The 56,575-nt window shown below is 52.6% G+C and overlaps 3 protein-coding genes across 12 annotated transcripts; 2 read left to right on the plus strand and 1 right to left on the minus strand.

Moving 5' to 3' along the window:
- Nucleotides 652-28,028, plus strand: RIPK1 (receptor interacting serine/threonine kinase 1). Of its 4 annotated transcripts, none has more exons than XM_018038997.1 (11): nt 652-663; nt 8,329-8,527; nt 9,230-9,386; nt 9,999-10,136; nt 11,395-11,623; nt 13,569-13,718; nt 16,804-16,880; nt 21,267-21,357; nt 22,906-23,475; nt 24,808-24,960; nt 27,095-28,028. In XM_018038997.1, the coding sequence occupies exons 2-11, from the start codon at nt 8,376-8,378 to the stop codon at nt 27,379-27,381; spliced, it is 2,004 nt and encodes a 667-aa protein (XP_017894486.1). In that variant the 5' UTR covers nt 652-663; nt 8,329-8,375; the 3' UTR covers nt 27,382-28,028. The 4 variants fall into 4 exon arrangements, with proteins under 4 accessions (XP_017894486.1, XP_017894485.1, XP_017894488.1 ...); XM_018038996.1 differs by lacking the exon at nt 652-663 and adding an exon at nt 1,186-1,677 and having other exon boundaries at nt 27,095-27,728; XM_018038999.1 differs by lacking the exon at nt 652-663 and having other exon boundaries at nt 8,376-8,453; nt 27,095-27,728.
- BPHL (biphenyl hydrolase like) lies at nt 30,700-50,821 on the plus strand. Of its 7 annotated transcripts, XM_018038946.1 has the most exons (9): nt 30,700-30,858; nt 31,276-31,512; nt 36,097-36,200; nt 36,580-36,786; nt 38,903-39,069; nt 40,385-40,538; nt 44,614-44,745; nt 46,761-46,884; nt 50,509-50,821. In XM_018038946.1, exons 2-9 carry the CDS (start codon nt 31,358-31,360, stop codon nt 50,594-50,596), a joined length of 1,131 nt encoding a protein of 376 aa, XP_017894435.1. In that variant the 5' UTR covers nt 30,700-30,858; nt 31,276-31,357; the 3' UTR covers nt 50,597-50,821. The 7 variants fall into 7 exon arrangements, with proteins under 7 accessions (XP_017894435.1, XP_017894436.1, XP_017894439.1 ...); XM_018038947.1 differs by lacking the exon at nt 31,276-31,512 and having other exon boundaries at nt 30,704-30,858; XM_018038948.1 differs by lacking the exon at nt 30,700-30,858 and having other exon boundaries at nt 30,938-31,512; nt 36,679-36,786.
- TUBB2A (tubulin beta 2A class IIa) lies at nt 51,491-55,620 on the minus strand. The gene is made up of 4 exons (XM_018038945.1): nt 55,458-55,620; nt 53,881-53,989; nt 53,451-53,561; nt 51,491-52,746 (listed from the first exon to the last, which is right to left on the minus strand). The coding sequence occupies exons 1-4, from the start codon at nt 55,512-55,514 to the stop codon at nt 51,686-51,688; spliced, it is 1,338 nt and encodes a 445-aa protein (XP_017894434.1). The 5' UTR covers nt 55,515-55,620; the 3' UTR covers nt 51,491-51,685.

The following is a 56,575-nucleotide window of genomic DNA, read 5'->3' on the forward strand; positions in this document are numbered from 1 at the left end:
TCCCGCGCTGCTGACCTGCAGAGCTCAGAATCCCCCGGGGAAGCAGCCCATCGTCTCCGGCCCTGCCTGCAGCCCCCGGCAGGTTTCTGTGAGTGGTTTCCGTGACTTGGCATTTCCTCTGTCCTCTCGGCCTCCCAAACCGCTCTGAGAGCACGATCCTCAGTCTGAGCGCGTCCCGGGGTTTCAGAACGGGCCCGGAGACCTTTCCAGACGCGGGGCGGGCGCTCTCCCCACCCTCCTCGGGGCAGGAGCGGAGGCGGAGCGAGCAGTCCACGCCCTCCGCCGGCCGGGCTCCCTCAGTCGGAAGCGCGGGCGGCGCGGACACCGGATGGGTGTCCCGGAGCGCTGACCCCGGAGCGCGGGACCCCAGCGGGCCCACTCCGCGAGGAGCCCGAGCGCGCCGACCACTGGACAGCACGCGACGGACGGCTGGCCCGCGGAGCCGGGCGCGGTGAGGGCAGGGCAGGGCGGGGCGGTCCCCGCCCGCCTCCCAGCCGACGGCTCCGCCCCGGAGACCCCTAATCGGGCCCGGCGTGCCACCCCGGCCTGCGCCGGCCAGGTACTGCCGGGCGTCGGAGCAACTCTAGGCTGCCCCGCCGCCTCCTTCCTCACCCGGCCTGGGGCCTCAGGAAGTCTCCCGCGAAAGCGAAAGCGAATCTCTCGGTGCGTGAGCGCGGGACTGCCGGGCCCAGACCAGTCTCTGGGGCAGGCTTCCGGCAGGGGGCGGGGCTCCTGCTTCCGGTGGGTGGGGGCGGGCGACGCGGCTGCCGGAGTTCGGGCGGTGGGCGTGGCCCGCGGCGTTCCTGAGGTCGGGCGGTGGGCCAGTAGGGTGGTGGGCGTGGCCCTCGAGTTCTCAGAAGACAGATGGTGGGCCTCTAGGGTGGTGGCCGTGGCCGGCGAGTTCCCGGAAGTCAGACGGTGAGCCGGTAGGATGGTGGGCGTGGCCCGCGAGCTCCCGGAAGTCAGATGGTGAGCCAGTAGGAGGGTGGGCGTGGCCCGCGAGCTCCCGGAAGTCGAGCGCCCAACTGCCAGCCGTCGGCGGTCCCTGCGGCGTCTCGTTTCGCCGGGGGTTTGGGTCTGGCGGGACCGGGCGGACATTTGGCTCCCGCGCGGACATTTGGCTCCCGCGCGATAACTGCCTGAGGTGGAGACGGCCCGCCACGTGGTTTGCGCTGTGGTGTCAGGGGAGGTGGCGGGTCTTCCCTGCGGTGTCGTTACGAGCTTTCGCCGCCCCGGGTCACGGGGGCGCCGGGGCCGCCGCTGCTCGCGACGCCGTCAGACGCCTTCCCGCGCCGTCTTCGACGAGAGCTGGGAAAGAAGGGTCGACGGGCACGGCGGGGAGGGCGTCGTCCCCCGGTGGCGCGTGCTTTTACTAAGTGACTGAGCGGGCACACGCTCTCGTAGCCTCTTTAGAGTTTTGAAGAGGGTGAGCGCCACCCTTCTTTGCTCACGCTGGACAGCCTCCCACAGAGGCGGGGTTACTGTTCATTACTTTGTCTCTCGCTGTTCCTTCGGCTCTTCCTTGCTCGGAGCTCTTGCGTGTCCTGGACAAAGCCCGAGGCCCGTTACACTCAAGCGACTTTGCAATAGAACCGCTATTACTTCTCCCTCCATTCACACATGAAGAAATCAAGGCAGGAGTGACTTCTTACTTGATCTACGTTTTGTAACCATCAGGTACGTAGGTGCAAGAGTGGGGAGGAGATTGTAGTCAATTATAAATATGGGAAACTGCCCCCTTCTAAACACAAAAGGTAAAGAGGAAGCTTGTTTAAAACAGTTGAGGTATCTCATCGTAATTATTATTACTGGTAAAACAACTATAATGATTAACTGTAATTTGCATGTTTCACTGAGCTGAATTGAGCACCACAGATACATTGCACTTTCAGGATTGTGAATATTCATGAGAATAAAGAAAAATATCCCTAAATAACAGTTTCCAAAATTGAAAATTTCTCTTGGATGCTTATTAATCAACAACATGGTAATACCACCAGTATGAGCTGGGAATTTGAAAACGCACAGCTTCCCATGCTATGGTTGGACGTTATACTTCGGCGAAAATGATCGTGTTAACCTGTAGAATATTGATTTTGAACCGCATGTTTTCATATGTTTTTAAAATTTAGTCTGTACTTTCCGTATGTTTCTGAATGTAGCATACTTATTTAGTATAGGTGAGCAAAATTGTAAGATTAGGTCTTTGAATCTGATTTTAACGAAGACAAATTATTGTTTGCTCTCTGGAGAAGTAGCATGTGTTAGTGAACTGATAGTGGAAATTTGAGTGAAGACATTAAGACTCAATTCTGGGATCTGTTACTCTAGGTGAATCATTAAATTCCAAATTATAGTTTCTTAGTTTGTAACTTGGAACCGATGTATTAATAAGTTGGTACTTCACAGGGTCATCAAGTGCAAGATAACACTGGGTTGAACTCTTGTAGTTTTCTCTCTTGCTCAGAGCTCTTGTTTATCTGAGGCAAAGCATCAAGCAGTTAAAATCAAAGAACCTTGAGAAATTCCCATTGGATGCCTGAGTAAAAACAGAGTTCCATGTGCAGAGGAAAAGGGGGTCATGATAGTTGGGTAGCCAGCATTTTCTGTCAGACTCATCATGTATGGTCCTCACTGAAACATTGAAAAAAATCGCCCTCAACCACTTAAAGGTAAATATGAAATTTTTTTAACTTAAAAAAAGTATTTATTGTGATATACAGAAAAGAACACACATCATAGCTGTTTGACTCTCCCAATTGTCCTGAAGTGAACATTAAGAAGAAACAAGTATTGCCATCACTCCCCGACACTTCCTTTCCTTCCCTGCCTCCTGCTTCCACCTCTCAGTAACTACTACCCTAACTGTTAATATTGTAGATCAATTTTCCCTGGCTTTTTGATATCATATATTGTTAGTTATTTGTATTCTTCCCCAGTTTTACTGAAGTATAGTTGACAAAATTGAATGTAGATATGAATATTTTTTATATAGACTTACAGATACCTTGTGAAGTTTCTTGGAATTTCCAATTAATTTCAATTAATTTTCCAATTAATTTTGAAAATCCATTAAAATAGACCGTTATATTCTCTGTTGAAAGTACTTGGTCATAAGATGATATGACAGGTTAGTGTGTGTTCATTAATTACTCTGTAACATGACTTTACAGTGTGCCTTTCTCCTTGCCTACTTTCAGAGTTTCTGTGACTCTTGGGTATCTAAGCCACTCACCAGTCCCTCCTAAGATATTCAGTACTTATAGAGTTGAATCATTCATGGGGGAATGGCCGGGGGAAGTGGGGGAGCAATAAAAACAAAAGAAGTCATTGGAAACCATGCCAAAGGTGCGTGAGCTGAAGTGAGACCAGGCTAAACCAGCAAACCACAGACCAGGAGAGCCAGCTGGGGCCAGGAGCCAGCCTCACAGAGCACTGCAGGCCCGCCTGGAGGCCCCTCTCCCTGGAGCTACATCGCTCCTGCAGGAGGCAAGGCAGGTCCTAGTTGGTCTTGGCCGCTCCGAAGAGAGGAGACCTGGAGGAAGAACAGAGAGCAGGCAGAAGTCCTCATCTGGCTGAATCTTAATACCCTGCGGTCATAGTTGAGGGCATGGTCATAACTCCTTCCTGTTCTGTACTGTCTGGGAGCCGTTTTTAATGTTACTAAACATTCATGCTGTGCTTAGTCACCCAGGTGTGTCCAACTCTTTGTGACCCCATGGACTGTAGCCCACCAGGCTCCCCTATCCATGGGATTGTCCAGGCAAGAATACTGGAGTGGGTTGCCATGCCCTCCTCCAGGGGATCTTCCCGACCCAGGATTTGAACCTAGGTCTCCCACATTGCAGGCAGATTTTTTACCAGCTAGGTCACCAGGAAAGCCTAAGAATTCTGGAGTGGGTAGCCTGTCCCTTCTCCAGGGGAACTTCCTGACCTAGGAATCGAACCAGAGTCTCCGCATTGCAGGCAGATTCTTTACCAGCTGAGCTACTGGGGAAGCCCACTAAACATTCACGTATAACATCACTTCTGAAAACGAGGCGGCGTTCGTGGCGTGGCTGAGCCCTAGCTCGCTCTCCCGTGGCACGCGTGCGCCAGCTGCGTTCTGTGCTTTTGCTGCTGTCTCTAACGTTGCTGGGAAGATCCTTGTGCGTGATCTATGTCAGTGTCTCTGAGTTGATTCCTTAGGATGAAGAGTTACTGAGTGAGGAACTTAACTCCCTTTTAAAAAAGAAATTTTATTATGAAGGTTACTTGTGTAAAAATTGCAAAATGTAACAAATGTGTAAAGAAGAAATTAAAGTCACCTGACCATCCCAGTATCCTTGCTAACATTCAGGTGTCTTTCACTGTGTCTGTTTTTCCTGCACATATAGCTATTTGTGTCCCTAGCCATCTACCTATTAATGTATTGACTATATAATTCTGCATTTTATGAATGTGCTATAATTCACTTTGTTTTTGGATGATTAAATAGTTCTCTCTTTTTTTTTAAAAAAATATGCATTCAGTGGCCACCTGCCTCATGCCAGGTCATGTGCTGGGCACTCTAGATAGCGCATGAGACAGCTCCCTGCCTTCTGTGAGCGTAATTGAAATAGCTCCCAAATTATAGCTGTCTAACTGTTTCAGAGTACTGGGTGCTATGAAAATGTCTAATGGGAAGACATAAGGATGGCTTCCCTGAGGAAACGACAGCTCTGAGACCTCAAGGAGGAGCAACTTTTAGCCAGGAGAAGAATGTGCCCTCAGAAGCTTGTAGGGGAGAGTGGACACCCCCACCCCGCTTCACAAGGACTGGTCCATAGAGAGCTGCTGAGAAGAGTGGATACCAGCGGCACACCCCCATTCTCACAGCCTGGGGAACAGCGTGAACGTGACGAGTAGGGGTAGACGGGTGGGCCAGACATAACCAGAACCACAAAGCAGGCACCAGTGTGTGTTCACGTGTTCTCATACACTTCTCACCAGTCTGTGAGGCAGTCATCATTGTTTCCTTTTGCAAATGAGGAAATTGGGGCTTATGTAAGTTACCCAAGGACTGATAAATTAAAGCTAGAGTTCATATGGGAGAAAAGCCTGTACACTCCACCATCGTGACAGCTTCTAGTAGCTCACCTTCGGGCCCTGCCTCCCCTGCCCCCACCATGGTCATGGCCTTTACTGGGCAGCCTCCCCACACCCCGTGTCTCTGCCCCAAAGATGTGCTGCTTTCCAGAGGGCACTTCCTCTTACTTGGAAGTGTCTCATGTTACGGGAAAATAGCTCATAGTGTCATCTGCCGTGCTGATATGTGAGCTTTGTTGGAGTAGCAGGGCCCACCGAAGACTTTGTGCAGGATATAGAAGGTTGGTTACCTGAGCCAGACTACGGCAGGCCACTGACAGGACTGCTCTCAGCTTAGGCATTTCCAGAAACCCCTTCAGCCGCTTAAAAAAAAAAGCTTCCCATCCCAACATTTTATTAAAAATTTCAAAGTGCAAAGTTAGGTTTTACACCTGCAGCTAACATCATGCTAACAATGAAAAACTGAAAGCTTCTTAAGATCAGGAATAAAAGGGGAATTCCTTGGTGGCCCAGTGGTTAGAACTCTGTGCTCCCACTGTTGAGGCCCTGAGTAGAATCCCTGGTCCAGGAACTAAGATCCCACAAACCACATGTGTGGTGCTGCTAAACAAAACAGCAAATCAGAGCCAGGATGCCCACTCTTGCCTCTTTATTCAACGTGGTATGAGAAGGCCAGATCCATTAGGCAAGAGAAGGCATATGAATGGGAGAGGAAGAAATAAAGCTGTCACTGCAGATCATGCGAGATACGTAGAAAGCTAAAGCACTCCATCAGGAAACTGTTAGAACTAAGGAGCAATTTCAGCAATGCTGTAGGGTACAAAGTCACCAAGTAAGTAAGTGCTAGTCGCTTAGTCTTATCTGTCTCTGCAACCCCATCGGCTGTAGCCCACCAGGATCCTCTACCCATGGGATTCTACAGGCAAGAATACTGGAGTGGGTAGCCATTCTCTTCTCCAGGGGATCTTTCCAACCCAGCGATTGAACCTGGGTTTCCCACATTGCAGACAGGTTTTTTTTACCGTATAAGCCACCAGGGAAATCAGTGTACAAAAGTATTTTGCATTTCTATATACTAATAAAATGAGCTATCAGAGAAATTAAGACAATTCCATTTATAATTGCATCAAAAAGAATAAAATACCTCAGAATAAATTTAACCAGAGAGGTAAAAGACATGTAATTAAAAACTATCACATATTTAGGAAAGAAACTGGAGACATAAAAATAGTCCATTCTCATGGATTGGGAGAATTAATATTGTTATACACTCCATGCTACAGATTGAGTGCAGTTCCTGTAAAAATTCCAATGACATTTTTCACAGAAATTGAACATATAATCCTAAAATTTGTATGGAACCACAAAGACCCCAAGTCATCAAAACAATCTTGAGAAAGAACAAAGCTGGAGATACCACACTTCCCAGTTTCAAACCATCTTACAAAGCTATAGTGATCCAGACAGTGTGGTTCCAGCATAAACACATACGTGTAGATCAGGGGAACAGAACAGACCCCAGAGAAACCCCCACATACGTGATCAGTTAACTTACAAAGGAGCCAAGAAGGCCCCCAGCTTTACGGTGGCTGGCTTGGTCGTCGTGTAGGCACATGTATAAGAAACTGCCAGGGCTTTTCTCCAAGTGATGGTACCATTCTGTGTTCCCGCCACAGATGTGTGAAATCCCTGCTCACCGGCACACAGTGGTGACCTTGTTCACTCTGGACAGTCTGGTGGGTGTGCACGGCTGTCGCATGGTGGACCCCAAGGGTTTTCATTCTTCGTTTCAGTCTGGGGAAAATAAATGAATCGAAGGGGAGGAGGAGGAAGCAAACAGTTGTGTTTGTGTATATATCGTACACTTCACGGCCAGTTCCTCTCCTCCCCACATCTTCCTGTCCTTTTTAGATCATGCATTGTTCTTTCCAGAGCCTTCAAACTTATTTCTGTTGTTCATAATTTCTTTTAAGCCTGTTTATTTCTAAAGCTATTCAGTAGTTTAATTACCTGAACGTCTTTGGTGCCTAATACAGCTTTTCGTAATATCTGTGGGACTTGACTCATTGTGAACTTTTTTCGTTTGCTTTTTTTGTTGTTTTATAATTTTGTAAAGGGAGCTCATGTTGAGTTAGGCTTTATTTATGGGACTCTTGTCTGGCTTGGAGGTGTTTTGTTTTCTTTAGCCTTATAACCCAGAGATGTCATCAGCCTGTGACCATTGTCTATATAAAAGTTCTTAACTTGGGGGATCTTGACATGAGAGATAAGAGGAGTAAAAATTTAAAGCCCAAATCTATTAGAAGACAGGCCCAAGGTTAGGAACTGACACAGAATGTTTTTTCATTGCCCAATCCCAGTCTAAGATGAGTTCTTTTGCTGGTGAGTTGCTTTTTCTGTTGTCCACCCTTCCACTGGGTAGGGGGCACACTGAGACGCGCAGTGTTACGGGGGAGTCTTTGTTTCAGCCCTCTTCTCTTGCGTGTCCTGATCTCAGCTCCGGCCTCTGGCTGAGTTTTAAACCCTGACCTTTGGATGCTGAGGTTGGCGGTGCCCCCACCAGGCCACTGTCTCGGTCAGTTTGGCTCCTGTAACAAATTACCACAGATGGGGTGGCTGAAACAGCAGACAGTGATTCCTCACTCGTCTGGAGCTGGAAGTCCAGCAAGTCCGGTGTCTGGTGCCGGCTCACTTGCTGGTTTGCAGATGCTGGCTGTCCTCTTGTTGTGCTCTCCCTGGGTGGAGAGGCAGAGACTGCCTCTCTCGTGTCTAAGGACTCAAATCTCATTCATGAGGCCGCCTTCATAGCCTAATCACTGCCCGGCCCCACGTCCTCCTAATACCATCACACTGGAACTGGGGCTTCAGCGTAGAAATCTGGGGAGACACATACACCCAGTCCACAGCAGTGGTCACATGGCCCTGCCCACGGCCTGCTTGCCTTCAGTCCTTAGTGCCCTTTTCCTTTCTGCTGCGACTACCTGTGCATTTGATTGGATGTTTGCATTACGTTACCCAATATATACGGGCCCTTTATAAGAGGAGTTTTTAGATTTTCCTAATCTTCCATGTTTGTAGAAATGAAAGTCTAAGGAAGAAAGATTGTGGTCTCCTGTGATTCCTGGAGACAGGAAAAACATTCATCTTAGAGACTATGAATCTATCTTCAAGAAATAAAGGCACACCAGGCGCGTGGCGGAGCGTTTATACGCTGTCTGAGTGACGACTTGCCTGTACTCGCCTGTCCTCTTTTCTTCACAGGGTTGTGTGTTTCCGGGGCGTTCTGACGCTTCAGAAGGAAAGCGGCCATGTCCTTGGACGACATTAAGATGAGCCCCAAGGACTTCCTGGAGCAGGCTGACCTGGACAGTGGGGGCTTCGGGAAGGTGTGTCTGTGTTTACACAGATCCCACGGGCTGGTGATCCTGAAGAAGGTGTACACGGGCCCCAAGCGCACCGAGTGAGTCAGGGCAGAGTTGGGCAGGCCACGTGCTGTGCCAGGGCGGTGGAATCGGGTGGCACAGCCTTTATGAGACAGACATGGGTGCCAGGGTCAGCCCTGAGGCTTCATGTCGGATGGCCCTGCAGGGCGGTCATTGACATCCCTGACTCAGGAGGATTCAGACGCCGGCTAGGGGAGAGCCCCGAGCTGGGTAACAGAAGAAAACTGAAGAGGAGGAAGCAGAGAGGAGGCGGCCCAGGGCGGTGCGGGGGCGCTGGAAGAGGAAGGGAGGAGCAGGCGGGAGGGGGCGAGGGCCTGCTCCACGGCGGGTGAGGACCAGCCCCGAGCATGGGGACGAGCATGGGGACGAAGCCCTGGTCCATGAGTCACAGCGTCCAGGACCCTCTCTCTGAGGCAGTCGGCAAGCTGTTGTATTTCCCTCCCTTCTCGTCGGAGTGGCTGTGGGAGAGGCCGCGGGTTTAGTCCGCTGTCCAGCGCGGTCCTTGTTTCCGGGCCGCATTTCCTCGCTGCTCTTCACCAGCTTTGCGTTGATTGGTCATCGGTTTAGCGCGTCCTGCGCACCGGCCACGGTCCCCGGGACGGAGGCCCCCAGGGTGGAGGGGCCGCCCCGGGACGCTTGGGGGCGTTCCCGGGGGCGTTCCCAGGGCCGGGAGGGGGGCGGGCTGCCCCGCCCGTCTGACCCCCGCCCCCCGCCCCCAGGTACAACGAGGCCCTCCTGGAGGAGGGCCGGATGATGCACCGGCTGCGGCACTGCCGCGTGGTCAAGCTGCTGGGCGTCATCATGGAGGAGGGCAGCTACTCGCTGGTGATGGAGTACATGGAGCAGGGCGACCTCATGCGCGTGCTCAAGGCCCAGGTACGCCTCGCCCGCCCGCCGGCCCCTGTGCCTCAGACTCCTGTGCGAATGGCTGGTGGTTTGGATTTTCTCAAGGATAACAACACGGAATGAGGAAGGTTTCCAACAGCAAGATTCATCCTGTTTACCAAAGCCAAATAATTTTCATGCATTTGTTAAAAGTGTAGGTACCTGGACTTTCCCGGTGGTCCAGTGGTTGAGACTCCCTGCTTCCACTTCCAGGGGGCACGGGTTTGATCCCCGTTCGGGGAACTAAGATCCCTGCTTGCCCTGTGGGGCGGTCAAAAAACAATTGTATGCGCCTGTTAAGAGCAAGGCCTGTGCCGTTTGCTCAGGAAGCAGTAGCAAGTATGACAGAGACAGGTAACGGGCGCAGGTCGGGATGTGAGTGTCTGGTGTGGGGGTGTGTTGACAGACACGCCCTCAGCAAGCTGTGGGAACACAGCGGAGGGCCCTCACCCTGCGAGGTGGTCAGGACGCATCTTCGGGGCCTGCCGGAAGGGAAGCTGGTGTCTCTGTCCTCAGGTCCGGACCGCTGCTCTTGAAGGAAGCTGGTGCTCTGGCCCCTTTGAGTCCCTTTCCATCTCCCAGACTGACTGTCCCTCGTTCCAGGTCAGCATCCCCCTGTCCGTGAAAGGGAGGGTCATAATGGAGACCATCGAAGGAATGCGCTACCTGCATGGAGAAGGGGTGATACACAAGGACCTCAAGCCAGAGAACATCCTCGTTGACAGTGACTTCCACATCAAGGTAAACCGCAGTCAGGGCTTCTGGGGGATCGGCGTGATTCTGATTCTCAGTGTCAGTCCTTTTTCCGGACATGACGTGTGCCCAGTGCGGAGCTAGCCCAACTCCTCCCTGGTGACGGTGGTGCCAGAAAGCTCTAAAGAGAGAGAATCAAAGGAGAGAGACTTGGTGGAGGTGGTTATCTTCATTTATTCCTTTACTTACATCTCCTTTTAAAAAATCTGTTTCCTTTTGAAAACTCTGTGCACTGTAGTCAAAGGAAAAAGAGGGAGGGTTTTCTTTTCTCCTCTAGGTGGACCATCATGTCAAGTCGGCTTTGGCAGCAGGAATCCCAGCCGAGCACAAAGGGGAAGTGACATTGCGGGGAGGACGCAGGAACTGCTTACCCAGGCGTCCCTTTACCAGAAGATTCTGCTTCTAGCACTCTATTCCAGCCCTGGACAGGGTTTTTCTTTTTTCCTGTGTCTTTAAAAGAACGTTCTTTACGTTAATAACTTACCTTTTATGATCTGGGTTAGAATTTGAGGATTTTAGACAATCACATGCCAGAAATCATCCCCAAAAGCATGGGTTCCCTGAAGCAAACGTGGAGCTGCCGCCTCTGGTGTCTCCACTGTATAGCTCTGTCATTCTGCCCTGCCTCCTCCTTCTGTTCTGTGTCTGAATTTGGCGTTTTTTTCTTTGCCCTTTTGTCTGTCTTTCCCCTCTTCCACATCCCATCTTCTCTCAGGTTCAGGCTCCCAACTCAGCACCAGTGGCGCTGCAGTCCTTATCCTCAGTGTGTCTTTGGGATCCTTGGAAATTCACATCTATGGGCTTCTGGACACCTTTTGGGAAAACAGAAGGTGCAGTACCATGTGCTATACAACCTGCTGAAAAGAAAGTACCTGTTTTCCCAGCCTCAGAATCAACAGAAAACACGCAGAGTAAGACGAGTTAGAACAGACGTGGCTAGTTGTTCTTCTCGGGAATACCTTCTGCTTTTCTCCCCATCAACCACCACCCACCACCCCCAGATATTGCGTAAGAATCGAGACACCAGAATTTCACACAGACTTTTCTTAGGGGAGATTTTCCAGACGGCTGAGGACAGATGTTTTCTACTAGTTTGTTCAGAGGTAGCTGTTTTAAACCTGTCCAGTACAGCTATTGCTGCAAATGTTAGAGTCCCTTCATCTACTGGATAAGCCCCCGATTTAAAGACAGCTCTGATTTGCTTGCTGCCGTCACAGAAGCGTCCCATTGGTTTGCTCTCCTGCAGATAGCTGACCTCGGCGTCGCTTCCTTCAAGACGTGGAGCAAGCTGACGAAGGAGGAGCACAACGAGCAGAGGAAGGCGGGCGGCAGCGCCGGGAAGAGCGGCGGCACGCTGCACTACATGGCCCCCGAGCACCTGAACGACGTCAACTCCAGGCCCTCCGAGAAGTCCGACGTGTTCAGCTTTGCCATCGTGCTCTGGGCGATCTTCGCCAACAAGGAGCCTTACGAGAGTAAGGCGTCGATAGAGGAGGGGGGCTCGGGGTCAATGGGAGTTGTTCGGTGGGGTAACTGTGCAGTGAGGTCGTGGAGGTTTATCACTGTTTGTTCAATGTCTGTCTCACCCACGGGACTGTGAGCTCCACGGAGGCCAGGACCGCATCTCATCCATTCGCTGCTCTTCCCTTGGTATCTACACATAGAACGCAGTGGGTACTCGGCAAGCGTTTGTGGAATGGATAGTAATCTCGATTTAGGAATCGGGGGTCATAGGACAGATCGGAGCTTGCATAGTGCATCTCAGCTTGCAGGGTGCTCGACGATCCAGGCTTCCTCCCAGCCAGGAAGGCTTGCTTGGTTCTCCTTATGAGGCCTTTCAGGGCATACACTCCATACTTTCATCCATCCACTCACTCCTTCATTCAGGAATTGTTTCTTTTCAGTACTTACTGTGGGCTCTTTACTTGGAACTGAGTCTATAAAGATGAGAAAGGGTTTGCGCAGGAGAACAGGTACATGAGTAGCTGTTCTTCAGTGTGTTAAAGTGAAGTCTCTCAGTCATGTCCAGCTCTTTGCGACCCCATGGACTGTAGTCTGCCAGGCTCCTCCGTCCATGGGGTTTTCCAGGCAATACTGGAGTGAGTTGCCATTTCATTCTCCAGGTCAGTGTGTTAAGAACCTGAACTAATGGCCCTTCTCCTGCCTGCTCTTCCTGGGTGATTGTCAGCTCCCAGGGTTCAATCCCCTCTTTGCTGATGCTGCTCAAACCTCCAGTGGAGGCCTGGACATCCTCCTATCTGTTAGATCCAGTCCACGTACCAGAGGACCCCCCAAAGCAGTATCCCCCAAAACAAATCCAGGTTCTCCATGCTGCCCAAGTGGCTCACTCAGCCCTGCTCTTACATCCAGAAAATGATGTTACCGTCCACCAACTGAGCTGCCCAACCAAGAACCTCAGTTTCCAGACTCAGCCTTGCCCTCCCACATCCAATCAGACATCGAAACCTGTGAATTTGGGAATCCCTGGCAGTCCACTGGTTGGAACTCACACTTGCACTGCCGAGGGCTGGGGTTCAGTCCCTGGTCAGGGAACTAAGACCCTACAAGCTGCACAGGATGGCCAGAAACTGTGGCCTCCGGGTATCTCAGATCCTAGATGCGCCCGCGTCCCTCTGTCTCCAGAGGACCCTGTCCGGTTCCCACCCTCTGTGGCGGGTTCCTCATGCTGCCACCACGCACACTGCCGTCAGACAGGCCATCAGGCCTCTCGGTCATCTGTTTAAGATCCTTCCAAGACACCATTGACATTCAGGATCAAGTTCAAACCCCTCAGTGTGGAGCACAGGGCCCTCTCTGATTTGGCTAAGCTGTTCCTTCCCTCCCTCACCTCAGCCAACATGCCCAGTTACACTGAGCTGGTCATAATTTCCAGACACATCTTGATTTCTGCGACTCCCAGTCTATTCAGATTCTGCTTTCTTGGCCTGGAATCTTCCTCTCTGAATCTTCCTTCCCAGTTCTTTACCCAGATAACTCCTGTTTATTCTTTTGGACTCAACAAAGCCTTTTCTGACTTTCCAGTAGTGGTCCTGTCACCAGAACCCTTTGTGCTTACTTCTTGAATAGCCAGTATTGCTCTGAATTTTAAGTCACTCTTATTCAACTGAGCTCCTTCAGCGCAACCGCTGTCTGCTATTTGTCTCTGTATTCAAATCTGGAGTGTGGCACTGGCTTTGTTTACATATTCAGTCGTCTGCCAAGAGGCAGCTTTGCCAGTAATCCGTCTTTCCTCTGTTTGATCGTCTCTGCAGAGGAACAGGTCCGCTCATCGTCCCAGGGCATTCTGCCCCTCCCTGGTGCAACCAGGAGAGATCAGTGGCCTGGCCAGGTTCTGTCACCTCCCCGCCTGAGAGGAGTGGGCCCTGAGCGTCTCAGCTCTCCTTCCCATTTGCTCTGTAGACGCCATCTGTGAGCAGCAGCTGATACTGTGCATCAAGTCTGGGAACAGGCCGGACGTGGAGGACATCATTGAGTTCTGCCCGCGGGAGGTCATCGACCTCATGAGGCAGTGCTGGGAGGTGAACCCGGACGACCGGCCCACGTTCGCGGGTGAGTCCCCTCCGTGCGGCCACCGCCTCCCTCCCACGTGGCCGTCTTCCTAGTGAGAGGCTCACGGGCGGTACTTGGAGTTTTTAAGAAACCGAGTTCCACTCCTGATTTCAAACTGATTTTCTAGATTCCAAAGGCTTTGTTCGAAGAAAAGTTGCCATCCCTCTCCCAAGCATGAAGGCATACAAGGTCCTTTTGTTTCTTGGTAATATTTTTCCCCATAGGTAAAGTTTTTAAATTGTATTAGAATATCCGTGACACATAATTCACCACTGTAACCATGTTTAGGTGTTCAGTTTGGTTCAGTTCTGTCCCAGTGTCTGTAGCCCCACAAACTGCAGCTCGCCAGGCTTCACTGTCCATCACCAGCTCCCGGAGCTTGCTCAAACTCACGTCCATCGAGTCGGTGATGCCATCCAACCATCTCACCCTCAGTCAGTCCCCTTCTCCTCCTGCCTTCAATCTTTCCCAGCATCAAGGTCTTTTCCAATGAGTTAGTTCTTCGCATCAGGTGGCCAAAGTACTGGAGCTTCAGCTTCAGCATCCGTCCTTCCAGTGAATCTTCAGGACTGATTTCCTTTAGGATGGGTTGGATCTCCTTGCAGTCCCAGGGGCTCTCAGGAGTCTCCTCCAGCACCACAGTCCAGCGGCATTTAGCACATTCACAGCATCTTCACCGACCCACCTGAAAGCGTTCTCGTTCAACACTGGCTCCCCACCCCTCCCAGCCCCTGGCAGCCGCCACCCTCCTGTCTGTCTCTGTGAACTTGGCTTCGCAGGGTCCCCCGTGTAGGTGGAATCCTACAGTGTCGTCCCGTCGTGACTGGCCTGGTTCACTGAGCACGGCGTCCAGGGTTCCTCCAGGTCATATCCCGTCAGGATCTCCTCCCTGTTTCCCACTGAGCGGTGTTCCACAGCGTGAGGACCGCACCGTGCCTGTCCAGTCACCCGCTGCCGGATGCTGGGGTGCTTCACAGCCGTCGGACTTCTTAGCTTCTTTGATCTCAGTTCCTCCCTGTGTAGCTGGCATCTCTGGAAGCGCTATTTGCCTTCTGCATCAGGCTGAGAGCAGAGGGGGAGGGAAGGGACTGGAGTCCGCCACACCCGTGTGCCTCTTCTCATGCCCTGCGTCACCGAGGACCTTGCCAAGGCCCTAGAGGCAGTGGGAAAGAGGAAACCAGGCCAGGAAGAAATAAGGAGCAGGAGGGGACTTAGGAGGCTGCAGGGGGCTCTGCGCTCGTATTTTGCTTTGAGGAAGCAGAACTGAAACCCCACCAGCCGCTCCCATGAGAGGCTATGGGGTGACTGATTCAGTTGCCTGCTTTCTTGCTCAGTCAGCCTGAATCTTATTCCGGCTTGGTTTCTTCTCATGCCTTTTCCACCTTTTTAGACTAAGATTCTGCTTCTGAGATCATTGTAGACCTGTACGCAGTTGTAAGAAACCATGCAGACATCCCGTGTACCCTTTACCTAGCTTCCCCCAAGGACCACACCTGGCCAGACTCAGTGCACACCACAGCTGGAACACTGACCCTGACACAGTCACACTCAACACACACCGTCTCCACAAGGGCCCTCCTGCTGCCATTCACAGGAGTGAAGCTGCTGTGGACACTCACCTTTCAGGTTTCTGTGTGAATGTGAACATTTCTCTAGAGTAAGTACCCAGGAGTTAAATAAATGAGTCATAGGTGGTTTCCTGTTTAGTTCAGTTTTTTTTTTTTTAAAGAAACTACCAGTCTGGGTATTCCCCGGCTGTCCAGTGGTTAGGGCTGTCTGCCATCACTGCCAGAGGAGACCCAGGTTCAATCCCTGGCTGGGGAACTAAGTAAGATCCCAAAAGCTGTGCAGCGTGGCCAAAGAAAAAAAAAACCCTGCCGAACTGTTTTCCAGAGTGGCTATACCATTTTATCTTCTCACCAGCTACGCACAAGTGACCCCGTTTCTCAGCACCCTCACCAGCACCTGGTGGGGCTGCTGCTTTTTAGTTTAGCCTCTCTAATAGGCACGTAGTGATGGCTCAGCGTGGCGCTGGCTGCCTCTCCCCAGTGGCTGATGATGCTGGGCACCTTCTCGCGGGTGTCTTTGCCATCTGTGTCTCTTCCACGGGGCAGTGTTGCTCTGTGTCTTCTACCCACTTTCTAACTGGATTTTGTCTTTTCACCGTTGAAGGGAGAGTGCTCTCTGTATATGCCATATAGTGTTCCTTTCTCGGGCATGTGATTTTCACTTAGCTCCTTCCACTCTGGAGCTTGGGTTTTGGTTTCTTTTTTCCATTCTGTTCTCAGGATCTTTCACAGACTGCAAGTTTTTATTTTGATGAAGTCTTATTCATTAATCTCTCCTGTTGTGGATGATAATTTTGGTGTCAAGTCTGAGGACACTGTCAGGATTCGATCCAAAATACTTCCTTCCCTTTTTTTCCTGAAAATCTTAGAGTTTTACATTTAAGTCTGTGCTAAGTTCTTTTTTTTTAATGATTGTCAAGGAAAATTCATTATTGCCAGCAAAAGAATGATAGCACAGAACTAAATATTTGGTTGTCTTTCTTTGCCATTTATTTTGTTTATGTCTTATTGGGAAAATACCATGATCCACGCCGAGTTAATTTTTGTATGAGGTGTGAGATTTAGGCTGCATTTTGTTTTTTCCTTCTGGCCCTGCTCCACCTCCATTTGCTGAACGGGTGTCTCTCCCCGTTACTTTGTCTCTCTGACTCTTAATACCAGATCCCTACCCTGCGTGTTCCATCCTGGATCACCTCTGATACCAGAGGGACAGAAACAAGGAGCCCACCCTTCCTCTTTCATCTGGATATTAGCCCTCTTAGGCAGGGCCTTGTGCTGCAACACCTAAAGCTGCCTTCCGTTAGGCAGGAGCCCTTGGTTTCTTTCCAGTGGTATCCCCGCCTTCCTTCTGTCTGCATAGGAATTAGTCTTGTCTGTCTATTTATGAAAGTGATTTAAAGTTTCTGTTGCTTTGCCCACAGATTAAGGCACATAATTCAAAGATAATAGACTGTTAACATTTAAATTTTTAGAAAATACTTAAGAAATTTTAAAGTGTTTTTCTTTTTTTCTTATAGGCATTGAAGAAAAGTTTAGGCCTTTTTATTCAAATCAATTGGAAAATTTTGTAGAAGAGGATGTGAAGAGTTTAAAGGTGGGTGACATACCAGGTGCATTAAAGCAAATACAGTATCAGTCATGAAAACCAAAGCTAAGATTCAACTGAGATTCAAGCTAAGCAGCTGGGGAACTGGTGAGATCCCTTGGAGGAGGGCATGGCAACCCACTTCAGTGCTCCTACCTGGAGAATCCGCATGGACAGAGGTGCCTGGTGGTTCCAGAGACGGACACGACTGAGTGACTAAGAGCAACACACAGCACAGCTTGGTAACCACAAAAAAAACGAAATTAGCAGTTTTATGCAGAGATCATCAAGTTAGCATTACTGGACCCATTCCTCTGTCAAAACAAATGAAGTGAGAGGAAAACCTATCTAGCAATATGGAAAAAGGTAAGCACAGCATTACTGGAATAGGATGGAAAGTAACCGTAGGTGGATCAGTCATGTTGAAGAATTCTTGAAAGATTAAAAAGTCAACAGGATTATCTTTTGAGACATATAACAGGAAGAAAAGTTTTAAAAGGCCAACCCAAACATAATACTCAAGAAGTACTAGAGGAGGAAGTCTTGGGTCAGCGTGTAGAAGAACAGATGTCACCTGGCACGTTGGCGGGCATTGTCACCCAGGAGCCATGCTTGTGTTTGTTTTAGAAGTTGGCACTTCCCCCCAACTCCTCCGTGCTGAGCAGCAGATGGGCGCAGACCCTGCCCGGGATCACAGAGGTCTGTCAGAGGCCAGAGCCAGCTAACCAGCCAAGAGGAGCAGAGACCTTCCCACTCACACGCTCGGGAAACAAGCTATAGTCCTGCTGCTGCTGCTGAGTCTCTTTAGTCGTGTCCGACTCTGTGCGACCCCAGAGACGGCAGCCCCCCAGGCTCCCCCGTCCCTGGGATTCTCCAGGCAAGAACACTGGAGTGGGTTGCCATTCCCTTCTCCAATGCATCAAAGTGAAAAGTGAAAGTAAAGTTGCTCAGTCATGTCTGACTCTTAGTGACCCCATGGACTGCAGCCCACCAGGCTCCTCCGTCCATGGGATTTTCCAGGCAAGAGTACTGGAGTGGGGTGCCATTGCCTTCTCCTAAGTTTTAACATATTGCTCTAATCATGAGAGAGAGAGACTTCGGTAAATAAAACAGGCAGGAAACAGAGGTTTTAAAATACATACAGACACACACACACACGTAGTCAGACAGTCAAGAACTGCCAGACTTTGGAGGGACACCTACACTGTAACAGAGAGGTCCCCAGCGCAAACCCAGGAAGGAACCACAAGGACATCGAGGAAGACAGTCGCTAACGCAGAAAAGCATGAGTGCAGCGCTCAGGGGTATCTCACGATGATAAAAGCTTCATTTCACCAGAAAGATAATAGCCTGAAGTCTGTCGGCCTTTGAACAACACAGATTTGAACTGCATAGGTCCACTTATACTCAGATTTTTCTCAGTAAATACGTACTACATGATCGTCACTTGGTCGAATTTGTGACATGGAACCACAAATACGGAGGCCCGGCTGTAAAGATGTATTTGGATTTTCGGCTGTGAGAGAGATGAGTGCCCCGACTCCTCTGTTCTTCAAGGATCAGCTGTGTAATTTAGAGAAACCAGCTCAACTAGAGACAGAAAACCTGAATATTCCTGTAACTATTAAAAGAGTTAAGCAGTCTTACAAGAAAACTCCACAACCACATAACTTAATTAGCAATTTCTATCAGATATTCAGTGAAGAAGTTACCCCGATGTCATACAACTTGTCTGGATAAGAGAAGAGGGAACTCTCCTAAGCTCATTTTATGAGATGAGCATAACCTTGATTCCCAAACCTGACGGCAGATACAAGAAAGGAAAACTACACAATGATTTCACTTAACAATATGGTTTTGAAAATCCTGAATAAAATACAGACAATTGAATCCACCAATGGACGATAAAGATTGGAAAGATATGTGGTTTCACTAACAGAAAAGCAAAGTGAATTCATTATAATTTTTCATCCATTAGATCAACAACAGTTTTGAAAGATTGATATATCAAGTGTTGGTGAAAATGCAAAGTGACAGACACTTTCATGCAGGATTAGTAACAGTGTAAGTTGGTGAAGTTTATTGAAATGTGAAGCATCTATCAGACTTTTAATCATGAACTTTTCCTGCAGCTCTACATAGTAATCTATCCTGTTCACGTGTATGCTCAAAGATTTAGCTTCAGATGTTTGCACCTTTGTGAGACTTACAATTTGGAAATGCATAAATTTGGAAATCACCCAAATGTTTCTAAGTAGATGTACTAAGTTATGGTTCAGTTCAGTCACTCAGTCGTGTCTCACTCTTTGCGACCCCATGAACCACAGCACGCCAGGCCTCCCTGTCCATCACCAACTCCCGGAGTCCACCCAAACTGATGGCGGTGATGCCATCCAACTATGTCATCCTCTGTCGTCCCCTTCTCCTCCTGCCCTCAATCTTTCCCAGCATCATGGTCTTTTCAAAGGAGTCAGCTCTCCACGTTAGGTGGCCAAAGTATTGGAGTTTCAGCTTCAACATCAGCCCCTCCAGTGAACACGCAGGACTAATCTCCTTTAGGATGGACTGGTTGGATCTCCTTGCAGTCCAAGGGACTCTCAAGAGTCTTCTCCAATACCACAGCTCAAAAGCATCAATTCTGCACTCAGCTTTCTTACATCCATACATGACCACTGGAAAAACCATAGCCTTGACTAGACGGACCTTTGTTGGCAAAGTGATGTCTCTGCTTTGGAATATGCTATCTAGGTTGGTCATAACTTTCCTTCCAAAGAGCAAGTGTCATTTAATTTCATGACTACAGTCACCATCTGCAGTGATTTTGGAGCCCAGAAAAATAGTCAGCCACTGTTTCCACTGTTTCCCTATCTATCTGCCATGAAGTGATGGGACTGGATGCCATGATCTTCGTTTTCTGAATGTCGAGCTTTAAGCCAACTTTTTCACTCTCCTCTTTCACTTTCATCAAGAGGCTTTTTAGTTCTTCTTTCTGCCATAAGGGTGGTGTCATCTGCCTATCTGAGGTTATTGATATTTCTCCTGGCAATATTGATTCCAGCTTGTGCTTCCTCCAGCACAGCGTTTCTCATGATGTACTCTGCATATAAGTTAAATAAGCAGGGTGACAATATACAGCCTTGACGTTCTCCTTTTCCTATTTGGAACCAGTCTGTGGTTCCATGTCCAGTTCTAACTGTTGCTTCCTGACCTGCATATAAGTTTCTCAAGAGGCAGGTCAGGTGCTCTGGTATTCCCATCGCTTTCAGAATTTTCCACAGTTTATTGTGATCCACACAGTCAAAGGCTTTGGCATAGTCAATAATGCAGAAATAGATGTTTTTCTGGAACTCTCCTGCTTTTAGGATGATCCAGTGGATGTTGGCAATTTAACCTCTGGTTCCGCTGCCTTTTCTAAAACCGTCTTGAACATCTGGAAGTTCACGGTTCACATATTGCTGAAGCCTGGCTTGGAGAATTTTGAGCATTACTTTGCTAGCATGTGAGATGAGTGCAGTTGTGCAGTAGTTTGAGCATTCTTTGGCCTTACCTTTCTTTGGGATTGGAATGAAAACTGACCTTTTCCAGTCCTGTGGCCACTGCTGAATTTTCCAAATTTGGTGACATATTGAGTGCAGCACTTTCACAGCATCATCTTTCAGAATTTGAAACAGCTCAACTGGAATTCCATCACCTTCACTAGCTTTGTTCGTAATGATGCTTCTTGAGGCCCACGACTTCACATTCCAGGATGTCCAGCTTAGCTGAATGTGAGTGATCACACCTTCGTGATTATCTGGGTCATGAAGCTCTTTTTTGTACAGTTCTTCTGTGTATTCTTGCCACCTCTTCTTAATATCTTCTGCTTCTGTTAGGTCCATGCTATTTCTGTCCTTTATTGAGCCCATATTTGCATGAAGTTATGGTTAGTAACTATATAATCATTTAGGAGTGGTGGAAACTAACAAATGAAATGGAAAAGATCTTCAAGACTCATTGTAAGTGAAAAAATAAATCCCAAAACCACAGAGCATGACTCTGCATGTGAGTGCTCGGTTGCTCAGTCGTGATAAATGATAATAAAAAAATTTTAAATCAGTTGGCTTTATATGCAAGGGTTTATTTTGGTTTCATTATATTCATTGTTCTGTATGTCTTTCCTTAGTCCAATACCACAGTTTTGATTACTGTAGCCATGTAGTGAGTTTTGAAATCAGGAATCTTTTTTAAGATTGTTTTGGCTATTTAGGAAAAAAAGTTCATTCATTTTTTTTAATATTCACTGCTTGTAAGAACTATGTGATATTTCTACCTTCTGAAAAATTCATTCTTGTAACAATTTTTTTGAACTGTTTTCTACTGTTTACCAAAAGTATGTTGTTATGCTCTTAATTTTAGAAAGAGTTTCCAGGCCAAAATGAAATTGTAAAGAGAATGAAGTCTCTCCAAATTGACTGTGTGGCAATAGCTCCAAGCAGGTCAAATTCAGGTAACTTACATTGTGATTGAAAATCTATTTATTTTCTTGTTCGCTCGTTCACTCACACAACTGCGTAAAATGTTATTTACAATTGTATGAGAAAAAGAAGCTGTAAAACTTAACGCCTGTCTTAAAGGAATTTATAGCATATTTGTAGTTAATATACATACCTTATGTACATAAGATACATATGGACTTCCCTGATAACTCAGTTGGTAAAGAATCCGCCTGCAGTGCAGGAGACCCTGGTTCGATTCCTGGGTCAGGAAGATCCACTGGAGAAGGGATAGGCTACCCACTCCAGGATTCTTGGGCTTCCCTTGTGGCTCAGCTGGTAAAGAATCTGCCTGCAATGCAGGAGACTTAGGTTCGATCCCTGGGTTGGGAAGATCCCCTGGAGAAAGGAAAGGCTGCCCACTGCAGCATTCTGGCCTGGAGAATCCCACGGACTGTATAGTCTGTGGGCTCACAAAGAGTTGGACCTGACTGAGCAACATTGACTTTCAAGATACATATATTTGAAATACTAGGTAACAACAGGTTCACCAAAATCATAAAGTACCCTGAACACATAATCTGATAAGGACACATAATATATCTGATAGGGAGGGAGTGGCAGTTCATGAAAAAGAGAGGAGCAGGTAGGAGCAAAGTCCTCGAGAAGGTCAGGGACGAGCCTCTCCAGAGCACGTGCCGGGAGGCTGGCCTCGGAGTCAGGCAGGGGTACTTCTCTCGTATAACAGGAGGGAGAACAGAGTCTCCGAAATCAAAGCCGCTCGTCAGTTGTCTGTTCTGGGGCAAATTACTCAACTTGTTGTGAGCCTCACCCACCGTTATGGTAATAACTGCTCCTGGTCTGTTGCGCTAAGTCACTTCAGTCGTGCCTGACTCTTTGCAACCCTGTGGACTAGTCTGCCAGGCTCCTCTGTCCACGGGATTCTCCGGGCACGTGTCCTGGAGGAGGTTGCCATTCCCTCCTCCAGGGAATCTTCCCGACCCAGGGATCGGACCCCTGCACCCTGCATCTCCCGCACTGGCAGGAGGGTCCTTTACCACCGGCACCACCCGGGAAGCCCACTCCTAGTCTTACAGGGCTTTTAAAGAATAAAAGAACCCACGGAACTGCTTAGCCCAGAGCCGCGGCCGTTCTCATTTTCCAGCCCTCGTCACACCAAGGAGACGCTTTCTCTGCTCCAGCACGAGTCCCTTTCTTCCTTAGTCCCTCCCACAACACCCGCTTTTCTGCTGCTTGCTCATAACTTCCTTGTGCTCTCTCACCCCCAGCAGGGACAGCTACTCACTGCCTGTACAACTCGCAGGAGGGAGACCAACTAGTAACTGCCTTTGATCTATTCTCAGAGTTTTCAGTCTGCTATCCGAGGTGCAGAGTCCCGATGGTGCTCGGGGTCTGTTTTACACCGACTAGTAACTGCTTTTGATCTGCTCTCAGAGTTTTCAGTCTGTTATCCGGGGTGCAGAGTCCCGATGGTGCTCGGGGTCTGTGTTACTTCTGAGTGTTCCGTGATGCTCTTTCCGATGCTGGTCATTTCTTTCCAGCCACAGAACAGCCCAGTTCACTGCACAGCTCACAGGGCTTTGGGATGGGTCCCGTGGAGGAGTCCTGGTTTGCTCCCGCCCCCGACCACCAGCCGGAGGAGAATGACTTCCTGCTAAACAGCAAACTCCAGGAGGAGGCCAACTACCACCTGTACGGCAGCCGCATGGACAGGCGTACAAAAGAGCAGCCCAGACCAAACATGACTCACAGCAGTGAGGAGGAAAGGAGGCGCAGGGTCTCCCACGACCCTTTTGCACAGCAGAGACCTTACGAGAATGCTCAGAGCCCAGGGATAAAAGGCTTCGCTTACCCTGGTGTGATCAGTCACACCAGTGCAGCCCAGCAGCCGGCAGGGCTAAGCAGCCAACCCCAGTCACCATACTGGAGAGATGCATCATTTCCTCTACCTGGGCTTGGAGTGAGACCGCTGGACCTGGGGACCACGAGTTCACGAGTTTGGTATGCGCCAAACCCAGGCCACATGCCAAGCCTATATAAAACTCCGGTGCCTGAGACCAACCTCCTGGGGAACACACCCACCATTCCATTCACCTCTGTGCCATCAAGAGGTAAACGGGCCTTGGAGTCACACTGTTCTTTTAAATTTTCCTGAAAATAAAGCCAGCCACTGCTCTGTCACAAACTAGAAGGTAACAAAGGTCAAGCCATTTGGAGTCTTCGGCCACCAGACGCACCTTGCCCCCCGGGATAGTGTCATCAGACCCCTCAGCCTAGGCTGTCCGTTCAGGTGGGCTTCAGGCAGCTGCCCACACATGCGGGGTGACAGAGCCTGGCCTCCAGGAGGCACCCTTGGCTCTAAGCCGAATCTCAGTAGCCCACTGTGTCCAGGCTCTGATGTAAGGGGAAGTAACTGCCTGTATTCTTTCATTTGCCCTTGCTGTTCTCTGAAGGTGAGAAGTCAGTCTCAGACACGTTCATCCTTTATCTCGTCTAGGCCAGAGACTATCATTTGTGATCAAAACCACACTGTTGGGCACCCATCCCCTCCAGAACTCTTCCTTCTTCCCAACCCAAACCTGTCCCCGTCAGACACTAACTCCCCTTTCTCCCTCCTTCCCAGCCCCCGGCAGTCAGCCTTCTGCTTTCTGTCTCTATGAATTTGTGACTCTAGGGACCTCATATGAGTAGAGTTATACGGCATTTGTCCTGTTGTGACGGGCTTACTTCACTGGAGAAGGAAATGGCAGCCCACTCCAGTACTCTTGCCTGGAAATCCCATGGATGGAAGAGCCTGGTTGGCTATAGTCCACGTGGTCGCACAGAGTCGGACACGACTGGCCGACTTCCCTTTACTTCACTGGAGACAGTGTCCTCAAGGGTCATGCATGCTAGGTCATGGGCCAGAACTCCCTTATTGTGAGGCTGAAGAGAGTGCATCGCCGTTGTGTGGCCCGTCCAGAATGGACCGCATTTTGTTTACCTGTTCATCTGTCGACAGACACTTGGGTAGGTTCCACTTTTTGGCTGTTAGGAATAATGCTACAAACTTGCGTGCATAGATATCGGATTAAGACCCTGCTCTCAGTTCTTTGGGGCATATACAAGTAGAGTTCCTGCATCGTATGGCAGGTGTTTTTTTAACTTTTTGAGGAACCACCACTGGTTACCACAGTGGCTGCATCTGTTTATACTCCCACTAGCCGCGCACAGAGGTTCGTTTCTCCACATCCTCGCTGACACGGGTAGTTTTCTGTATTTTTGATAGTTTCCAACCTAATGGATGTGAGATGATTCAGCCAGCTTTTAAAGAAGAAAATTTCAAGTGGTGGCGTAGGATGAATTATTTAGCTTAAGCAGTCCTGCCCCTCTACCAGGCTGTCCCTTTTTCTCTTCCTTGCAGTCTAGATATACTACTTATCTCTGTGTTTCTTTCTAATTAGATGAGTCTGCGAAATATACCATACACAACAGTTCTGGCATTCAGATCGGCGACAGCAATTACATGGAGATTGGTGGAATGAGTTCATCAGTACTCGACAGCATGTACATGAACTTGAAAGAAGAGCCGGCTTCTAAGTACCAAGCCATCTTTGGTAAGCTGCCCTTGAAGGACTCACCCTACAGCAACCTTGAACTTTCTCACCTGATTATTTCTCTGATGACTCTCCCTGAAGAGGCCCTATTGCTCCTCATGTAATTTCCGTGGACGTGCTTTGTAACTTATTTATGTGTGCTGAGGCCATAATTAGAATATCTAATTCATGGGTTTACTATGAAAGTGAAATGCGTCAATACAAACAAAGGGTTTATACACTGTCTGGCACAGCGTAAGATCTATAAAAGTGTTAAACACATCATCATCAATATGGCCACCCGGACCCAGGAGCTCATCAGGTCCTCGTCAGAAGGATTCCGTAAAAGACAGAAGACTATGCCCTCAGCTTCCCTTGCATAATAAAAATTAGAGGGCTTTCTCTTATGGGATTCCACTATACAGCCTCATAACATTAATCCCAAAACGCAACCTGGGGGAAACAGTGCAATTTAAGAACCCAGCTTTCTAATCCACCCCAGGACTGGCATTCTCTTTTTTTCATCAAGGGCCAGAGAGCAAGCGTTTCCGGCTCCGCGGGCCCTGCCTCTTTAATCAAGGGCGAGAGCGTGAGCGTTTCGGGCTCCGCTGGCCCTGCCGTCTCTGTTGCAGCCGCTCAGCTGACACTGCCTCCATGTGGGCTTCCCTGGTCGCTCAGATGGTACAGAATCCTCCCGCAGTGGGAGACCTGGGCTGGAGCCCTGGGGTGGGGAGATCCCCTGGAGGAGGGCATGGCAGCCCACTCCAGTCTTCTTCCCTGGAGAATCCCCATGGACAGGGGAGCCTGGTGGGCTGCAGTCCTGGGGCCGCAGAGTTGGATGCAACTGAGCAGAGCACGTGGCGCAGCTGACCCCCAGCACGCCAGCAGCCCCAGGCAGTAGGTGCACGGATGGGTGTGGCCACGTTCTAACAGAACTTTGCGGTGGCTGAGAGGTTAAAGCGTCTGCCTGCAATGCGGGAGACCTGGGTTTGAACCCTGGATCTGGAAGATCCCCTGGAGAAGGAGATGGCAACCCACTCCAATATTCTTGCCTGGAGAATCTCATGGACGGAGGAGTCTGGACAGAGCCAGGCTACAGTCCACCGAGTCCCAAAGAGTCGGACACGACTGAGCGACTTCACTTTCACTTTCTTTCACTTTACAAAACAAGCAGCGGGCCACGTGTGGCTCACAGGCCATAGGTGGCCAAAGTGAAAGTGAAGTCGCTCAGTTGTGTGAGACTCTGCGACCCCATGGACTGTAGCCTACCAGGCTCCTCCCTCCATGGGGTTTTCCAGGCAAGAATACTGGAGTGGTTGCCCCATCTAACCCTCTCAAAGCTGGTCTTTAATGCACTAGAGCAGAGGTTCCTAAGGCTTGGGCTGACAGGGTGCCTTTGAGAACCTGCTGGAGCCCAGGGCCCCGCTCCTGGTGAAGCACTGGCAGACTCTGGCCGGGAGGCTGACATCTGGTGACGGTCAGAGCTGCACTGCGGGAGCCGAGGAAAGACGGGCGTTCTGCCGGGGGGCATGAGGTGTCTCTATTACTCCGCTTACTGAACATCACGGAACGTGGCTTGTTTGCGGTGATTTTATACTTCTCTTTGCTTCACTGTATTATTTTTACGAAGGCCTGAGAGGAAGGAACCAGCAGGGAGAGAGGTTACGGCCCTAGGAGAAAGGAGGACCGAGTGGGGCAGGGGAGGGATGAGCCCAGAAATGCCACACCGGTGAAGACGGTGCAGCCAGAGCTCCCACCGGTGGCCTCCGTGTCCGGGACCAAGTGAGAGGAACACGCACGGCTGGCTGACGGTTTCCTGAGTTGAGTGACCTTGACTCTGGCCAGATGGAAGCAGAACAAGGCCCAAAAGGAACAAGAATGGCGTTTTCCCCCTTGACGTCAGGAAGGTGTAAACAGGGGCTGTGGCTCAGCTGGTCCGGAACAGCCTAGCAGCCAAGGGGGCAGCTCCCAGGAGGAAGCAGGTCCTCGCGTGGGCTGGTAGACAGGCGAGGAGCGTCCGGGGAGCCGACAGCCAGAGCATGGGGGAGTTACCTCTTTTACTGACTCCTGGTACTCTGTACTTTATGCCGGTGTTTGAAGCCAGAGTGTTCACGTGGCCACAGCTCAATGCCTTCTCCTCTTTTCTGTTCGGCAGATACTACTACTAGTCTGACTGACAAACACCTGGACCCGGTCCGGGAGAATCTGGGGAGGCACTGGAAAAACTGCGCCCGTAAGCTGGGCTTTTCTGAATCTCAGATCGATGAAATCGACCATGACTACGAGAGAGATGGACTGAAAGAAAAGGTTTACCAGATGCTCCAAAAGTGGCTGATGCGGGAAGGCAGCAAGGGGGCCACTGTGGGGAAGCTGGCCTTGGCGCTCTACCTGTGCTCTCGGATAGACCTGGTCAACTGCCTGATCCGCGTCAGCCAGAACTGAGCCCACAGGCGCTCCTGCGGCGGGGGCCGCCTCCCCCCCCTCCCCGGCGAAAGCCTGCTGCCTGCGGAGACTGGACTTCTCTTCTCCCGGATACAGGGGGTGCTGCATCTGCGTCAAAGTCACTTCCTGCCTTTCACAGCTGGAGGATGGAAAAGGGAATCACCAGCAAACCACCCACTGCGCCGGACGCAGGACCACCTATTTGTGGCCAAGGCCCAACCCAACAAGAAGCCTAATTGGGCTTCGAAAAGGAGAGAAGAGAGAGTTGAGAAAGATCATTTTTTTCTTTCATATTATCCCATAATCTTCATGCTATTCATTCTGGTTTCTGGGAGTTTTGATTGAGCAAGGAAAAAAAAGAAAAATTTGGAGACTATAACCTAAATCAGCTTTCTAATTTTACACTGTCTTCTCCACATAAGCACCTGTTATAACCAAAGTGAAAAATAAAAGTTCTCATTCAGTCAGATAGCGGAAAACTGGAGGGGGAGATGGTCCCCAGCTGCAGGAGGGGGCAGGGTATTCCTTTCCCAGATGCATCCCTTGTGACCACTGTTCTCTAAATTCCAAACAGGTTAATCAGTGTCAGAGACAGAAAGCAGACAATATTTTAATGGACTGATTAAAATAAAATTTTGTACCTCAAATGGAAACCACTGAAATTATGTGTTTGTATAAACGAAACAGTGTGAGATTCTCCATGGTGACCCCCGGCTACTGGCAGGAGAGTTCAGGGAGCTAGGGAGAAAAGAGCTTTCCTGACATTGCATTTTGACTTTCAAGATGAAACCCACGGGCCTGAGAGTAAGCACTGCAGTCTCGCACACCCAGCTCAGGGGCCTTTCCTTCAGCCCCCATGGTCTAACTACTGGACAAAGAGGGCCAAGTTTACATCTGAGGAGTTTCGATATTAGGCCCAAACGCCACAAAAACACTCGTCTTGGGCAGGAATCAATGAAGTGGGACGACACAGACTACAATATGAGAAAGAAGGCAACCTGTTCTTGGCTCTGAGAAAGGTATGAAGACCCTGAGGTTGATACTCCTAAGTGAGACCCACTCCCAGACCGCAGACCCTGCTCAGCAGAGTCCCCGCTTGTTGCTGTCGCGATAATTGCTGTGGGTCCAGACGATGAAGTTAGATCTTCAGCAACATGAAAAGGAGTTATTTCTCACAACACATTTTAAATAGTTTAAAAAGCTTTTCTAGTTACAGTAATCATGTAAATAGGTCTGTATACGGTCAAGGTGTTAGAAGCATCTGATTACAAAGACATCACTGAAGGACCAGTTCTGTGGTATAATCCAGACATAGGCCTCTGAAATCAAGCAGGCACAAGTTCCACTCTGGCCGTGCACCTGGGGCCTGCTTCCTGACCTTTCCTGGCCTCAGTTTCCTCATCTATAAATAGAGTGCTAGGACATAAGGTAGGTGTGAGGATTAAAATAAGATGATACATCTCATTTTAGGTGCCTGGTGCAAAAAAGTTATTTAAGATGTTTTTTGATGTAGACCGTGTTTGAAGTCTTTATTGAATTTGTTACAGTATTGCTTCTGTTTTTATGTTTTGGTGTAGAGGCATGTGGGATCCTATCTCTGCAATCACGGGTTGAACCCACACCCCTTTGCATTGGAAGCCACAATCTTAACCACTGGACTACCAGGGGAGTCCCTAAAAATAGTATTTTTAAAATTAGTCTTTATTGGAGTCTAGTTGATTTATAATGCTTCGTTAGTTTCAGGTGTACAGCAAAGTGAATGTTAAACATATATCCGCTCTTTTTTATATTCTTTTATAGATTCTTTAGGTCATTATAGACTGTTGAGTTCCCTGTGTTATACAGTAGGTTTTTATTAGTTGACACCAGTAGCCTAAGACCTCAGCACTACCATTTTTGCTGACCAGTAGGATAACTGGTATTAAAATTGTACAATTATTTTTAACCCCTCATCATCTCTGACAAGAAATCCCAATCAACATTTCATAAAAAAAAAAAAATAAGGAAATGTTGACCTCACCTAAGATTCTGAAAGTCAAACAACAGTAGCTGGAACATTACATATTTCTCTTTCCTTCTGTGTAGGAAACTGATGTGACAGCTTTATGTTGAAAAGACATTTTATATAGTATTTAAATCAAACCTCCCTTTACTGCCAAGAAACTCCCACGGGTCAGGGAGGACACTGCTGGGAATACAACTTCCCGTGGCTGTAACACCAGGAAGCACTGTGCATAGAGGATTGTTACAATGAAAGGGTCTCCAGGAGAAGTAATATAAAATGCAAGGAAGCTGCTGGAATCTCCAAATCAAGACAAGGCTACACAGCAGCCACCGATGGGCGGTTGTTTTCTGTTAAGGGAGAGCAGCCAAAATCAAAGGGTATTGTTTTTCATTTTCCCTGTGGAACCTTCAGCTGCAAATACTGTTTATACTCTTTGAAGACTGAACTGGTCGTAAGAAGCACACACACTCAACAGTGGTGAAATACACATAAAATTTGCCATCTTAACCGTCTTAAAGTGTACAGCCCTAAACACATTCACATTGTTTCTGCCACGTTCCTGCAAAACTGAGGCTCTGCCCCCACTAGACACTAACCCTGCCTCCGGCCCAGCCCGACACCCACCTGCTTCCCACCTGGGCCGCACGGGCCTCACTGATCTGGACTCACACGCGGCTCCATTTACGACCGAGCCTGCGGTCCTCGCCGCTCCCCCGCCCCGGGGGCGGCCAGGGACCCCACGCGGACACAGCCCCCATCCTCCGCACCCGGCGCCCCCCTCTGCTCCCGCCACAGCGCCGAGAAGCGGGAGCCCCGGCCTGTCTTCGGGATTCATCGGAGGCTCCCTGCGGCTTAGCTCTCGAGACCCGGGCCCCCGCCCGCACCGCTCTCCAGCCGCCGCTGGCCCTCCCTGATCTCCGGGATCCCCGAGAGCAGGGGCCCTCACGGGTGTGGGCCGGTGTAAGAACGCACACAGCAAACCCCAGTCCCCTCCAGCTGTCAGGCTGGCGGCCCCGAGGCCACCCCTCCGCGAGGGCGAGACGCCGGTCCCCGTTAGGCTAGAGCTGACACTCAGGGGAGACGCTCTGTGCCGGCGCCCCGGGAACCGCGCACACAGGTGGGCGAGGGGTCGCCTAGAAGCCCCGCGTCCCAGCTCAGCGCCCAGACCGCCCCGCGCATGCGTGCTCGGGGCGGAAGGGGGCGAACTCGGGGCGGCCGATGGCCGGGCGCATGCGTGCTCGGGGCGGAAGGGGGCGAACTCGGGGCGGCCGATGGCCGGGCGCATGCGTGCTCGCGGCGGTGCGCGCTCACGGGCTCCGGGAGACGCGGCGCATGCGCCCTCCCCGGCCGTCGTTTGCACCCACCATGGCGGCAACGCTGGGCGGTCGGGCCGCGCGGCAGCTGAGGCTCCTGCTCTCAGCGCTGAAGCCCGGGATCCAAGTCCCCCGGGCCGGACCCGCGGCCGCGTTCGGGTAATGGCGCCGCTCCCCTCCAGGGGCCCCCATAGCCTCGTCCGCGCGCTCGGGGCGGCGGGAAGGGGCCAGGGGCCAGGGGCCAGCGACCGGGCCGGGGCCGCGAGTGGGCCTTGCCCGTCAAGCCGTGACCCGGGCGCGGCCGCGGGGGCGCTGCGCTCGGCCTCGGTGGGGCGTCCGTGCGGACGGAGGCCAGGGAGGAGGAGCGCTTGAACCCCGGACCCTGGCTCCGGGGCCAGCCTGCGGTGTCCGCGCCGCGTCAGCCCTCGAGCCGCGGGCTGGACCTCGAGCTGGGACGTGCGGGAGACCCACCCGGGGGACCGGGAGATGCGGGCTCCTGGCCCGGCTCCCCGAGGGGTGCAGGCCGTGGAGACGCCCGAGAGTCTGCCTTTCTCTCCTCTTCCCACCCCCACACAGCTGAGGGAAGACAGCCCCAGGATGAACCTCTGACCCCCAGTCCCAGAGTGGGCGCCCCTGGTCCAAGTGACAGTGGCCTGTCATGGGGGCGCGCGCGGGGCGGTCGCTGCTCACTGCCGGCGGGTCAGTTCCGCTCCTGAGGAGGAAGGTGTCTGCGCACAAGCTTGGCGGGTACCTGGCCTTCAGAGCTTCACTGTGCTTGATGGGGAAGCGTCCATTCGGAAGGCATAAGAAGAGGTCTGACCAGCTTTCCGCTTTCATACTGTGATTTACTGGGTCTTGAATTTAGGATTTGCTGTTACCATTTTCGACCTACTAGATTTTCAGAACTGTTTTCATACAGATGGGAAAACAATGTCAGTGTCTGCAGTCTGTAAGCCCGCTGGAAAATGCCCATCTATCCGGTTTCCTGTTTACAGAAAGGGATTGAAATGAGGTTACTGTGATTGCACCAGTATCTGTTACTGTTGGTTAATGGTTGCAGGAAGGCCTCATCCACTTAGCAGTGCAGATCATTTGCCCTAAAATATCCCTGGGAAACAGGTTTCTCTGGATTTTGAACTGCCGTTTTGTAAATGCAGTTGAAATTGATGTGACCAAGGAAATGGCAACCCACTCCAGTATTCTTGCCTGGAGAATCCCGTGGACCCAGAAGCCTGGTAGGCTACAGTCCATGGGGTTGCAAAGAGTCAGACAGGACTGAGCGACTTCACTTTCACTTTCACTGTGATGGGCCAAACAAGCAGCGTGTTGATTTGTGTTGGTTAATCCCGAAACAAGAGTGCCGCTTGTGTAAGTAGGTGAGAGCACTCCTGTAAGACCGTGGCTTCAGAGCAGCGGGTGCCCCAACCCACAACTGAGTTGTGTTCCAGAAGCTTCTGTGTACGTCTGCCCTCTTCCACACCAAGCCTTTTCTACCTGAAGTTGTATGTTACGTGCAGTTACGGTATTAATAAGGAAGCCTAACAGCCCACCTGAAGACAGATGTCTTCCGGTTCAATCTGGGGATACTCTGCCTGAGGGAAAGAGAAGCACCAGTCCCTGCCTCTGTCCAGCAGTCAGGGTGAGTGCTGGCCTAGTGTCTAGCCCTGCAGGGGACTCCATTTGCAGTGCGGTTAAAGAAAAAGCATGTACACAATCAAGTTATGTGACCTTTCTGAGCCTCACGCCCTGCAAAAATTGTCCTCAGGATTTGAGACAGTGAATTTTAAAGGCCTGTCATTTCCAACTCTTTGCGACCCATGGACTGTAGCCCGCCAGGCTCCTCTGTCCTTGGAATTCCCCAGGCAAGAATACCGGAGTGGGTTGCCATTTCCTGCTCCAGGGAATCTTCCCAGCCCAGGGATCGAACCTGCGTCTCTTTCGTCTCCTCTATTGGCAGGCAGATTCTTTACCTCTGTGCCACCTGGGAAGCCCCCATACTAAGTAATTAGCAGTTACAATTAATAATACAAATATGAATATCTAGATAATAATACAATGTATGAAAGATGTAAAAATAAGTCATCAAAATTCATGTTTATGCAAGCTAATACTTTGATGTTGCTAATACTTCACTGTGGCTAACAGTCCCTTTAGAAAAAAATTTACAACCCATGGCTGATTCACGTCAATGTATGGCAGAAACCTCTACAATGTTGTAATTAGCTTCCAATTAAAATAAATTCATTTTAAAAAATAAATAGAAAAAATATACAAAGGAAATAGCTGAACATACAAGGTAGAGAGGATATGTTGGACTTTCAAAATGAGGACGTATCTGACGAGGCGGCTCCCGTTTTTATTTCTGAGCCAAATGTGACGTGCCGGTGCTTGCTTCGACTTTGCAAATTGCAAGCAGGGTCACTGGGGCCCGTGACCTAAACTCCTAACGCTCAGCAAGCAGGGTGACTGGGGCCCGTTACCTAAACTCTGAACACTCAGCTTCTCACTGGTAGTGTGCATCATCAGAGGACATTATCTAGTCTAGTAACTAAACTGACCAGCTAGTTCTGCTGGAGTTGCCTGCCGCAAACGGCTCTCTCTTGCCGGCCCTGCGGTCACCTCTCCCTCATTGGGGGGGTTTGCTGCTCTGTTGCCCCGCCCCCAACCCTCGCCGCTCACACACAGACCTGGTGTGTCCAGCCTCCCAGGAGGAGGGGCAGGACAGACATGAGACGGATGGCTTTCCAGACTGTTTAAAAAGGAGGCTGAATTTTTCTCTCCTCCGAAATGAATTAAGTATAACCTTTCTTATCCTTGGTTGTCTATTGGATTCTCTTGGGGAATTTAAAAAATGCAGATGCCTTGATCCCATCCCAGAGATTTTCATTTAGTGCAGCCTGGGCATCTGGAGATTTAAAGGTTTGCCAGAAGGTTAAAATTAAGCTTTCAACCCCCGCGCCGGGTATCGTGGGGGCAGGAAGTGGTCTCAGGTACGAGGGGGCTGCGTGGGCAGGCATGTTAGGGTGTGGAAAGCACGAACCTGTGTCTGCTGTGTGCGCCCCAGGCCTCCTGTCTCCGCAGCTTCTGTCAGCATATCAGTAGTTGGCAGACTGGTCTTCTCTGCCAACCCCTAGGCAGCATGGGTGCCCAGCACAAAGTAGGGGCTCTGGATGTACACGAATGGGTGAGTGATGCAGCAGCGTTTCAGAAAGCGGGCCTCCCGGGATCGTCCTGGGCAGCTGTAGCTTTTAACTCCTCAGGTGGTTCTAATGAACACCCCTGCTTAAGAACACCTAAGTTAGAGACGCGAGTAATAGGAGGGAGAAAGTGGTGGAGGAGTAAAGCCCCAGAGAAAGAGGTTCATTTTTGTTCTCTTAAGTTTTCTAACTTTTTCTGGGGCCTGACCGCCATCCAAGAGCCTTTTGATTTGCTGGAGGGAGAATGCAACTCATTGCAAGTGTATTGATGTGGAAAGTCATTCAATCAATATTTTTTAAAAGGAAACCTTTTTCTTACATTTAAGTCGATCTGCTTTTGCCCAGTTTTCTGTCCCCTGTGTCTCCAGCCTGGAGATGGAGGCGAGGTTCCGGGAGCCTCCGCTGCCCCGGGGGCACACCTGTCGCCCCTAGCCTGACCGTTGCTCCTCCTTGCTCACACTCCTGCTGGCCCAGCCTCACCTGCCTCACTCCAGGTGCATCCCTGACTCCTGGGCCCCGAGCGTGCCCGCTCTAGAAGCACCCTCCCCACCCCATTTTCTCTCCAGCATTTTGCCCATCTTGGAAGTTCATCTCAAAAGCCACTTCTCCACCCTTCTCCAGGTGCCTCTCTCCAGCCCCCACAGGGCCTCTCATCTCTGAAGCCACCTTCAAAGTCCTCTGCCTCAGCAACCCTCCCCTGACGCTGAGCACCCATCCACCCTGGTCTGGATGGCCTGGTTGTATCTCCGTGTGCTTAGGCATTGGGGAATCTACATGGATAGGGCAAAGCACAGGGAAGTGAGAGGCTTTGGGCAGCGGAGACGTGGGACAGACCACAAAAGGGAAGTCGGTGTGAGCCGGGCCCCAGGCGGCTCCCAGGCCTGAGAGCCCGCAGCTCCAGGTCGTGAAAGCCCCGGGGCTCGGAGATGGCGAGAGACGGCCGGGGGCGCGTCATATGTGACACCTTCCCTGTGCAGAACGCCTTCAGGAGACGTCCTTCACGCTGCAAGGCAGGGGCCCTGGAGAACCTTGCGGGCTCGAGCAGTAGCAGGAGCAGTCCCTGAGCTGCGCAAGCGCCGAGTGTCTTGTCTGGGGAGCCGCCTCGTTCCTGTGCTGGACAGAGTGACCACTTCTCTTCCTTCAAGACCCTCCCCTCCCAGAGGGTGTGCAGACACAGCTCTGCAGATGGCCGGGGGCAAAGGAAGCGTCAGTAAACCATTGTTTCCCGAGATGACTCTAGGAGCAGAGACTTGTGCGGTTTTATCTGGTCCTGGAGCTGTCCAAGGAGCAGGATGTTGATAACGAGTGACAGCAGGGTCCGTGAGGCTCAACCCGGCCCAGGGGTCCTGCGACGTCTCTCTGAATTGTGAGCCTGCAGTTAGGTCAGTCTCACTACCACCCAGGCCTGTGTGTTCTCTGACTCGCTGCGCCTGCCAGCATCTGTCTTGGTGTGCCTTCATGGCCCTCCCGCGTGTCACCGGCCGTCTGGGGAGCTGCTGGGAGGCTCTTAGAGCCTGAGGCCAGGCTGTGTGTGCGCTGTTCCTGGGTATCCCGGTGCAGTGGTCCTGGAGCTTCTGGGACAGTCACTTAGGGGTTGTCCAGCGCAGAGCCCCCAGGACAACACATGGTTAGATGCTGCAGCCTGGGCGGTCTTGGGCCAAGGAGAGTGCGGGGTGCCGGACTCTAGACACAGACCCGCTACTTAACAGTCCGTGCAGAGACATCTCCGCATCTTAAAAACCGGTCTGGCCACATCCGAGCAGACAGGCATTCTTGACCAGGGCGGCTGTCTAGAGAACAGAGAGGCCAGGGGCCAGAAGGTCAGCCTGTGGACCCCAAGACTGGCGTCACCCTTGGGATCACTGCCTGTGCAGCTGAGGGTCCGGGTGGCTCCTCCGGACCTGCCAGGGCCTCGAGGAGGGGCTCCAGGCTCTGTGCCGGCGCCCCGCCCACCTCGCCTCCCCCCCCCCCCCAGGGGGCCCTGCCTCCAGCTGCGGGGCTGTGGGCCTGTTGACGTCAGCAGGCCTGCCAGCGCTCCCGTGGGTGGGCCCGGAGCCGGAGCCGGTGCTGCATTGACCCGCCCTTGCTGTGTTCGGGAAACTGAAGTGCAGAGCCGGATGACCAAGGGCCGGGGAGGGTGCTGGGGCTGGCTGGCGCGCCAGCTCAGTCGCCCTCTGGGGTCGGGGCTTCTCTCTTGCAGCTCCTCCGTGACCTCCGCCAAGGCCGAGGTGAACGGCGTCCACCTGCACTACCTGCGGACCGGAGACGGAGAGCACACCGTCCTGCTGCTTCCGGGGATGCTGGGTGCGCGGGCTTCCGTGGCGTGCCCGGCGCGCTGCCCTCTGTGCTCGGCCCCCAGTCCCAGATGCCCGGGCTTGATAGGCAGCCTTAGTGCTTTGCTGAGGTGCTTTCTGTAACCTTTGTGCAGTCAACTTTAGGTGACCCAGAAAGCTGCCTTTCTTTAAAATCTTACCTGTTTCTGGCTGCGCTGGGTCTTCACTGCCGTGGGGCTCTTCTCGAATGCGGTGAGCGACGGCTGCTCTCTAGTTGTGCTTGGGCTCCCCCTTGTGGCGGCTTCTCTTGCCGAGCACAGGCTGGAGTTAGGGTTCACAGGCTTAGCTGCCAGTCAGCATGTGGGATCTTCCCGGCTCAGGGACCGAACCCGTGTCTTCTGCATTAGCAGGTAGGCTCCTTACCACTGAGCCAGCAGGGAAGCCCCGAAGATACCTTTCTGCTTTATGCGATTTTCATCCCTTTAAATACCCACTTTTCTCCACGGAAGTCCAGTGTAGTTTCCTGCAGCCTGAAAGTGAACGTCGCTCAGTCGCGTCTGACTCTGCGACCCCATGCACTATACAGTCCATGGAATTCTCCAGGCCAGAGTACTGGAGTGAGTAGCCTTTCCCTTCCCCAGGGGACCTTCCCAACCCAGGGATCAAACCCAGGCCTCCCGCATTGCAGGTGGATTTTTTACCAGCTGAGCCACCAGGGAAACCCCTTCCTACAGCCTGGGGATGACAAGTCAAGGAAGGGGTGGGGGAAGGCAGGCAATGAGTAGGTGACCAGCTGGCCCAGTTTGCCTGGAATTGAGGGGTTCCAGGATGTGAGACTTCTGCTGCTAAAAGTTGGACTGATCTCCCTGCTGTGTGTGACTGTGTATTCAGCTAAGGTAAGAGCAAAGAGCAAAGCTGGGCTTTCACAGCCTTTCTGAAGGTCAAAATTAGTTTTGGCGTGAACGGAGCGTGGTAAAGCCAGATGGATCACCATCGCCTCCTGCAGGTAGGAAGTTTAGGTGTAGAAAGTTCAGGAGGGGAGTTTCCAGTGATCCCAGAGCATCTCAAATTTGATTTTAAGGTTTCTGTGACTTTTATTTTTTATTTAGTTAAGTGATCCCATCATATACTTATTTCCTTATGATTTGCTGCTTTATCCTAAAAGTAAAGTGCTAACATTGTTCAGTCACATGATGGTTCCAGCTGATGAGGCCTCAGCTGATTGTTGCCGCTATTGAGGCATCTGTGTCCAGACAGTGTTTAGTATCTTTCCCTCGAGCTAGTGTAATAGAAGAGGACCTTTACTCCAGTGGTTGATCCGGAGCTAAAGCGATGAAGTTTGCCAGCGTAGATGGCCATTGGTTCAATATTGCTGTCATTATCCTGGTATAAAAAGCTTTTGGCAATTTTAATTTTTGCTTGTGTAAAACAGTAACCTGATTCAAAAATCAAACAGCAAGTTTCTCCCCTGAACTGCTGTCCCCCAGCACTCAGTTCCCCTCCCCAAGGGCAGCCAGTGTTGATGTGTTTCCTTCCCGGGTATCATATATCAGTAACTACTCTGTAAAGTAATTTTTTAAGGTTTTCATGTTCTTTGCACTGGTCTTCAGATATGTGCCAGAAAGCGTGTGTCTTGTTTCCGAAAGTGGTGTTGAGCTCCACTGCTGCCTTTTCCCACCTTCTGCCCCTCCTGCAGGGCGGTTCCCTGGAAGTCCTTCCAGTTCAGGGATCACGAGACCAGCCTCAGATGTCAGAGCAGTAGGCGTGCACTGAAATCCAGATTGCTCTTGGCTTGGGTTTTCTGGATGGTTTACCTGGTGTTGAAAAGGTACCTTTTGTCAGGGAGAGTGACACACTTGATGTTAAATGATCCTACAGAATCTTGAAAGACGTTTTCTAATAATCACCAGTTTGTGAAGCAAGGTGTGGCCAGAGCTGTGAGTCCTTAGAAACCCAGCAGAGCTGAGAAATGCGATGCTGACTTGCCCCTGGACCGGGCTTCTTGGGAGTCTGGCCTCCTACACTGTGTGCACCTCACTGGGCACCTCTGCCTGCCAGCCGAGTCCACCGCTGGCTTGAGAACACAGTTCTGCTTGCTAATATTCACATACTGTTGTCATGAAACACACTGATTTATTCCCTCCGTATCCTGCCCTCCATCATTTCCGAGTTTTAGTTTAATTTTCTGATTTCTAGTTATGACCAGAAAATAAAATCTCCAGGGCTGTTCTCATTAGCTTTGTAAAAGACGTCTGGGATTTTAGAATTTGGCTTTGAATAATTTGGATCAAATCTCATTAATGTGTCTACAGATACTATTAAGATCTCTCTCATCTGTAACAGTCATTTTAAAAAAAGAAAAAGTAACCCAGAAGTACGTTGTATCAGTAGGTTTATTTCTAGGCAGTTTCATGAGTCCTTTTTTTTTTTTTTTTTAATAGGATGGTTAAACTGAAAAGATATCAAGCGTGCTGGAATATTAATGATACAGGACCAAGGGAAGAACTGCGTCCTCCTCTGAGTAGCCACTAGGGAGAGGCGGGGGCAGGTCTGAGCTCCCTCGGGAGAGGAAGCTCCGGTTCCCTCTCTGCCAGGCTGCTTTGCTGGTTACAGATCTGCTGCTAATTTAACTAGAAACCGGTTACATTGTCCCCTGCTTCTTTTTGCTGTAGTGTGTTTGAAGCAATGACAGCGTTTCTTGGAGTGTAACCAGATGGCCACTTTTATTGATAGGCAGTGGAGAGACGGATTTTGGACCTCAGATTGAGAAGCTGAATAAGAAGCTCTTCACGGTGGTTGCCTGGGACCCCCGAGGATACGGACACTCCCGCCCCCCTGATCGGGACTTCCCAGTGGACTTCTTTGAGCGGGATGCAAAAGATGCTGTTGATCTGATGAAGGTGGGTCTCGGGGAGGAGCTCAGGGGAGGAAGGAGGCTGCTGTCTTCATTTTGCTTCTGCCTCCTGTTTCTTCAACTGTGCCTCCTGTGGGCATTCAAAGGGTTCAGAGAGATGCAAAGAGGAAAGTGCTTAGAGACACTGCTACCAGGCTTTGAGGCCCTTCTTTTCTGGGCAGCCTTGTTACGTATATAAATACTCAGTTTGTACTGATGGTATCCTTCTATGCCTAAAGGTTTTCCAGCTTACTGTTTCACTGGACAGTTTATCACAGAGATACTTCCCTGTTAATAAATACAACAGTTTATCACAGAGATACTTCCATGTTAATAAATACAGAGATACTTCAGTTTCTAATAGGCAGTATTCATTCCATTGTGTGGACACACTGTGTCTCAACTCCCCTGTCTTCTGATGGTGGATACATTATTTCTAAGCTGCTGCTGCTGCTGTGTGTGTGTGATTATACGGGAAGTGCAGTGAGCACGTGTGCATGGACATTGTGGCCCTTATCTGCCCTGTAAATAGTGCTGGTGTGGACTTTGTGGGCCTGCCCTGGTGCGTGTGCGTGTGCGTGAGTCCGTGCACGTTAGGAGATGACTTGCTGTGTGATGGGGGATGCAGGATGGGGCGAGCGCATGCCCCACAGGAGGCGCACCAGTTTACAGTCCCGTCGACAGTTGTCTCAGACACACAGTTAACTTACTTTCCCAGCCATCCAGTTTTTAACTGCTCGGGAGCATCTCTCGGGTGTACCCTCTGTCCGTTTACCCCGTCAAGCGCATTCTTGGAGCCTGGCCGACTCACCCAGAGGTTCAGTAGCACCCCCCGCCCTCACCGCTGTGTCTCCTCTGTCCCAGGCTTCCTCCTGGGGCCAGTTCTTCCCAAAGCTGCAGTCAGTGACTTGGCCAGAGGCAGTGGCTCCAGCCCTCCAGCAGCCCTCAGGAGGCCCTCTCCGATCTGCAGACCTGTCCTCAGCATCTTCACTCAGGCCTGTGTGGACGCACACACATTGTCACGACCAAGTAGAGCTGATTTCCGCTGTGTCCTCCGGGAGATGTGCACCCTGAAGATGTAGCTCCCTCCCGATTCAGAACAGTACTGGATGCTGTACGCATGCCTAGGCATCTGTGGCAGCGGCCTTCCCACCGCAGCAGACCGAGAGGAGACGTTTATGTCACGGATCGTGGGCTCCAGGGTGTCTCTCTGATGACCCAAGGACACGCCACAGCTGTGTCGATCCAGGCATCACTGATCTCGGGTTCTCTCCGCAGCTAGGAGCCCTAACCGTGCTGTGCGTTTTGCTGTGTTTGTCCAGACGCTGAAGTTTAAGAAGGTCTCTTTGCTGGGGTGGAGCGACGGGGGGATAACAGCCCTCATCGCGGCCGCACGGTACCCCTCGTATGTCAGCAAGATGGTCATCTGGGGGGCCAACGCCTACGTGACCGAGCAGGACACAGAGATTTACCAGGGTAGGTCCCTCTGCCCGGCCCTGCTTGGAGGTGTGTTGACAGGTGATGGAAATATGAAGCGTTCTCAGCAAAGTCGTCCACTTCAGGCTGCGTTTTAAAGTTTCCTGTTTCCAGAAGTGACACTCAGGAAAAGGCTGATAAGTCAGTATTTACATTTCCTGCTGTGCTGGTGACCCTCTGGGAAGGAGGGGGGTTGACATGAAGTGTAAGCTGCAGCCTCATCCAGGTACCCTGAGTGTGGAAGGGAACAGTGTACTCCGGTGGGAAACCTTAGTTTTGATGAAAATCTCTTGTGCTGTTCACACTTTCTGAGGTTGTCCTTCAGGCTTACTGTGAGGACTTTTAGAGACACAGAGCCGGGGCTGGCAGATGCAGCCCGCGGGCCTGGCCACGGCCTGTCTGTGTCCCGCTGAGGCTCCAGTGCACGCAGCCGGCACTGTGGGTGCCGGGGACTGGCTGGGGTCCCTGCCCAGGCCCTGTGCAGGCGGCTGGCTTGCCCTCCAGGCCCCCAGTCAGGGCATCCAGCTGCCAGCTCAGGAGCTGCTCGGCCCTCAGCAGCCACACCTGCCCTGGTGACCCCAGCCCCGCCCCGTGGCTGTCCCTCCTCTCCCAAACCATTTCCCCAGTTTGTCAGAGTTTAACAAAACACAAAAAACCCTCCTTGGGGGGTTCTCCTCACTGAGTGGGTGTCCACCACTTACTTCTGCTCCTCCTCCTCCTCCCCTGGCTTCCTCCCCCTCCCCTCCTCTCCCCTCCCCTCCTCCCCTCCCCCCTCCCCTCTCCTCCCCCTCTTCTCCCCTCCTCCTCCCCTCCCTCCCCCCTCCCCTCCCCTCCCCTCCTCTTCCCTCCCCTCCCCCTCGTCTCCCCTCCCCTCCCCCTCCTCTTCCCCTCCCTACCCTTTCAGGGACTGATTGAACTTTGTAGACTGAGTCTCCACTTCCCTGTTTTTATTCATCTCCATCTCAGCATTGCTGTGTGTAGGGTTCTGCATAATTTCTTAACCTTCTTCTTCCAATTTTCTAGTTGTTTCACTAGCTTTATAAAGATTCTGATCGCTCTGGTTTTTTGATTCGGGTAAGTCCAGTTCAGTTGCTCAGTCCTGTGTGACTCTTTGCGGCCCCATGAACCGCAGCCGGCCAGGCCTCCCTGTCCCTCACCAACTCCTGGAGTCTACCCAAACCCATGCCCATTCAGTCGGTGATGCCATCCAACCATCTCATCCTCTGTTGTCCCCTTCTCCTCCTGCCCTCAATCTTTCCCAGCATCAGGGTCTTTTCCAGTGAGTCAGCTCATCGCATCAGGTGGCCAAAGTGTTGAAGTTTCAGCTTTAGCATCAGTCCTACCAATGAACACCCAGGACCGATCTCCTCTAGGGATGGACTAGTTTGATCTCCTTGCAATCCAAGGGACTCTCAAGAGTCTTCTCCAACACCACAGTTCAAAAGCATCAATTCTTCTGCGCTCAGCTTTCTTTATAGTCCAACTCTCACATCCATACATGACCACTGGAAAAACCATAGCTTTGACTAGATGGTTTTTTGATTAGCAGCAAATAATTGCTTACCCTTAATCTGAAAAAATTTTGGGCTCCAAAATCACTGCAGATGTTGATTGCAGCCATGAAATTAAAAGACGCTTACTCCTTGGAAGAAAAGTTATGACCAACCTAGATAGCATATTCAAAAGCAGAGACATTACTTTGCCGACTAAGGTCCGTCTAGTCAAGGCTATGGTTTTTCCTGTGGTCATGTATGGATGTGAGAGTTGGACTGTGAAGAAAACTGAGTGCCGAAAAATTGATGCTTTTGAACTGTGGTGTTGGAGAAGACTCTTGAGAGTCCCTTGGATTGCAAGGATATCCAACCAGTCCATTCTAAAGGAGATCAGCCCTGGATATTCTTTGGAAGGAATGATGCTAAAGCTGAAACTCCACCTCATGCAAAGAGCTTACTCATTGGAAAAGACTCTGATTCTGGGAGGGATTGGGGGCAGGAGGAGAAGGGGACGACAGAGGATGAGATGGCTGGATGGCATCACCGACTCAATGGATGTGAGTTTGAGTGAACTCCGGGAGTTGGTGATGGACAGGGAGGCCTGGCGAGCTGCGATTCATGGAGTCGCAAAGAGTTGACGACTGAGTGACTGAACTGAACTGAAAACTGAAAAAAAACAAAATAAATGGTGAGCATAAACTGAGAATGCTTTCCTAAAGAGCTGTCCACTTGCTGCCCCTGGGAACCACTGATGGTGCCAGGGGAGGCCCAGTTTCATCCCCAGTTCAGCCGTGTCCGCCCTCCCCCGGCAAACAGTCGCTCTTCCTCAAGGCAGCCCTGCATTCTAGCGGTCACGCCAGTCTGCTGTGTTTTCAGGGCTCCTGCCTTTTATGCACACACACGCACGCACTCGTACTCCTTTTCATCAACCACTGCAGACTTCAGCGATGCAGCAGAAATTATATGTTATGAAAGAGCGCCTTGTTCATGGCAGGAGGGCCTGCGGCGGGTGTGGTCCGCTCCATGGCCAAGGGCAGAGCCATGGGTCCTGCGCCAGCTGTCCACATGCCCGCTCTCCCCTCTCCGTCCTCCCCTGCCGCCTATTCTCCCCTCCCAGTCCCGCCCCCCGCGCTCCCCTCCCCCCCATGCTCCCCTTCCCCCACTCCCCCTCCCCCCTCCACTCCCCCCTCCCCCCTCCACTCCCCCCTCCCCCCCAGCGCTCCCCTCTCCTTCCTCCTCCTCCGTGCTCCCCTCCCCGCCCTCCGAGCTCCCCTCCCAGTCCTCCCCCCCACGCTCCCCTCCCCCTCTGCTCCCCCTCCCCCCTCTGCTCCCCCTCCCCCCCAGCACTCCCCTCTCCTCCCCAGCGCTCCCCTTTCCTTCTTCCTCCTCCGTGCTCCCGTCCCCGCACCCCCCCCCGCGCTCCCCTCCCCTCTCCGCTCCCCCCTCCCCCCCTCTGCTCCCCCTCCCCCCCAGCGCTCCCCTCTCCTTCTTCCTCCACCGTGCTCCCCTCCCCCGCCCCCCTCCCTGCTCCCTCCCTGCTCCCTCCCTCCTCCTCCCCTCCCCGTCTTTCTCTGGCTCTCCCTCCTGCACCACTCGCTCCTTCCCCCTCTACTTTTCAGGCTGCTTCTCTGCATCCCCCCTCCCATCCGAAGTCTCCTCAGTTCCGCCCAGAGCAGTTCAGCGTCCTCAGCCTCTGGAGTCAACCCCAGCACCCATCTGCAGGGTAGGGGAGCAGGAGGAGAACGGCAGGCACTCTCTGCTGGGCCGCCTGCCCCGGGCAGCAGTTGGAGCAGCCCACTCATCTCGCCACCCCGCGCGCGCTGGGCCTCCAGGTGCCTGGCCCTGTCCCAGCCACCACAGGGGCAGCCACCTGAGCCCTGCCTTCCTGTCTTCAGGGCGGGTCATGCAGACGCAGCTCTGTACCTGAGGGGCGCGGTGAGCACTGTTCACTGCGCTCAGGAGCATCAGACTCTCCACAGAGTCACCGTGTTTTAAAGGAAAATGGAAAAACTGGGAAAGGGATTGAATTCGCTTATCCATTCAGAAGCCATTTCCTTTCTGATCAGAGTCCTCTGTGAGACAGTTAGTAGCTGGAATTTCTCCAGCGTTAGAACTTGGAGCAAATGATTTTATGCATTTCTCAGTGTATGTAAATGCAATTCAGAAAAACTCTTGTAAGTAATCTCATTTTTACTCTGCTGACTCCAGTTAGGGGAATACCCGCTTCTGTCTTATACCTTTAATGGAAGCCATTACTTTAGATCTGATTTCGTTCCCTCGGTCAGAATCTGCTGGTGCCCAAGGGCCATCGTGGGGGACAGAACGCGGCGGAACCCTGACACAGCGCTCAGCATTCACCCTGGATGCAGAAGCCGTGACCGTGCTGGGCAGCGGCACGGGGGGCTGGGGAAGGCCTGGCCGGCTGGGGTGGAGCCTGGCGAGCCACATGGAGAAGGGGCAGCTTGCCCACCAACAGAGCAGCCAGCGCCACGGCTCCAGGCGCACTGCGCTTGGGGTTTTCACAGACGAGTTCTGGTCTGAGACTAAACCCATCCTTGCGCACACGTCTGTCTGTCTTCCAGGCATCCGGGATGTTTCTAAGTGGAGTGAGAGGACGAGAAAGCCTCTGGAAGCCCTCTATGGATTCGACTACTTTGCCAGGACCTGTGAAAAGTGGGTGGATGGCATAGAGCAATTTAAGCATCTTCCAGACGGTAGGTCACACAAGCCACTTAACGGTCCTTTTGCAGGTTAGAGAGGCCAAGTGAGTTCCCCTGATGCTTGAGAGTTCCTCAGGGATTGACACGCTCGCCCACCATCCTTCCACACTGACGCGTGAGCAGAGGGTGATCGTGTACAAAGGCAAGCTCTTGTGCCGCACACCCTCCTGGCATCAGAGACAGACGTGTACGGAGTTCACGTTGTTGAGTCTTGTAGCATGCTGGTCTTTTCCCCTTTGTCTCCAGAAGTCTCACATGCTCTTCTAACTCCAGGATGGTCACTCAAAAACAAACAGTGGCCACATAGACATCCCCCTTTTCACATCTGAAGGCATCAGCCCACTGCTACCTCTGTTACCGACAGGAGAGGAGCGGGGGGGGGGTCTCTGTCATGACCTTCGGCCCCAGTGGAGTCAGGACAAGGAAAAGGGTATTCAGCCCTTTCCCATCTTCAGAGCGACGCTGTGTCACTTTGGCCGTGACAGGTGTGTTCCAGTAACAAGAACTGGCACCCCTGAGAGAAGCCCTGAATTAAAGTCTGTTCTTAGAGCTGTTTTCATTTGTAATCTCTCATTTTTCTAATTGCCAAAAGAACAGAAAGTAGGTGGGCTCTGACCTTGAAACACATCAGTTACCAAACAGTTATGATTCAGGGCCCAGTTTCGTCTCCTCAGTAGCCACTTCCAGAATGAGTCATGTCAGAACTTTCATAATGAGAAGGACGTTTGCAAATGTTTCTATTTTGCTGTAAGTTCAAAACAAGTATATCCTGTTCAAACACAGTATCCACCCATAGAAACAGGCCCTTGAAATATGTTTCAGGAGGCTGGAAAGACAAGCCACAGGCTGGAGTGACTGTTTCCCGAAGGACGGGGGCCCGGGGCTTGTGGGGTCTTCGTTCCCCAACCTGGGATGGAACTGCCCTGCAGTGGAGGCGCAGAGTCCTAACCTCTGGACCGTCAGGGAAGTCCCTGCAAAACACTCTTAAAAGTGAACAGTAAGAAAACAGCCTAATTAAAATGCAGACCAAACAGTGAGATCCCGCTACACACCTCTTAGAACAGCTGCTCAGAGGAATTGTAGGGCAGTGAAAGCACTCTGTGTGGTATCATGGTGCCGTATCCGTGTCATCCCGCGGCTGTCCAAACCCACAGCGTGAGAACCGCGGACGCGGGGTGGTGATGACGTGTCTGTTGTAGCAGACGCCTGATGGGGGTGTTGGTGACGGGGGAGGCGAGGAGACAGGCTGTGTGCCCGTGCCTGCCTTGCAATTCTGCCGTAAACCTGAAACTAAAAAATGAGGTCTGCTGCCAAAGAGAAAGGGAGGGAGAAAGTGTCCCGGAGAATCCAGCATCGCGAGTCATCTTCCAGCAAGGCTGTCAGGAGACAGCCTCTCCCCCCACAGGGCCGGCTCCGTGCATCGGGCCCCTTGGCCCGTCCTCGGGGTTGTGGCCGCTCAGCGTAGCATGGGGACGCGTCGCAGGTTTGGTGTCAGACAGGACCGGTGTGTGCTCTGGCTTTGCCATGTGGCTGCCGTCCGAGCGGATTCAGGGAAACGGTAGGTTGGAACCCGGAGCCCGGCCTGTGCCTTGCAGTCCAAGAATGCCGTCATCCCTCGGGGCAGGGCGGTTGGGGTGCAGGCGGGGTGGAAGGCAGCTTCCGTCCTGCTGAAGCTGTGGCTTCGCTGTGAGGAACACAGAATTGGAAGGCCGGCGGGGGCCCCTGTATTTCAAGGGAGAAGCTTTTCAGGTGCCCCAAGTAATATGAAGACTTGCAGGTTTTTTTGTTCAACTGCTGTTTTATATGAATTATGAATCTTAATCAGCCAGGACTCCATGTTCACTAGTAGAGCTTAAAGGAAAAAGGCCAGGAGAGACAAAGAAAAGGAAACCTGGAGATTGTCGGAGCTGGAAGCACTCAGGCCGTCTGACCCAGGCCAGGCGCTGGCGGGCTGGGGGTCTGCCCCCCGCCCCAGGAGGGCCTCAGAAGAGCTGTCTCATGTCTTGCAGGGAGCATCTGTCTGGACCTGCTCCCCCTGGTCCAGTGTCCCACCTTAATTGTGCACGGCGAGAAGGATCCCCTGGTCCCACGTTTCCATGCCGACTTCTTACACAGACATGTGAGAGGGTCACGGTGAGTCCAGCTGCAGCCAGAGCTCTGCCCCAGTGCCTTGGGACGCAAGTGGGAGGCACTGCAGGAGGCGAGGGCTGAGGGCTGGGCTTTCAGGGTGTACCCCGCCCCATTTGGGAACAGAGGGGCCCAGGGGCCCTGGGTTTTGGCAGCGGGATCAGGGGCTCCCGCCCTGGTGGCATCAAGCCGAACAGCCGTCCATCCCTCGGGAGCTCTCACTGTAGAAGCGCCGCCAGCCCAGAAAGTCTGTAGAATCAAGACGAGGAGGCAGATCACCTGCCCCTTGCCGTCCACGTAAACGCTCCCGCTCTGGGCACTGTTGTGTGCCCCTCCTTTCCTGGCATGTTTTAACGTAGACGCAGTCCTATTCTGTCTTCAACTTTGATTCCTGCTTTTTTCCTGCCTAAAATGATGGTGAACACTTTTCCCGTTAAGCCTTAAACATGTACACCTCAGAGAAGAACCTGTTCTCAGAACCACGGGAGAGCAGGGCCTGCCCGCCGCCCCGGGCACGCTGGAGGGCCTAACGAAATGTGTCAGCGGAGTCTGGCCTCCAGTCTCACTCATTTCTGTTTGGAGCAGAAGTTTATCATTTAAATACTCGGCCTGACGTGAGAGCCAGCTTCTGCTGGCACTTACTTCAGGATGAAAATTCCACATTGAATAAACCTGACGTTTCCCTGCTAACGCAGCGACACACACCGTGAAGGAGAAAGTAGTGTCTGGCCAGGAGGTCGGGTCCACAGTAAACACCCAGGGAACCTTGACCCGTTGAGAGCCTGTGCATTCACTCCAGAGATGCTGTCATTGCCCGGGACGCCTTTGGAATTGTATAGAATTCTTTTGAAATTGGCCTCATTCTCAGTGACCTAAGAACATGCTCCTCCCCACCGACGTGAGCCACTTCCAGTGCCCACCGCAGGCCAGCCCGCCGGGAACGCCCCTGAGCTGCGAGTAGACTCAGACACAGTCCCTCCACTTCCTAATTGTGCTGTTTATTCCACAAGAGATTTTAACAAACAGATTTCTTGGACAGTTTATAAATGTGGGCAACATGCTTCTTATCCTGCAATAAAATATCACTAGTATAAACTTGTATAATTTCTGTTTCCAAACAGCATTTCAAATTTCAGAAGGCATCTTATTTTACTATGATGTTTAATTATACTTTACCGCAAAATCATGGAAAAAAATATTGTCCCCATTTTACAGATGGGGTAAAATCAAGGCTGAGACATGTTAGGTCATCTTCCAAGGTTGCATAGCTAGTAAATGACAAGTCCTGGATCTTTTTTTTCCCCTCCCCCAACACAACTGCCTCACACTCTTATTTTAATATGATGGTGAGAGGCCTGAATCACGTACTTTCTGACCTGGTTAAGTGTCTTCTGTCTTCAGAAATGACAAGTTTTTGCACACTGACGCTCATAATAAACGACGTGTGTTCTCTTAGAGAGTCAAGTTCAATAAAAGTCTGCAAGAAAGTTTAATTTAGGAATTCTGTTCCAGACCCATCTCCTAGCAACTGAATACATCAATATGGGAGAAAAATATTCCCTCACCGCTCAGATGTTAATGGTTTCAGTACATTCGTTTATGGAAGGTCGTTTTCTCAGAGCAGGATTCTTTGGAACAGTTGAGTCAAGAGGAAAGTGTTGCTGCGATGATTGTCTGAAACTGGCTGGCATATTAGGCTTGCACCCTTCTGCTGCCAGGAGCGCCCTGTAGGTTGGGCAAGAAGCTAAAACACGGTGGTTAATTTTGGACCCACAGAAGGAAGGTTGATTCCTTGAGCACCAAGGTCCTCCTCCGACTGTGCTCACAGGCCTTCTGACCCCTAGGGAGCCTCTTAAGTGCAGGGTGGTTCCCATGAACTTGGGGCTTCATTTCCTTGCCAGAAACAATTAAAGACACAGTCTGTCCCCGCAAAGATTTTACCTGCAAATAGTTATCAGGTACGAAACAAATGCTTTGTCTCCTGGAACTGCACCCAGAAACAGTCGTGTGTATTTCTGTATCCGTTTCCCAGTGGGCTCGGTGGTGGCTGCCATCCCTCCCTGCTGTCTTCTTGCGGAATGAAGGGGGACGTATGTGCACATCTGAGACGAACAGAGACTCAGCACAGAGTAGCCGCCTCTGCGGACGGGATGCTGGTGTGGGCGCAGGGGGTCAGGGCCCGAGGCAGCCGAGGGGAGCACGGTGGTCGGTCAGCGGCGCCCTCGGGCCTGCTGGTGCTCTTTGCTGAGACCGAGCTCGCTACCGGAGGAGCACAGACCACACCGCGGCTGAGTGGACAGATTCGTAGCTGGTGTCGCTGCTTCCTGCTTGGGGATCTCCACAAAGCACGGAAGAGGGCTGGCCCCCTCAAAGTGGGGCTCCACGTCAAGGTCTAGCTCAGTCCACGCTGGAAGGCCCGGGGCAGCCCAGTGCCCCCTTGCCTGCCAGCGTCCTCGGCGGCTGGCTCTTTCTGTCCCTTGAGGGTAGAGGCCGTGAGCGTCCTGCGAGCCCTGTCCCTCTAGAGGGCCGCTCGCCCTTCTCTTCTGAGCAGCACTGACCTTGACTGGGGAAGGCCTAGGCTACTGCTGATGGCATTACTAACCTTCCCCAGGGGCTCAGAAAGATACCAACCACAGATACTCCTCTGTCAAGCTGGTGATCTTGACAGCCTGGATACCCCCTCACCGCCCCCCCCCCCCCCGCCCCACGTGGTCAGTTGCCAGAGACCCGGCATCGCCTAGGGACAGCTCTGTTCCGAGCTCCCCCCCTGCCCGTTCACTGAGGTCCTGGAGCTCCCAGCCCCCTGCTGTGGGAAGCAGAGAAGCAGGCGATGTAACTGGCATTCTGCCTGAATATGGTCCTTTTAACATCCGGTGACAGTGGACAGAGCAAGTCAGACCTGCGTGTATATCCTGGAACCTTTGTTTAAAACTCTTTATGTCTGCACTGTTTTAGGCAGTAAGTAACGCAGTTTAGAACTCAGAGAAGCCTGCCTTTATTAAAGAAATTGCATACCATCCACATCTGAGGAGCCCCGTTGAAAGGAAGCACCTCTTGAAGGGGGCGCGGTATCCTGAGGGCCGCAGATCCAGGCGGGGGGGCCGGCACCCCTAGCCTCAGGGAGGCACTGCCCTGCGTGGGGCCGGCCGTGTGCAGACTTACCCAGTCCTCCAGCACCCAGGGCAGCCTGGGGGCTTCAGCAGCAGGCCTGCTCAGGCGGTGCCTTCTGACGGGTTTTCCCACTACGCAGATATTCCAGAAGCTCCAGTCCGGTGGATTCTGGACCATCTTTCTAATCCTGTCTTAAAACCAGTCGTACTAAAATGCTTTTTCCCCTAGGTAACCACCAGGTTGCACGTCCTCCTCTCAGTCAGGTTTCCAGTCAAACCACCCCTTACCTGACTCAGCCGCAAGTGCAGCGCGTGCACTCCTTGGCTGTTGGGGCAGCCTCGGGCTCTCGCTCCCGAGTCTCTGTTCTGGGGCCTCCCCTTAAGATGGACTCACCCTTTCTGCTGATGGAGGTCGCAGGGGAGAGAAGACAGGGCAGTTGCTCAGTGAGGTTTCCCTGAGACGTCAGGGAGGGGGCCGGGTTTTCTGACGATCGCCACTAACCACCAGCATTTCCTTCAGGTTCCATCTGATGCCGGAAGGCAAGCACAACCTGCACCTACGCTTCGCAGACGAATTCAACAAGCTGGCGGAAGACTTCCTCCAGTGACCATGTCCCAGGATGCGTGGTCTGGCGAGGTCTGGGCGTGCGGGCCCGCCCTCCGCTCAGCTGCCTGCCAGGCTCCCTGTGCTTCCCCCGACTGCTCCTCATGCAGTACCACTGAGGACATAGCATCCTCTTTCATAGCTGCAGAGCTTGAATCTGACCTTTTCATACTGGGGTTTTCTTCCATTGCCTTAAATAAATCCCGTCGTGATTTACTTTACTTTCAGGTAAGGGTAAGCGTGTGTCGTGTTCGTGACTGCTGCTCTTAAGACGCCCGAATGCACGTGCTGCCTTCTGTCGGAGGGCTGCAGGCGTGCACTGGCCTCTGCGGCCATCACATTGTCCAGAGAGGTGGGGCAGCTGAAAGCGGCCCCCGCCCAGGGCCCTGGATTCCATGTGTTCACGGGGCTGCTGGGATCAGAGCAGACCAGGGAGGAAGGCCAGCATGGTGCCCTGCTCTCTCCCTACACACTCCTGGCTGCTAGTCCCTGGATGCTCTGGGCTAGTGGAGATAAATTTGCCTGCTTGCCTCTCTCCCTGGTGTCTCAGATGGTAAAGAATTCACCTTCAATGCAGGAGAGACCCAAGTTAAATTTCTGGTTTGGGAAGATCCCCTGGAGAAGGGAATGGCAACCTATTCCAGTATTCTTGCCTGGGAAATCCCGAGAACAGAGGAGCCTGGTGAGCTACAGTCCATGGGGTCGCAGAGAGTCAGACATGACCGAGTGACTTAACACTTTGAGTACTTGCCTCTCTCTACTAAAAGAGCAGAAAGGCTATTCATAAAAAATATGAAAATAAAAATCCCATTAAAAGTTACTAAACCCAGAAACATACTTGGAAAGGAACCATTCAGTGAAAGAATAAAAATTATTTGCAATAAAGAGAGACCGCAGGTTTTGGACACATGCTTTTTTATTAGTATAGATATCTTAGACAATACTGCAATTTCCAGAGGAGTTCCACACTATTACATCAACAGTGAATTTCTGACAGAGGCAAAACTGAGCACCATAGTATACGAATAGAAAGACCATGCTTGACTGAGGGCAACAGAAGTCGCTAAGGATGCATGATTTATCTGACAAGTTCTCAGGCCTCGTCCTCGCCCTCCTCCTCCTCGAACTCGCCCTGCTCGTCGGCCGTGGCGTCCTGGTACTGCTGGTACTCAGACACCAGGTCGTTCATGTTGCTCTCGGCCTCGGTGAACTCCATCTCGTCCATGCCCTCGCCCGTGTACCAGTGCAGGAAGGCCTTGCGCCGGAACATGGCCGTGAACTGCTCCGAGATGCGCTTGAACAGCTCCTGGATGGCCGTGCTGTTGCCGATGAACGTGGCCGACATCTTCAGGCCGCGGGGCGGGATGTCGCACACGGCCGTCTTCACGTTGTTGGGGATCCACTCCACGAAGTAGCTGCTGTTCTTGTTCTGCACGTTGAGCATCTGCTCGTCCACCTCCTTCATGGACATGCGGCCCCGGAAGATGGCGGCCACGGTCAGGTAGCGGCCGTGGCGCGGGTCGCAGGCGGCCATCATGTTCTTGGAGTCGAACATCTGCTGGGTGAGCTCGGGCACCGTCAGCGCCCGGTACTGCTGGCTGCCCCGGCTGGTGAGCGGCGCGAAGCCGGGCATGAAGAAGTGCAGGCGCGGGAAGGGCACCATGTTCACGGCCAGCTTGCGCAGGTCGGCGTTGAGCTGGCCCGGGAAGCGCAGGCACGTGGTGACCCCGCTCATGGTGGCCGACACCAGGTGGTTCAGGTCCCCGTAGGTGGGGGTGGTCAGTTTCAGGGTGCGGAAGCAGATGTCGTACAGCGCCTCGTTGTCAATCGAGTAGGTTTCGTCCGTGTTCTCCACCAGCTGGTGCACGGACAGGGTGGCGTTGTAGGGCTCGACCACCGTGTCTGACACCTTGGGCGAGGGCATGACGCTGAACGTGTTCATGATGCGGTCGGGGTACTCCTCGCGGATCTTACTAATGAGAAGGGTCCCCATCCCAGACCCCGTGCCGCCCCCCAGCGAGTGGGTCAGCTGGAAGCCCTGCAGACAGTCACAGCTCTCGGACTCCTTCCTGACCACGTCCAGGACTGAGTCCACCAGCTCGGCGCCCTCTGTGTAGTGGCCCTTGGCCCAGTTGTTCCCGGCACCGCTCTGGCCTGCCAGAGGGAAAGGACAGTATCAGACGCCAACACTTCAGTAAGGAATTCCAAACTCTGTCTTCCTGGCTCTGGACTAACTTTAGAGATGAAAGATCCTTCTTTATCAGAAAGACTGTCTACCTACAGAAAAGTTTTCTATGTATCAGTGATCCTCAGAAACACTGAAGATCTAATACAACAGAAGATTTAGTTCATAAGACGTTATTAATTAAGAAGATAGTTTAACAAAACCCAACTGGTTTAAAACTAGAACCTTCTGTAAATTCTTATTGATAAATCAACTGCTGTGAGCTGGCAGGGCGGAAGCACCCGGGGTCAGAGGGCTGGCTCAGCTTCTGCTCACAACCTGCGCCTTTGGCTTCGGCTTCTTGAAGAGGTTGCCTGCTGTCACAGGTCCTCCGAAATGACCCGTGGCCTGTGAACTGCTGCTGGAAGCTTCCCTTCACTCTTTGTTCTCTGCCCCCGCTGCCCCGGGCTGCTCTGCAGTGGGAGGGCTGCGGCAGCCTCTGCAGGCTGACCCTGGCCTTTGAGCTGTGTGGACAGGGGCCAGAGAGCTGACAGCCCATGGACCAGGGACAGTGAGGCTGGGACTCGGGGCCTCTGTGGACACACAGCTTCCCCCAGGCACCCAGCAGTGACCCCCATGGGATCAGGAGGAAAGGGGCCCACTGAGCCAGGGCCCACACATCACCCCTACATACCAAACACGAAGTTGTCTGGCCTGAAGATCTGGCCGAAGGGTCCAGACCTGACGGAGTCCATGGTGCCCGGCTCCAGGTCCACCAGGATGGCCCGAGGCACATACTTGTTACCTGTGGGGACAGAGCAGGACTCAGGCCTGGCGCTCGCAGAGCAGTCAGGCAACGCCCTGCTCTCTGTGCCTCTCCAGGCAGAGCTCATCCCAGAAAATTCCAGCAAGAGATTAGAGGAGGTTTCTGCTCTACAAAGGGAGGTGAGGGCCTGCCCGGTCATGACCCGAATGCAGGGGACTTCAGGGGCTCTGAGGGTATTCTGAGCAGCTGACATTTAAATGCACGCAGGAAGCCTTTCTTTGTTGTGTGCGTGTTCCTGCTACACTGGGGCTGCGAGGGAGCGGAACAGGAGAGGGCCCGAGCCCGCGGCAGTCCTCACCAGCAGCCTCGTTGTAGTACACGTTGATTCTCTCCAGCTGCAAGTCACTGTCTCCATGGTAACTGCCAGTGGGGTCGATGCCATGCTCATCGCTGATGACTTCCCAAAACTGGAGATGGAGAAAGAAGCGCGTGATGGTCTGGCATCCTAGGTGTCAGCACGACGGCCCTTCCCTTCCTCTCCCATCCTTGGAACAGTGGCACTGTGGTCAGATAGGCCAGCAGCTGCCGCCCTGTTCCTCCAGCAGCTTCTGCGGAGGGGCTCGGGGATGCGCAGAGCATCAGCTACGTCAGGGAGATAGACCGGGAAGCAGGGAGGGGCCCTGGAGGAGCAGGGGGGCACGGCTGCGGATGCTCTGGAGGCTGGGCCCCCAGGCAGGGCTGGGCGTCAGCATCCCAGCGGATGGACGGGTCCTGGCAGGACCCAGGACAGGTGGACCCCGCCCTGCGGCTGCCTGCAGAGATCGCCGTGTCCTGGCGCAAACCTGACCTGCCCTCCAAGCAGCGCCGCGTTAGGCGCGGGCATCCGCCGGGCTCCTGGGTCACTGACTGCAGAGGCGGAATGGGGGGGTGAGGGGCAGGGTGCAGCGTGCGTCTGCAGTAGGAAAGGCGGGGGGCGGGTGGGCAATATGGCGGTTGTGAAAGAGACCACGTCCTTGTGCGGGCGCCCGCCCACACCCGGGCACCCGGCCGCGGGGCCTCGCCCACTGCGGCGGCTCGGCCCGGGGCGGCCACCTGCCGCCGCGCCCACGGCAGTCAGACTCTGGCGTCACCCGCCACCCCGTCTGGATGGTGCACCGCGTCTGTCGGACCCACGAGAACCCTCCGGAGCATCTGTCACCCAATGACACTGCAGTTTTTTCATTCGCACTGCAGACAATATCCGCAAAATGAATTCCGCAGGAGGCCACGGGATTTTCACGACCAAAGCCCGAACCCAAATCTCAGAGGCTAATCTACCGGGGAGGTACCAACCGCGTCCCTCACAAGGGCTTAGGCCGGGGCCGTAATTAAAGACCCACAGCTGCGTAGCCCTGAGCATCAGTGCGGGCTGTGAGGCGCCCGGCCCCGCCCCGCCCTGCGCCCGCGCTCCTCCCGGGGGTCAGCTCCCTACCCGGTCCCGCTGCGGCCCCGGCGCGCACCCTGGGGACCCGCAGCCCCCTCTCTGTCCCTCCAGGGTCCCCGCCCTCGGGCCCTGCCGACCCTCCCCGCCCCCCCCTGGTCCCACACCCTGGGGACCCGCCGCCCCCTCTCTGTCCCTCCGGGGTTCCCACCCGCGGCCCCCTCCCCGGCCCCCCGGGATCCCCGACTTCGGGCCCCGCTGTCCCCTCCCCGTCGCCCCTTGGTCCCACACCCTGGGGACCCGCGGCCCCCTCCCCGCCCCCTCCTTGGTCTTCTCTCTGGGGACCCGCCGCCCCTTCTCCGTCCCTCCGGGACCCCCGCCCTCTGGCCCCGCCGCCCCCTCCCCGGGGGTCAGCTCCCTCCCCGGCCCCAAGCACAGCCCGGGGACCCGCCGCCCCCTCTGTCGCTCCAGGGCCCCCGCCCTCGGGCCCCGCCGCCCCTCGGCCCCGCGCCCACCTTGGCGCCGATCTGGTTGCCGCACTGGCCCGCCTGGATGTGCACGATCTCGCGCATGGTGCCGGCTGCGGAGCGGGTGGAGGCGCGGGCCTGGACGGAGTGCGGACCGGCGGACTCGGCGCAGACCCCGCCGCCGCCGCCCGGGCCGCGCCTTTTAAGGCGGGGGCCCCGCCCCTGTGACGTCACGGTGGGGGCGGCGCGGGGACTGCGGCACCGCGAGGGGGAGCCGGGGCGCGGCGCGAGGTGCGGGCGGCCGGCCGCCGAGCGCGCGGGGTCCCGGTGGGGCGCGTTCCCGTCCCCCGGGCCTGTCCGGGCCATTGGCCTCCGGCTCTTTCTTCCCGGGGTGGGGATCACGGCGGCCGTAAACGCCGGGAGGGGGTGCAGGGCGGGGGGAGTGCGGGTCCCGGCCGGGGCTGAGGATGGCCGTCTCGGTGCGGGGCTGCTGGGGGGGCCCTTTCGCCCCCGCCCACGTTAGGAAGGTGCTCAGTTGGGGAGGAACTAGGAAAAGTCGCCGGGCGCTGGCTGTCCTGTCAAGGCCGCTTAATGTGGAAAATTCCATATGTGTGTCCCCACGGCCTCCTTATGGAGCTTGACGTGTGTGTGTGTGTGTGTGTCTGTCTGTCTGTCTGTGTCTCTGTGTGTGTCTGTGTGTGTCTGTCTGTCTATCTGTGTGTGTCTGTGTCTCTGTGTGTGTCTATGTATGTCTGTGTGTGTCTGTGTGTGTCTGTGTGTCTGTCTGTCTGTGTCTCTGTGTGTGTGTCTCTGTGTGGGGGGGAGGTGCGTGTGCCTCCTGCGCGTTACGTCCCTCGTCCCCGTGCCACCCTTATGGAGGTGGGTGTCCTGCTCCAGGTCAGCAGCCATGTGTGACCGCTGAGCCAGGGGAGTCTGCCTTGAGATGTGCTTTGATGTGCTCATCTGGTTCCATGGACTCAGGAAGTTAAAAGAATGGAAAAGATTCCATCACTAACTTTGTATATTGATTACTGATCAATATAATATCTTGGATACATTTTTGAAATTAATTTCACTTGTTTCTGGTTTTTTTAATGACTGCTACGCTCATAGTGACTACTGGAAAATTTTAAATTACCTACGGGGCTCACAGCATATTTCTACAG

This window comes from Capra hircus, chromosome 23 (genome assembly GCF_001704415.2).
Source record: "Capra hircus breed San Clemente chromosome 23, ASM170441v1, whole genome shotgun sequence".
Taxonomy (NCBI): Eukaryota; Metazoa; Chordata; class Mammalia; order Artiodactyla; family Bovidae; genus Capra; species Capra hircus.

Coding starts and splice junctions, on each gene's coding strand:
- TUBB2A (XM_018038945.1), bottom strand. CDS start 55,514: ATGCGCGAGATCGTGCACATCCAGGCGGGCCAGTGCGGCAACCAGATC. Junction 53,990..55,457: donor GCAACCAGATCGGCGCCAAG/GTGGGCGCGGGG, acceptor CTCCATCTCCAG/TTTTGGGAAGTCATCAGCGA. Junction 53,562..53,880: donor GTACTACAACGAGGCTGCTG/GTGAGGACTGCC, acceptor CTGTCCCCACAG/GTAACAAGTATGTGCCTCGG.
- RIPK1 (XM_018038997.1), top strand. CDS start 8,376: ATGTCCTTGGACGACATTAAGATGAGCCCCAAGGACTTCCTGGAGCAG. Junction 11,624..13,568: donor CAACAAGGAGCCTTACGAGA/GTAAGGCGTCGA, acceptor TTTGCTCTGTAG/ACGCCATCTGTGAGCAGCAG. Junction 24,961..27,094: donor TAAGTACCAAGCCATCTTTG/GTAAGCTGCCCT, acceptor TCTGTTCGGCAG/ATACTACTACTAGTCTGACT.
- BPHL (XM_018038946.1), top strand. CDS start 31,358: ATGGGGGCGCGCGCGGGGCGGTCGCTGCTCACTGCCGGCGGGTCAGTT. Junction 31,513..36,096: donor TTCGGAAGGCATAAGAAGAG/GTCTGACCAGCT, acceptor TCTCTCTTGCAG/CTCCTCCGTGACCTCCGCCA. Junction 44,746..46,760: donor ATTTAAGCATCTTCCAGACG/GTAGGTCACACA, acceptor CATGTCTTGCAG/GGAGCATCTGTCTGGACCTG.